General features: G+C 46.9%; 1 protein-coding gene and 2 long non-coding RNA genes across 3 annotated transcripts; all 3 read right to left on the reverse strand.

Annotated features, from left to right (window-relative positions):
• Positions 1-9011: 9011 nt before the first annotated feature.
• LOC139011615 (uncharacterized) lies at positions 9012-11458 on the reverse strand. The gene is made up of 3 exons (XR_011471607.1): positions 11070-11458; positions 10285-10792; positions 9012-9967 (listed from the first exon to the last, which is right to left on the reverse strand). It is a non-coding gene; the product is annotated as an uncharacterized lncRNA (long non-coding RNA).
• Positions 11459-33714: 22256 nt separating this feature from the next.
• Positions 33715-39618, reverse strand: LOC139010343 (uncharacterized). Its single transcript, XR_011471505.1, has 2 exons — positions 38866-39618; positions 33715-34010 (listed from the first exon to the last, which is right to left on the reverse strand). It is a non-coding gene; the product is annotated as an uncharacterized lncRNA (long non-coding RNA).
• Positions 39619-40598: 980 nt separating this feature from the next.
• On the reverse strand, positions 40599-42589 carry ADRB2 (adrenoceptor beta 2). Its single transcript, XM_070414642.1, has one exon. The coding sequence runs from the start codon at positions 42375-42377 to the stop codon at positions 41127-41129; it is 1251 nt and encodes a 416-aa protein (XP_070270743.1). The 5' UTR covers positions 42378-42589; the 3' UTR covers positions 40599-41126.
• Between the last annotated feature and the right edge of the window lie 29221 nt (positions 42590-71810).

Consider the following 71810-nt stretch of genomic DNA (forward strand, 5'->3'; position numbering starts at 1 on the left):
TTTCTCCAGGCCTGGGTTTCCTCTGCAATGTTGTTCTGTTCTTCTCTGAGGACATTTTCTGAGAAGGGAAACTCTCTGTAGGTTTCTTCCCCCCCCCCCCCCCCCTTTTAAACTAAATATTATCTTTTGCTGTGCACCAGGCTCTGTGTTACAGACTTACTCCCAGGACTTCATTAACCCTCACAGTCCTTTTGTGAGGCATTGTTAGGACCATCCTTATGAAGAGACTGGGAAGCTCAGGTTCAGAGAGGCTAACTTGCCCAAGGTCACACAGCCAGGGAATGGCGGGGCAGAGTGAGAGCACAGGGAGTGCCGCTCCAGAGCCTGTGCCCTCACCCCCTCGGCTAGTCTGCTCTTTACCTGCAGCCTCCGGCACCAGCCAAGGCCGAGTGCTCCTGGGAGAACATTTGTCCCTGCAGACCGATGGAGCCTATACCTTCGGCCATTTTTATTACTCGTCTCGCCTTCGTCATGATAGCAGGTGGGCTAGGCAGCAGCCTCTTGTCCCCCAGCTTTTCTCCATTAGACTTCTGACACATCGGTTGGCCTGCTGAGCATTCCCTGACCTTGACACCGGGGCTCCAGGTGATGCAATACAGAATGTTGGCTTGACCCAAAGACTACTACCTCTAACCTTGCCAGCAGCTATGAGGGACGAATGCCCTGTTCAATGAGAGCCCTCTGTGCCTTGGCTGGGGACTGGCTACACCAATCAGATTTCATCTCTGGGAGAGCAGGATGGACATCATCAGAGGAGGCAGTGATGCTGCCCATTGGTCATGGGCATCCCAGTCACTGAGATACTGCCCAGCGGCTGGAAATATTCTGACTTCCGTGGGGTTTGACCTGCAGTGCAGTGGTTTCCTATCTTCCTAACTTCTCAGAATAAACTCCTAGCAAATGAGGAGCAGGAGTGGGTCTCTGTCCAGGCTCCTAGAGCGGCGAATAGCCCTCCTAAGTCTGTGTCCTTTGAGGTGCAGCAGCGGGCTCAGCTGATCACCCTCCAGCACCCACGGGGGCAGGACTTTCGCAGTGATCTGTTTCACTGCCTCAGAGATCAGTTTCTGAAGGGAGGCCTAATCCGACAGATTCCTGAGGCCCACCTCAGACCTGCTCCATCCGAGTTTCTGGATGGTGGGTGGTGCCTGAAGGATGCCTCACACCCAAACTCCTTGTGTGCTTTTTATCACTCTTGCTCCCGAGTGATTTCTGTGGATCCTAAAATTTGAAAACAACAGCCAGGGAGAGCTGGCTAAGGGTCAGCTTCTCATCCTGGGTCCCACCAGATGTGGGGGGCATGTATTGTATGGAGAGTGACAAGCCGTGTTCTGTTAGAGGGGTTAGAGGTGGGGAGCCCTGGACACTTGCTGGTATGTTTTAGGAATGGATCTACCTGAAATTGCCAATGCCAACCATGAGCTGAATCTTCAGATTGTGGGAGTTCTTGTTTTGTTTTAAAATTTTGACTTATGTGCCAACCTTAATGATCAGAAGATTTCATACACACACACACACACACACACACACACACACACACACCCTGTCAATAAATCAAGCCTGCCTGATTTACTTTACTATTTTTACTTTGCTATTAGATCTCATAGCACTGAGCCTTCATTCTGTGGCAATAACCGACTATTGCCACCTTTCTGTCGGGCCTGAGTCCCTCCATTTACTCAGCACCCCCTTCAGCCTTTAGTCTCGCCAAACTTAAGGCTGTGTCAGTGGTTCCAGAAAAATGGGAGTGAGCACATTTCCTAGTGGGTCTGAAGAATATTCCTTCATGTTTAATAAGTCAACTTTGTGACTGTCTTGAAAACAACGCAACTCCAGATGATTCACTTGCCTCGTGTCTGATCCTTAGGGCATTTGAGTTGGGACCTTGGACACTGCCTCCCAGGCCCCTCTGTGGGGCTATAACTGGAAGCTGAGCATCCACCTTAAAGCCAGAGAACATCGGAACCCGGCTGTGGAGATCAGCATCCTCCTGGTACAGGTGGAGAGATGGTAGCCCAGAGAGAGGACAGTCCTTCCGAGAACACCCGGGAAGCGGGGCATGGCCAGGATGCCGGCCCAGCCTTCACTCCAGGGCATCCCGCCTTGCCCATTCTCCTTATCTACACCTGGCACTGCTTCCTCCAATTTCTCTTCACATTTGACATAGCGTTTTTCCCTCTGGATGTTTACTGTAGTCCAGGTGTAGTGTTAACTGAAGTGTTTTTACAAACATTTGATTTAATCGCCATCCCTGTTTGACGAACGAGAAAGCTAAGGTATACAGAGTCACTTTGCGTATCAGTAGAACAGCAGGGATCTAAATCCAGATCCGAGCACCGTCCAAGCCTTCCCTGCCGGGCAGGTGTGATGCTCTCCCCACTTTATAGATGGGGAAAGCAGGAGGGTCAGTGTCTTGTCCAGGATCCCATAGCCAGTAATTGATACAGTCAGGACTGGATTCTAGGGCTGACTCCCGGGCCAGGCTTCTCAACCATGGCCTCTTGGTTGCTCTCTGCCCCTTGTGGACCCATCTGTGACCTCCCAGAGCTCATGTGCCTTGTTGGGTCTGTAATTGCTCTACAGGACTTAGTCGCACATATAAATGTGGGTGTGTAGTCGGGGCTGAGTCCCTCTGTGGGGCACTGAGTGTAGCTGTGTGGTTGGTGATCCTGCCACATTCTGTGCCGAACACAGCGAGCGGCACCATTGCCCAGACCCTCAGGGGAAGTGACCCCCATGGATGGGGAATCTCATCCACAGACAAGAAGGGACTTACTTCTCCAGGGTCTCACGGGGAGTGTTAACTCTCAAAAGATTAGAGACCAAACTCCCCAGAGCCCAAACGAGGGCCTGGATTTCCTTTTGCACTAGCCTTTCTCTCTCCAGCACACAGTGCTAGTTCCTTCCTATTCTAATTTAATCAGCAAAGACTGTGAAAGGCTGTGACGTCCTTCTGTTGTTCTTATCTCACTTTGGGAAACAAGACGGCAGTGGTCATGCATCCTTATCTCATTTTGTGGAAGATGTGGCAGCGACCTCGGATCCCTCAGACTCCTGACACCCCAGAAGGGCAGGGCTTTATCAGTGGTTTCACACCATGCTCCACAGAACCCTAACATCTTCTGTAGACACTCCTGAGATTTTAAAAATAATACCATCTTTGTCATCCAAGAATACAGATTCAAACGAACTGACGTACATGCTAATCACACAATGAAAAATATTTTTTATACAGTGGGGCCTTGACTTACGAGTGTCCTGACTAACGAGTTTTTTGAGATACCAGCTGTCTCTCGGCCAATTTTTTGCATTGAGTTGATAGAGTAATTTGAGTTACGAGCTCCTTAACGAGCTCGGTCTCGGAACGAATTAAACTCGTAAGTCAAGGCCCCACTGTATATTGGCGTTTAGTGCAAGATGTCATTTAAGAAAAAGTTCTGCTGTTAAAAAAGATCTCAAATCTCTTCTCCTAAAATGTCATGAGCTGGGGAGCGGTAGGATACATCTGCTGAGGGAGAAGGTGGTCACGGATCAGTCAGATAGTCTGGCACAGCAGAGGAAACCAAATCTTCACTGTGGGCTAACCAAGCACCTGGCCTTCCTGGCATCCCCACCTCCCTCTGCTGGGACAGCAGTGTTTCCTTTGTCCCTGGGGGCATGCACCTGCCCCGTCTTGGCGATGCAGGCCCTGAGGTGACCAGCTATCCCTCGGCAGGAGGGTCAGAGCTTGCTGGAAGCTCTTGATGGTCAGGCTGGTGGTGGGACTCTCTCCATCTCCATACTGTGTTCTACAACAGAGACTGGCTATAGATTCTGGCGCCGGGGACCTGGCCCAAGCATGGCCATGGAGGTGGGGGTTGCTGGAATGGTTTCTGGAAATGGAGTGATAGCTGAGATTTCCTTCTCTATTAGTACAAGGGATTAGAAAGATCCATTCACACAGGATCAAACTCGAGAAAAGCAAACAGATGAAGAGCTACACTCAGGCCTGTTCCCTCTGTACACACACACACACACACACACACACACACACACACGGACTCATCCAGACTAGGTTCGGTTCAGCGGTAGTTCTTAGTAAAGTGGTTTGACTAGTCAGTTTAGATACCTACCTGGTTTCTCTGCTCCTCCAGCAGCCACCACTGCTCCTGCTTGGCTTTTCCCACAGCAGGTAAATAGCCGCGGGCTTCTCCCCGGCCCTCCTGGGCTGCTCGCCAGTCCTAGACCCCTTCTGATGCTCATCTCAACACCATCAAAGCCAGACTCCACACCTCCAGATCCTGGGATCTCAGAGGTGCAGTGCTGGAGGGGATCAGGTCATCCCTGCACTCCTGTCTTTTTACACGTGGGAGAGATTGAGTCCAACATCTCAGGAGGAGGAAGTGGTGCCTCTGTCTTTCAAAGGAGCACCCGGTATCTCTGTGTCCAGCTGCAAACCTGTCTCAAGTCAGATTTCACAAATAGCAGCCCTTAGGCTGCAACCTACTGTCCTCCCACCCCCCAACCGCCATGTTTTGTTTGGGATGCCACAATATTATTGTGTCATTTGATTTTTTTCCTTTTTCAATTACAGTTTGCATTCAATATTATTTTACACTAGAGGCCTGGTGCACAAAATAGTGCACGGCAGGGGTGTCCACTCAGCCCAGCCTGTATCCTCTCCAATCCGGGATCCCTTGGGGGATGTCCGACTGCTGGTTTAGGGGATCAGGCCTAAATTGGCAGTCGAACATCCCTCTCACAATCCTGGACCGCTGGCTCCTAATTGCTCACCTGCCTGCCTGCCTGGTCGCTCCTAACTGCCCCCCCTCCCCGCCCACTTTGGTCCACAGACTGATGCTCTATCCACTGAGCCAAACCAGCTAGGGCCTGGCTTATTGTTTTAAACCAACATCCAATGATCCACCCCACCCCATTCATGTTTCAAATCATTGTTTTCTGTCTCCCTCCCACCTCAAATCCACTCTGCAAGGTATTGTGGTATCCGTGTCCTTAAAGCATTGGTCATATCACCTTATTCCCTCCTTAAAACCGTCACCGGCTCTTCACTGCCTGATGGAGACAGGCTGTCCTTCAATGTAGCCTTTGAGACACTCTACGATGCTGGGGACACTTCTCTAGGCACAGCTTCCTATAACTCCTCTTCATAGTCTAGCTCTCCAGCCGAGCTGGACTGTTCCCAATGCCTTCCCCGTCCAAGGACTTGTCCCTTCTTCCTGGAACGCCCCACTGCTCGGCCTTCCCTGTGGAATCTCCTTGTAGCTCTTAAGATCTAGCTTAAAAGCCACCCCAGGGAGGCTTTCCTGAACACAATTCTCCCCTCCCATACTCTCGCCGTTTGACCACTACTTACGGAACATGCATTACCTGCAGGCACGGTGGATACTCATTCATGCATTCTTTCAACTCGGGCAAATACTCCCCGAGTGCCTACCGACACAAGAGATACCGCACTCACTGCCAGGATGGAATATCAGTGCAAAGAAGGAAAAGCAAAGCCATGGAGTCCGAGTCACAGGGGGTGATCATAGACGCAAGAGGAATGGACAGGGCCCACCCGGTCCACAGCCCCAGGGACACCTGCTCCGGAGATGCACAGGCCTAGCTGGACCCACCCAGGAGCAAATGTTCAAAAACGGCCTCTGGCCATTCCGGGCTCCTCTTGCATCCTGCCTGACCCTGGGCTGCTGGGCCTCCTTGCTGAGCTCTCTCCAAGGGGAATGCAGCCATGAGAAGGATCTGCTTCCAGGGCCTGCCGATGTAGGAGCTCCTCATGGCTGGACCAGGAGGCTCTGTGCTGGAGCCAAGTGCCCCACAGTCAGAGGAGAAAATGCAGAGCTGGCCCACCGGGCAGCTCAGAACAGAGTCTGCTGAGAAGGACAAGGGGTTGCAAGCAGCCCAGATGAGCTCAGGTGAGATGATCACGCTGTGGAAATTGTAGGCAAGCTGGCTGCCTCCTCTGTGCTTCACTCACTCAAGTCTCTCCATGCAGAATGTCCTCCCCTCTTTCTTTCTTTTTTTAAAAATAGTTTTTATTGATTGTCAAAGAGAGAGAGAGAAAGAGAGAGAGAGAGAGAGAGAGAGAGAGACATGGATATGAAGGCAAACATTAATTGTCTGCCTCCTGCATGCCCCCCACTGCGGATCAAGCCCCAAAGCTGTGCATTTGCCCCTACCGGAATTGAACCAGCAACCCTCTGGTGCACAGGATGAGGTCCAACCGACTGAGCCACACCGGCCAGGGCTGTCCTCCCCACTTTCCTCTGATGATGATGACAGTCCCGATGAGGACCACCAGGAAGGTTCGCTAAGGCTCCCTGCTAAGTGGCTGTGTGGTTTTTCTCATTTAATGCTCACACACCATCCTTATCCATATTTTATAAGTGAGGACACCCAGGCTTTGAGGGGTTAAAGAATTTGCAGGAGGGCATGCCGGCACATGGGAGTGTCAGAACTCAACCCAATCAGACACCAGACTCCAAAGCCTCAGTGTTTAACCAAATCATAGCTTAGCCTACTGTGCGGTTAAAATTGCACCTCATTCAAATATTGCCTCTAACATGCTTTCCTTGGCTGCCTTTTCCATCCCTGTGTATGGCACACATTATTGTCCTGAGCAGTAGTTTTCATTCATTCATTTATTCATTCACTCATTCAACATTTACTGCAAGCTGCTGTTTGATGAAGAACTCTGTGCCTCCTCTTGGAAAGCTCCCTGTCCAGTTACTACAGGGCAGGATCAGAGCTACCATGCAAGATGCTTGATATGTTCATATTTCCATCTGCTTGAGCAGTAGCCACCATCACTTCCAAGGCCTGAGAGAGAGTCAATGAGTCTTTCCTATACTCCGACCATCAGAGCCACTTAACCATTCAAGTCAGACATATGGAAATTCAGCAAGCTGCAAAGCAAGCAGGTGCAGAAATAGCAGGGCGTTCCGGCAGGCAAAGCAGGGCTGGAGGGAGCGAATATAATCCCTGCCCCTCTCCCTGCGGCAATCCCGCAGAGCCAGACTTCCTTCCAAGTCCTCCGAGGAGTCCTTTGAGGAGAGCGATCTGCTGACCCTGGGCTCCCAGTGAGTCTGCTGTCGGGGGCTTTTGCCAAGTGTTTACAAAGTCACTTTAAGCAAAACCCCGCTTCTTCCTGCAGGGTGGTGTCATTCCAGCACCTCCAGCACTAACCTGCCCAGGTGTAGAAGAAGCCAGGGTTAGGCTGTGCCCTGTGGAATTCCCAGGCTCAGCTCCCCATTCCCACCCCACTGGGTAGTAACTGCATGGAATTTCCTTAGGCAAATAGAAGACATTTAAAAAGGAGAACGGAGCCACGGGGATGTAAGGTACAGCATAGGGAACATAGTGAATAATATTGTAATAACTATGGATGGTGCCAGGCGGGTCCTGGAAATAGAATGGGAACATTTTGTAAAGCAGATGAGTGTCTAACCACAACCCTGTACACCTGAAACTAATACAGAATAATATTGGATGTAAACTGCAATTGAAAAATAACATTTTAAAACAAGGAGACGGGGAGGAAATTTGCTGAAAAGAGCCCCAGGCAGACTATTTAGAAACTTCATCCCTTTCACCCGTTCCCTTCCCAAGAAAGACAGGACAGGTTCTGAGGAACCAACTGATGGAGATGGTTCTCGGCGTTTTTAGGAAACAGACAGAACTTTGAGAATCACAGTGAATTTATAAAGTCTCTCCCCACAAAAATCCGCCCCCTTCCCCATGCAGCTCAGAACACAATGCAAGGGTAGTCAGGGGCTTCCATGAGCCCAGTTTGATGTCCCCGAAGTATTGGATGCAAACTAGATGATTTTAGGTGGCACGTGGACAACATTTGGTTTAAACTTTAGTTCCTGAGTGTTTATTTTAATATGAACTAAAATCATAACACATCAAATCTGTTATCTTGTACATGTTTGAGGATGAGGCTAAACTAAAAAATGATGGCTAGTCAGTTTTGAAGGGAGCGTTACAGAAATGACCAATGGCTCAGGGGGGACTTGTGGCTGGGGAAATAAATGCTGGGAAGTGCTGCTCACAGAGGACTGAAGGTTTGGGTGCCCTGTCCTACTTTGTGGCATCTCCTATTTCAGTGGTTCTCAACCTTCTGGCCCTTTAAATACAGTTCCTCATGTTGTGACCCAACCATAAAATTATTTTCGTTGCTACTTCATAACTGTAATGTTGCTACTGTTATGAATCGTAATGTAAGTATCTGATATGCAGGATGGTCTTAGGTGACCCCTGTGAAAGGGTCGTTCGACCGCGAAAGGGTCGTTCGACCGCCAAAGGGGTCACGACCCACAAGTTGAGAACTGCTGTCCTATCTGCTTCAACAATCTCATTGCACAAACGAGGAAACTGAGTTCCCAGTGGTCCCAGGCCAGGGCTTTGCTGTTGTTGTCTTTATAGCACCACTAGAGGCCCAGTGCAGGGGGGCGGGGAGTCCCCTCAGTCCAGGAGCCCCACGATCCATCACCCCACCACTGGGTAGCCTGGACCTTCCTCTTTGGGGCAATGGTGGGGCCCCTGTCCAATTGCATCCCACCCACCTTGGCTGGTCTGGTGCTAGTGGGTGTCGTAGCATGGTTGTCCGGATGGTCATTCCACTGTTCAGCCGTTCTGTCAATTTGCATATTACGCTTTTATTATTATAGATTCCTTTTCTTGCTTTCTGTGCAGGTTTTTATCTCAGAGGGCACAAAGGGGTCCACATGGGTTCATTCTGGGAGCAGAGAGAACTAGTAGGAATTGCTCATAGCCAGGTAGATAGATCATCGCCGTTTTACCAGGGCTTTTTATAAATATCTTCCTTAGACTCTTCTCCCTGATTATATTTATTTCTAAGTGAAAAAAATGTTTCAAAATGCTTGTCATTCCTCCCACATTGTTCCACGTTTGCCTGTGTGGAGTCTCAGGAAATGATCGCTGTTCTCCCCTGAGGTTATTCTATTTGGCTGGAGCCATAAGACAGAAACAACTTTGCATGTTATGGGGCTTCTTTCAGTTCTGTTGACCTTGTGCTTGCTGGTCTGGCTGGCAGAGTGAAAACTAATGATGTGTAATCTAAAGACTTTCTTTAAATTCCCGCCTGGGTTAGCTCTGCCGGGAGCAGAACTCTGGTTATGAATATACATCCCGTTAAGAGGGACATGGACCTCGGGGAGCGTGTGTGGCCAGAAAGAGGGTGATGGGTCAGAGGAAACTGCAGCTGGAATCAGAGGAGCGGTGACAGCTGAGAGAACTGGCACTGGCCGGCGGCTTGCAGACCGATGACTCCAGGGGCCATTCCAAGGTCACCATCTGCAGATCTTTGAGGACTGTTGTGGGACAGGGCAGGGCAGGGCAGGGCAGGGACGCCATGCTGCGGGTCTGCTGTGCTCCAGGCACCAGAGTAGGCAGCGCGTGGAACAGAGTGGGCGGGTGGAACAGAGTGGGCGGATGGGCACCTGGGCAAAGTGAGGAGAGGTAGGCCGCAGCTCTCAGGAATGTTGTCATGCAGGAATGCAGGCTGGGAATTGGAATTTTTAATATGAAATCTGATTTCTAAATGGTGGCAATACATTTTTAAAATATTTGAACACATGTGGCCAAATAAAACATATCTGTGAGTCAGATCCGACCTTGGGCTACATTTTGTAGCGGTCGGAGTTATTTTGGGGCTCCTGATGGCTGACTGTGTACGGAGCCCAAGCATGGACCCCCCTTTCTCTGGGTGAGTTTCTGTGGCATGGCCCAATGTTCAGGGTGAGTAAGAACAGCATTTTGACCTCGCTTTAGGGCCGAGTGAAATGCTCCAAGAGGTGCAGGGCTCTGGGAGGAAGGAGGGTCAGGCAATGCGGGAGCTGGCGCAGGTGGCACTTTCCTGTGTCAATGACGCAGAGGCAGGATCCCCAGTGGTCACATCTCCTCGTTCCACGTCCCGGAACAAGTACCTTCTCTGGGTCTGTTTCTTCCTCTATAACGTGAGAGTCAGTATTGGATGGGGTTCTGCGATTTTATGACGGTCACTTCTCCCCACCCTCAACCTCACTCTGACAGGACTTCCAGTCCCTACATCCTTTGTCCCTTTGTGCAGGGAGTTCCCGCCAACCCTAAGAAATCCTCCTGCAGGACCCGCCGGGATCAAGTGGCCCCTTTCCCGAACCTTAGGGATCCTCCTGCTTTCATGGCTTCTTTAGCCACTGACGGCTCATCCACTCCCAGGGCAAGTTTCTCCTGACCCCAGGCCAGGTGAGTTCCCCCGTCGAATCGGCTTTCCATCAGAGTACTCACCGTACTTGTCTGCTCATTTATTTGTGAGTTATCGGGCGAATATCTCACTGGGTTGGTCCTGAAGGTCTCTTCCAACCCTGATGATAGTCAGTGATTCTGGAATAACCAACCAATGAGGTCACAGCACAGAGCGGCGGTTCTCCAGCCGTGTTTCTGCCCCAAGCACCCAAGAGATTACGACACACTTCCCCTCCCCCCGCCAGCATGAACTGGGCCTCCTGGATTCAGAGACACTGGGACAGAGGTGAAGGGCACGGGCCTGATCTTTTCCCAGGCGGCTTGTTAGCTGTGTTGTTATTTAGATAAGCCGCACCAAGCCTCAGGGTTCTCACCTGCAGCCTGGAAACAATCGCTACGTCATTTAGCTAGTGTCAGGCACATAACAAGCATGCAATGCACGGAAACCATGCAAATATTTTCCAATCGCAGGCCGGAGCGTCCTTGCGCTATAGACCCGGGCTGGGGGTTAGGGTGCTCGCCTCTTCACCAATCAGCATCCCCTCTCCACCTACGGGCGAAGGGAGACAGGAGGCAAAGTCAGTGGTTCTCAAATGGAGGGGACAGTGTCCCCCGGGGGACATTTCGCAATGGCTGGAAACATTCTAGTTGTCACAGCGTGGGGCAGAGAGGCGCCACGGCATCTGGTGGGTAGGGGTCAGGGAGGCTGCTAAACAGCCTACGATGTGTAGGGCAGCCCCCACAACACAGAATTATCTGTGAAATGTCAATAGTGAGCTAAACAGGAACCCAGGGAAACAGACTACAATGAAAGAAAATAAACTTACATGACATGGGAACAGCTAGGGTGTGTACATGGACCGTACACTGTACACTGCATGTGAGTATAAAATCTTGAGTGTCCTGAAGTTCACGCACGTACAGTCGACTGACAGCCAGCGCGAAGACAAAGCCGTGGCAGGCTCCCAGCCACGAGCCTCACTGACTCACCCACCCGAGGCCGGCGGCTTACTGGAACGGGAAAGTCGGCGTTTGATCTACGCACGACTTTTCAGGAAAGTAAAGCTTCAGGGAAGCCGAGGTGTCCCTGGTGTCCTGCATAGCGTGATCGTGAAGCGTGACCTAAGTCTGGGCCCACACCCTCTTCCTGCCCAAGCTTTCCAACGCCGAGCCGTTCCTGTTCCTCGGAAACTCTTTAGGAAAGTGAGAGGCGAGGGGCTGGAGGCAGCAGGGGAAATGGCGTGAGGCCGGCTGCTGTCCCCGAGGTTGTTGACTCACTTTCCCCTCTTTGGCGTTCGTGCCCTCATCAGTGAAATCCGTGTGGGGTGAAGTGACCTTGGCAGTGTGCTTTCTGTTGGGACAGTGATGATGCTTAGTGAGGCAAGATTGGAATTCCCTCGTGGAGGGCCTGTTCTCCCAGCCACTGGGCGAGGCAGGAAACCAGAGAAATTGAAGACACCAGCCTGGGAATTAGAAAATTAGGCAAAGCTGGATTGGAAATCCTAGCTGCTTCTCTTACGTCTACGTAGCCCTTAGAAAGTTACTTAACGGGGAATAGGAACACTACTTATCGCAATGGGCTCAGCAAGATTGGATAGGCTGATAAATAGAAACTGCTATATCATTATTATTATTATTGTCATCCTTATTATTAGGTATTGGGTGAAATCACATGGCATTTGTCTGTTTCTGACTGATTTATTTCATTTATTTCACTAGGCCCATCCATTGTCGCAAAAGGGAAGATTTCATTCTCTCTTTACGGCGGAGTAGGATTCCATGGTGCAAATGTGCCACAGCTTAGTTTACCCACTCGTCGACTGATGGACACTTGGGCCACTTCCATATCTTGGCAACTGTAAATAATGCTGCAATGAACATAGGGGAGCATATATTCTTTCGGATTAGTGTGTTGTGTTTCTTCGGACATAAACCCAGAAGTGGAATTGCTGGGTCCTTCGGTAATTCCCTTTCCAGTTTTTTGAGGGCCCTTCATACTGTTTTGCATAGTGGTTGAGGCAGTTTGCATTCCCACACACAGCACAGGCGCGTTCCCTCTTCTCTGCATGCTCAACGCTTGTTGTTTGTTGATTTATTGATGGTAGCCATTCTGACAGGTGTGAGGTGGTACCTCATTGTGGTTTTAGTGATGTTTTTGTTTTCTTTGGTGGTGCCTTTTCTAGCTGGGAATTCAGAGAGGGAATGTAAAGCTTGAACATCTTCCACTTAACCCTTTGTTGCTCTGTGAGGCTCACAGGAGCTGTGTATGTCCCGCCGCCCCCAGGGCTCTCAGGGAACAAAGTGATTTCCAGGAAGAGAGGGCAGCGAGGAGTGAGGTTGAGAAGCCAGGGCGATGAGGCAGGTCTTACACAGACTTGATGTGCCAGCCAGCCTCCTCCTTTTCATGAAAGAGCCAGCTGGGGGATAAGACAAAATGTTCTGCACTTGGGGTGAGCAGCCCCGGCGGCAGCCCTGGCTGGCCTGTTGTGATATTACGTACTTCACCAGGTTGTAATGGGCAGTACACAGGAAACCACAGGTGAAAGGACTATTGTAAGATGCACAGCACGCCGTTTGAAACAAAGAGGGAAAAGTCTTTGCCAGGGCCCAGCACAGTAAATCCGTGGGCAGGCTGCAGGCATGCCAGGCCCACCTGAACAGCCGAGGCTGGCCCTCGGCTCCAGCCACAGCCACCGGCGCCTGGGCTGGGGCTGAAAAACAGCCAGAGGCATGTCCGGGACACATGTCAGCGGCCCAGCCTGCTCTGCTGCCCAGCACGCAGGTTTGTTGTGGGAAGCCCTGGGGAGCCGAGAGGAAAAGCTTGGGAGAACATGGGGGAAATCGAGCCCGCCAAGAGAAATGAAAAACACATCAGCGGGTGTGAAGGGAAGAGGATGCAGAGGCACAATCCGAAGCTTCAATGTTTCCGTCATCTGAGGCAGAAAGGGGAAAGCGACCTTGTGCAGGGCCCGCCCGCGCCCAAAGCCCGGCGGCTTAAGCAAAATGCCTACAGACTTCTCTGTCCGGACGTTTGCAGGGACAGTGACCGTGACAAAATCTCTGCCCCGTGGGCGTGACACGGAATTTCCACAGGGCGGTTTCCAGGATGGCCCGGGAACCCAACTTGTGTGTACTCTGGGGATCAGGGTGGGATGGGAGGCTGTAGTCCGGTGACAAATCTCTTGACCTGTTGAGTCAAGAGGCAAGAATGCAGGGTGGCTTCCAGGCTAACTGGCTGCAGTTTGTTGAGCGAAGCAGTCACCCTGTTTGAGTCTTTGATTCCCCAGCAAGCCGTCTGGATGGGAACAGGATAGGTTCGTTCTGGTTTAAAGATGTGGGGGCCATGAGAGAGGAGGGGCACACACAAACCTTCACTAAGTATCATAAGTTGCCCAGTCATCATTCCCATGTTTTACATGTACATGTGTATCTTTCAGCCTTTAAGGTTTCCCTGTGAGGACTGTGTTGTTTCCAGTTTTAATACAAGGGATCCCAGGCCTGGAGAGGTTTGGGACTGATGCAAGGTCTCACAGCCAATAGTCACAAAGTTGGGCTTCAAAGTCATGTCTCTTGCTCTTCAAAGACCATGTCACATTGTGGCCACTGCTATTCTTGCTCCCTGAAAATGGTGCTGTCATAGACCGTGCTGTCCTTGCTTCCCTCACGAGCCTGTCCCATGTCCCAACTCTGGATGTTTTAGGAGAAAGACCCCCAGCGTGGGAGATGGGGCTCAGAAGATGTGCGCTGGAGCTGGCTTACCCGGCCTCGAAGGCGTCGACTGTGTGCATCTTCTCAACTCCACGCTCAGTGAGGTCACGCTGGGAGCTTGACACTCGCCGTGGTGGAGTATGTGGAAATAGGCACATTACAAACCAGGCTCCCCACACCCAGAGCCACACTAGCTTACTAGCACACCCCTGGGTGTTGCCTCTGCTCCATCACCAGCTGGGGGAATCAGCATCAGCATCGAGAAACCCACAGAGTCACCTGACATTGCATTACATCAAGGACATGGAAGGCGGACTTGTCTCCTTGAGCTGGGGCAGAGTGGTTGGGTGTTGATGCGCATCAGAATTACCCAGGGTGCTAATAAAGAGCCAGGCCTCTCAAAGTAGGACAGGGTCCACTGTGTTTCTAGTAAGTCCCTCTGTGATTCTGTTACCCACCGCCGTTTGAGAACTGCTGGTCTAAATGACAAACTGGGAATAGAACCAGCCCCTCCACCGCCCCCGCACCCCCCCCCCCCCCCCGCCCCGGCCTTGACTTCCTCACGAAGACCATTAATGTAGACTTGAACCAAGAAAATCCGATCTTAAAAAAAAAAACAGTGCCTTCTAAGCGCCACTCTGAGGCCCCATCTCTGTGCCGGCAAAATGCGGATAATTCTGCCCTTGCCCCGTGGCTACGGAGATGGCGATTGTGTAGTAAGGATTTTATAAACGGTATAATAGGCAGCATTGTGATGACAGAAATAGGAGGATGAGCTCGCCTTTGGCTCTGTCTTTCTGGGAGGCCGGGGAACACCCTCCTTTCCCCTTCTGCTCCCACATCCTATTTTTGAACCTGGCATTGGCTGAGGGATTAAATGACCAATATGGCCAACAAACCTGTGTGGCAGCCCTGCCACTAGCCTGTCAGCTGCTCCGCCTCCTCCCAGTGCCTATCCCGGGCCTCCGCCCCTGGGGTTAAGACACAGCCGCCCGCCCCCATCTCCTTTTCCGGAGCCACATCTCAAAAGTTGTCACTTAGCTTTTTATGTGGCAGCTGCCACCCCTTGGGAGGCAATGGAGCTTTAGTTTTAAAGTCCCCCTTCCCCCCTGTGTTTTGGAATAGGGCCAACCTGGCCTGGCCAGTGACCTCTCCTTATGAATAACAGACGAAGTCCCACGCCTATGGGACGGGGGTCACAGTTCCAGCGTGCGCTTGCTGTGAGCGCGCCAGCTGATGTCCCTTCTCTGGGACTCGGCTTCCTCATCTGGTGTTTCCCCGTGGGGAGCTGTGGGCATTTCGTGTGGGATGAATCTTTATTGTCCCGGGCATTGCAGGAAGTTTTGCATTCCTGGCCACCGGCCACCAAATGGCAGCAGTGTTCGCTTTGTCACCGTGAGAATTCCAGACATCCCCACACATTTCCAAATGGCTCCGTGGGGCCGGTTCTGCCCCGGGACTATGTTCTGAAGGGTCTCAGTTTTCCATTCTGGTAAATGGACCAGAGAGGTTCCCTAGAGGCGAGGGGCTTCATTCAAGAGCAGCCGCGAGGACTGCCTGGGCTGGAAGGCAGGGCTGAGGGGGTCTGCCCTGTCCCACCCACATCCTGCTGGGATTTATTTAATCTATAGAAGTTCCACAAAATAACTTGTTTGGAAAAAACCTCCTGTGGCTAAAAAAAAAAAAAAAAAAAAAAAAAGTGTGAAAACCACCGAATTGGATCAGAGGTTGCTACATGACAGCCCACGGGGCTGATGCGCTCTGCATACATGTTTTCGTTGGCATGGGATTTTAAGATATTTGGAGCTAATTTTTTTAAAAATCTGGATTTTAGGCATCTTGGGGACATAGAAAAGAAAAACAGGAAAGGTTTGGCAACACTGAGCCCAGATTTCTACAAGGCAACGGTGGGTTACATAGGTGAGTGCACGCTGCCCACTGAGGGTGCAAGGGGGCGGGGAGGGGGAGGGGGAGGAGGGGTTGCCCTGTCTCTCATTTCCTTTACTTGTTTGGCCCCGGAGGCAGCTTGGTGTTCAATGTTTGGATTAGATCAGTGCTTCTAAATCCAGAATACATGGAGGAACTTTTAAAATTCCAGAGCTAGGGCCCTAAGCCAGATTAATGTAATAGCTGTCTCCGGGGTGGGGCCGAGGTATGAGTACTTTCAAAATGTCACCAGGTGATGTTACTGTGCAGGCAGGCACGGGAACCAGCAGACTCAAGAGCAGCGGTTCTCAACCTGTGGGTCGAGACCCCTTAGGCGATCGAATGACCCTTTCACAGGGGTCGCCTAAGACCACCCTGCATATCAGATATTTACATTACGATTCGTAACAGTAGCAACATTACAGTTATGAAGTAGCAACAAAAATAATTTTATGGTTGGGTCACAACATGAGGAACTGTATTTGAAGGGCCAGAAGGTTGAGAACCAGTGCTCTAGAGCATCTCCCGTTTGAGAATCAGCCCCCCAAAACCCAAATTCATGAGGAGGGGGGTGTTCCTGCTTTCTACCCTCCTTCCCCTTAGAACCCTCAGCTTCTTTCTCTTCCTCTGGAAACTCTTGATTCCCCCACACATCTCCATCTATCCACTTGCTCAGCTGAGTTCTCACTTCCCAGGGTATCCGCCTGGCCTCCCACTGGGCTCAATGCTTTCTGGTTGGATCCAGTCACTGTTCTGTTCTTCCCAAGGCCCCAGAGGGCTCTGAGCCAGCTTCTGTCACCCGCTTCTGTCAGCCTCTGCCACAGAAGCAAGTCCAGGCTCCTTCCTAACAGTCCTCTGGAACAACACCTTCAGGACACTCCTTTCTGGGCCTTTATTTGCATAAATACTCCAAAGCAACCAGTAAAACATTGTTCTCAGCCTCAGCATGGTTGATATTTGGGGCCAGATAAGTCTTGGCTATGGGGGCTGGCCTGTGCATTGAAGGATGTTTAGCAGCATCCCTGGCCTCTACCCACCAGATGTCAGAAGGACCTCAATCCAGGAGACCCAAGATGGCAGTGGAGGAGGTGGAAGTTACACTCACCTCCTCCCTGGAATTACAACTAAAATGTAGGACAATCTACCTGAATAACCAACTGAAGACATCTGAAGAGAAGTCTTTTAACAAAGGATTTACAGACGAAGCCACATGGAGACTGGTAGGAAGGGTGGAGATGCAAAAAGGGCTGGCCCCCTCCCACGGGCAGTGGGTGAGATTCCAGACGGATTTCTCAGCTGCAGAGGTTCCCCCAGAGACGTGTGGGGTCTCAACTGCAAGCCGGACTCCCCAGCCCAGAGCACCAGAGCCAGGAAAAGACACCCGCATAACATTTGGTTGGAAAAATCAGCCAGGATTCTGTCTGTCAGGGAGATGGGAGTCTGCTAGAGACATAGGCACCCTCTTAAAGGATCAATGCACAAAATCTTATTTTCAGTCACTCACCCTGGGCTTCAGTCAAGGGAGGGAGGGTGAACTGGACTAGAGTTGTGTGAGGGGAGGCTGGGGTTTGTGGCTCTGGGGAGAGAGATGAAGGGACAGCTGCCAGGACCCCGGTGCTTAGTTCGTCTCCCACACCACAGAGGCCATCTCTTTTGGGTGGAGCACTCCCCTCCATTCAGCATCAATGCCACTAATCATCAGAGAAATGCAATTTAAAACCACAGTGAGCAGAGGAGCTGTCCAGTTTTCATCACTTTCTTAAGGGCATAATGCTTGGAGCACTGGAATTGTTCTCCTCTGAGAACAAGGTAAGCATTCTACTTTTTATCACACTGTAAATTGCTCTGCATGTTTTCAGAACCAGACTTGAGAGAACATTTCATTCTCCTAGAAAATGTTTGTCATCTCAAGGTGATAGGGGATTTCCTTGTGTAGTTAAAGTGAGTTTATGCAGAGCATTTCTGGTTAAAATCCAAGTGCCATAAGGTAGAAAACAAAACAAAAACAAACACACAAAAAACACACAAAACAAACAAAAAAACACAATGAGCTATCACCTCACACCTGTCAGAATGGCTATCATCAAGAAATCAACAAACAACAAATGTTGGGGAGGATGTGGAGAAAATGGAACCCATGTGCACTGTTGGTGGGAATTCAGACTGGTGCAGCCTCTGTGGAAAAAAATATAGAGTTTCCTCAAAAAATTGAAAATGGAACTGTCTTATAACCCGGTGATTCCACTTCTGAGAATTGATCTGAAGAAAACTGAAACACTAATTTGAAAGAATATATGTACCCTATGTTCATTGCAGCATTATTTATAATAGCCAAGATTTGGAAGTAGCCCAAGTACCCATAAGTACACGAGTGGATAAAAAAGCTGTGGTACATTTACACAATGGATTACTACTTGGCCGTAAAAAACAATAACAAGGAAATCTTACATTTTGTGACAGCAGGAATGGACCTAGAGGGTATTATGGTAAGTGAAGTAAGTCAGAGAAAAACAAGTACCATATGATTTCACTTATATGTGGAATCTAATTAACAAAGTAAACAAACAAAACAGAAACAGACTATTAGATACAGAGACAGATTGACAGCTGTCAGAGGGGATGGGGGGCGGTGCAGGGCTGGGTAGAAAATTGAAGGGACTAGCAAAAAAACCAAATAAAAACAATAACAAACCAAAACCCATAGACACAGACAACAGTGTGGTGATCACCAGAGGGAAAGGGAGATGGGGGGTAAATGATGATGGAAGGAGACTTGAGTTGGGGTGGTGAGCACACAATACAATATGCAGATGATGTATTGCAGAATTGTACACCTGAAACCTACGTGATTTTATTAACCAATGTCATCCCAATTAATTCAATAAATTTTTTTAAAAAAGGACCTCAATCCCCTTCTCCCCACCCCCCCACCCCCACCTGAAGCCATGGCCACCAAAAGAGTCTCCAGACATTGCCCACTGTCCCTTAGGGCCAAAAATCACACCTGTGGGATGCCATTGCTGAATTCAAGCTCTCAATCTCTCTTAAAGCATAGCTAATACTGGCCAATACACCAATTCTTATGCCACCCACATACCTGTACACTCTTAAGCTGTGCTCCCTGCAACGTTCGTTTCCGTTCACAAATTGGTGTCTCTAATCCCACCCACCTCTAATGTTCATTATCACATCATAGCAGAACGTCCACTAGCCCAGTTGTTCAAAAGCCTAGATGACTTCTTTGTGTCCTCCGAGTCTCAGTTTCTATATCCAAAGGATCAGCAAGTCTTATAGGCTCCATGTTTAAACATATCCCAAACCCCTCATCTTTCCATCTCCATTGTTACTAATTTTGTCTATCATTTTTTGTCTGGACTATTTCAAGTGGCAAATCAGATTATGTCACTTTCTTGCTTAAGACTCTTCAATGGCTTCCCATTAGAATAAAGCCCAAACTCCTTACTAGGGCCCATGAGGTTAACGTCTTCAGTCACTCCTCATACGACTCTTCCCTTATTACATTCCAGCCAGGCTGGCTGTCCCTCCACTTTTTAAATGTAATAAATGCTTTCCTGCCTCAGGGCCTTTGCACATGCTATTCCCTCAGCCTATAACTTTTTTACACCTTGGTTTCCACAGCTGGTTTCTTCTCCAGCTTTAGATCTTAAGTACAACTTTTGCACCCCTTCACCCCAAATTATTCAATATCTATTGAATAAAGTGAATGAATCCATTATATTTTTATTACCTTCCAAGCAATTATGATACATTCATTATCTTGCTTATTTGTTAGTTTCCCTGTTATCATGCATTTCTCCCCACTAGCATATGTTAGGGCTGATACCTCCTCTGTACTATTCATTACTGTACCCCAGGACCTAGGGCAATGCTTGGCACATGGCAGGGGCACAGTGAATTTCTACTGAAGGAATCAATAGGTGAGTACCCATAAGCTTCAGGTCCCAAACTCCTCAGTGCACTCATGGAAGATGATGATTAGCGCTCTTCTGGCTCTGACATTTGAAGATGCCCCAGACTCTGCGCCAGCAAAATGTCAATGCACAGCAGGCCACCAGAAATTCCTCGAGTCACTCAGGGGGCCATTACTGTCCTAGTGCCTCTCTGACCATAACAGGCCTTCTTTGGTGGAAGGATACTGATTTCTTCAATGTCAGCCCTAGAAGGGAACTTAGAGATGGTCAAAGCACAATCTCTTCACTTGACAAGTGAGGGATGCACCCTTTAACTTTGTCATTCACTGACCAATGTCACTTGCCACTGAGATACATTAAAAGTTACAGGGTGGTGAACTGAACATACAGTACAACATACAGCCAATGAATTATAGAATTGTACTGCTGAAATCTATAATTTCATTAACCAATGTCACCTCCATAAATTCAACAAAATTTAAAAATAAAATAAAATTTTTAAAAAATGGATTCATTCACTTTATTCAATAGATATTGAATAATTTGGGGTGAAGGGGTGCAAAAGTTGTACTTAAGATTTAAAAATAAAATAAAATTTTTAAAAAGTTGCAGAGGATAGGATCCATCTTGCTGAGAGTGTCAAGCCACCTTGTACCACTGAGGTGAGGATACTCCTGGGCCTGGCTCGAGTGGCCTGGCACTCAGTCAGAAGCTATGGTCGTGGCCTGTACTTTCTGCTGGTAGAAAGGAAGCGATTGTACCATGTGGTTTTCACAGTAAACCCTGAGGTTGGCAGCAAAACAAGTTTGTGGTGATACTTTCTTACACCTAATATCAAAGGGGGAATTAAGTTATCTGGAAAAGTTCACACCTTCTTAATTTAAAATAGACAGGGCTCAGTGCTAAGCTTTTGTTCTCCATCAGTGTAGAGAAGAAAAAGTGTGAAATCGAGTTGTCAAACATTATGAGAAAGAAGAAAGAAGAGACTAAAAGGAAAGAAAAGAGGCATAAGGATGAATGGAAAAGGAGGAAGGAGAAGTTGAAAGTAAAAACTGTCAGATGAGACTAATTTGAAATCCCAAGGTCAAGGAAGGAGGGAGGTTCCTCTGGGGCTGTGTGTCTGTGAGTTTGATAGCGTGCAAATTCCGTCCTCCCTCTGGTCCTTTGTCAAATGAACAGAGTGGAATAAACGTTCTAGAAGTAATTCCTAGAGTCCTCTTTGTCACTTTTTGATTCGAAACCACAGATAGATCCCCAATACACTTGAGGGCCTGCTCTGACATCCTTTCAGATATGTGACAATGGATTCAAAACCAGTCCTGGTGGTTTTTGATGGCTGATGGGCCAGAGTGACAGAATGAGAGCCACTTCCCTTAGGCAATCAGCAAGGCATGGCAAAGTTCCTGATGACCCTGAGCGCCACCACACTTCTTTTTAGAGCCTACAGTTCACAACACGTGGGATTAAAAGCTGTAATGAAACCCCTTACATTTGTATACATGCCTTTTGAAGCTTGTAAAGTGCTTTCACCTATTTTATTTCATGTAAGTCTCACAATAAACATGGAAGGCATTGTTCTTCTCAGATTACCAACGAGGAAGCTAAGACACTGAGAGACAAAGGACTTGCCCCAGGTCACAAGGGTGCCAGTCTGCCCCTGTTTGTTTTCCCCTGCTCTGCTTTGCATCAGAGAGACCGACATGTTCCAGGCGCCCTAACCTGTTGCTTTAAGGCCAGTTGGGCTGATGGGAGTCTCTGACAGGAAGTTGAGGGAGAGGAGGAGAGAAGCAGGCTTTGTCTTCTCTGTCTGTCTCCAGCGGCCTCTCCATCAGTGGCTTCATGTGCTCTGTGCCTTCGACTCTTGCCAAATCCATGCCCTGATCTTGTAACACCACCTTCTCTTGTGTCCCTCCGGTGGTTTCTTCCTGCCGTTGCTAATCTCTGGTTCCTCACCATCCCATTTATAGCTTCTCAGTTCTTCTATCACCTGTGCATCCAGTTCCTTATATTACATTTCTGATGTTGAAAGACCTAGAGCGGTTTCTGTCTTCTTGGTTGGGCCCAGAGTGCATCCCCGGGCTGGGAAATCGTCTCTATGAGGAGCTATAATCAGGGCAGAAACGATGTGAGACAGACTCGTGTAAGCGTGTGTATGTATGTGTGTCCATATGTAAGAACCTTTCTCCCAGGAACCCAGCTGATATATCTTTGGATCTCGAGATGCCAGCATGGTGCCCGGCATGCAGGAGGCACCAGTAGATGTTTGCTGACCTAATATATCTATTTGGTAAAACAAACCAGGCCAGGGTGGCTGTGTAGTTTATCTCTAAGTTTATCGCCAAATGTCTATGAGATATAAGAACGACAGGTCCTTCTGGTCTTTAAAATGTAGCAATGAGCCATTTGGCCACATTCTACAAAGCCACACAGGGAACTACATTGATTGCGATTTCTTTAGGATCTTTCTGATTTTGAACCATAGTAGTTGTTTCAGATGGAAAGATATCAATGAGTTGAAACTTGGGAAAATGAACAATTTCCAGACTCAGAGAGTAGGTGAAAACGGGATGGACAGCATGGGCAAACATGGGGAAAAAACATTCTTTAAATTGTGTTTTCTTATACTTATGCAGGCAGAGTTTAACAGAGTGTACCGTGGGCTGGGAAATCTAGGTGGTGAGGTCAGCTTTGCCACCAGCCGTGTAGCCTTGGGCAGTTCATTTCTTGCTGGAGCATGACTCTTCTTAGGAGAATAGATTAGGACACACAGAGAGGTACCAGGGATGTGTGTGCACAGAGGAGAACTCATGTAAAGTGGTGGAAGGAGGGTGGCCTTGGAGGAAACCCGCCCTGCAGGCACCTTGACCTTGGATTTCCAGCCTCCACAACTGTGAGAAAATAAATATCCGTTATTGAAGGCACCTAGTCTGTGGCATTTTGTTATGGCAGCCCCAACAAACTAACATGGAGACTTATGTTGGATTCATTCATTCAACAAATATTTATGGCCAAAACCGGTTTGGCTCAGTGGATAGAGCGTCGGCCTGCGGACTGAAGGGTCCCAGGTTCGATTCCGGTCAAGGGCATGTACCTGAGTTGCGGGCACATCCCCAGTGGGAGATGTGCAGGAGGCAGCTGATCGATGTTTCTCTCTCATCGATGTTTCTAACTCTCTATCTCTCTCCCTTCCTCTCTGTAAAAAATCAATAAAATATATTTAAAAAAAAACAAAAACAAAAACAAAAAAACAAAAACAAACAAACAAAAAAAACCACAAATATTTATGGAGCATCTATTATGTCCCAGGCACTGATTCTTGAAATAAGGCATAGAGTGCTGAGAAAAAAGGGCTTCTGCTCTCAGAAGCTTAGTCTAGTGGAAGAGATTGACAATCAAAAGATCACATGAGCAGTGTGGAAAGAGAGGGAAATGGGGTCCACGTGCTCTGCAGGAGCACAGTGCTGCCGGGGGGCGGAGCGGGGAGGGGGGGGGCGAGGATGCTGGCAGAGGGATGTTTCATGGTAGGTACTGTTTTATTCTCAGCACGACTGCAGTGCCGAGCCCACAGTCAATACTCTGTAAATGTGGTCTGGCTTTAATGGAAGGCTCTGATCTCTCAATTCTCTATGTGGAATAACATGATTTCTTAGCATTCAAGGAAAGACAGGCCAAGGACAGATGCTACTAAGTGCTGCCTTTATAGGGCCCACAAAGCTGGGGCAGTGGGAAGGCCAATAGATGAGAAGGGAGAGGAAGTGGGTACTCATCTCAGCCCCACCACAAGCCTGTGGGGTGGTGACCCGATACAACGCCCTTCCCTTGTCTGGACCTCCACTTCCTCATCTTAAAAATGAAGAGGTTGGAGGGGTTCATCTCTAAGATCTCATCTAGCTCTGTGAAATCTCTTCCGAAGTCTAGTTCACGAAAGATTAATCTCAAAAGGAGGAAGAAAGGGACAGAGGGAGGCAGGGGAAGGGGAGAGAGGCAAGAGGCTCCCCCATTTTTTGTATGAGACTTTGGCCAAGAGGTTGCCTCTGAGTCTCAGTATCCTTTTTCTTGAAAGGTGAGGGGGTTAGTTATCTTTCATATTCATTCTGTTCCCAAAGATTCTATGCCTATAAGTATTAGGGAACTCTTGGATCTTCTGTACCCAAGTGTTCATTAATTTCAACAGGCAGGCATCCCTGGGCCAAGAGTCTGCAGTAGATGTCATGAGGATCGGCTTCCGATCCCCACGCACAGCATTCAGTTATGAGCACATAAACTGGTTTCTGCAAACAGGAAGTCTTAGAAACGCAACCCTTTACTCACCACTTATTTTTCACTTAATAACTAGATCATCAACTAAGTCAATCCCCCACTGAGAGAGACCATAGAAAACATACAAAACTAAGGATTGGTCTGCTGACATTTCCTGGAAAGAAAGATGTTACTTTCTTTTACCCAACTACTCACAGTGAGGAAAAGTTACCAGAAGTATCTTAAAAACCAAATTTTATTAGAATGGGTTGGGCAGGGAGTAGATCAATTAAAAGATAAAATTAAATTATCAATGTCCTACAATAGGGAAATGCTTAAGTTAATTTTATTACATCCATATGAAATTTTATGCAGCACTTAAAAAAGTATTTTAAAAGATAATTTTACAACATATGAAGATACAATATAATAAGTGAAAAAAAGCAGGATACAAACGATAATTTAACATAATCTTAATTTTGTTAAATACACACTATACATCATACATATACATTAAAAAAGACCTGAAAAAATACTCCAAAATACTAACAGAAGTAATATCCAGAAGGAGGAAGTATGAGTGATTTTATTTGCTTCTTTATGCTATTTTACGTTTTCAAATTTCCAGTGATATGTATTCATTTCTTGGTTTAGTCATTCAGCAAAGATTTCTTGTGTCAACTATGAGCCAAGTATGTTGTAGGTGCTAGTGATAGAGGCGAATCTCAGCCTCCTGCAGCTTAGCCTCTAGTAAGTCGACCCAGATACGAAAGAAGAAAGATCAGTAAACAAACAAGAGGATGTGGACGGTATTATGTGCTCTGAACACATCCAATCAGGGTGATGGGAAGGGAATGAGTGGGGCCGTGCACCTGCCTTGCATGGATGGTCAGGGAGACAGCCCTGAGGAGGGGCCATTAGTCCTGAAACGGAAGGACATTCTCATCACAGGGAATGACCGGGCTGCGTGGACCTGACACCCTGGGCACCACGGGTCTGGGAGGATGTTTGGCTTCTATTGTAGGCCAGTGGGGGCCACAGAAAGCTTTCTCATGGGAGTGGCCAGGTGACATGCTGCTCAGACAGATGGCTCTGGCTGCAGGGTGCAGAGGGGCTCCTGGTGGTGGAGGCAGAGTAGAAGCAGGGAGACCTCTTAGGAGACAAGTTTTCTTTATAATTTGCCAATTCTGGGACATCAGTTTCCACTACTGTAAAATGAGAGGTAGTTGGGCAAGGTCCATGATTTCTAAGAGCACTTCCAGTACTTAAACATTAAAATACACATTATTGTTGGGTACCTGTTGACCTGTCTTGTGAAAAATGTATAAGCTTCTAAACCAGCCGTGGGCAAACTATGGCCCGTCGGCCGGATCCGCGGCCAGTTTGAAATGAATAAAACTAAAAAAAAAAAAGACCGTACCCTTTTATGTAATGATGTTTACTTTGAATTTATATTAGTTCACACAAACACTCCATCCATGCTTTTGTTCCGGCCCTCCGGTCCAGTTTAAGAACCCATTGTGGCCCTCGAGTCAAAAAGTTTGCCCACCCCTGTTCTAAACACAGGGCCCAAGCCTGTCTCTGCTTATCCCCAGCACACGGCCTCGAACCTGGAAGGCCCCCGTGATGTACACAGTGCCTGCAGGGGTCTGTGGGGAGTGGGGAGTGTCGTTCTTGCAGTGGGTTTCCTCTGCGCTTCCTGCGAACTCACCTGCTGAGACCGTTGTCCCGAAGGCAATGGGGAGCCACGGAAGGCTCTTTGGCAAAGCTGACTTCTGCGTGTTAGCAAGTGCACACGGGCAGTGCTGCAGGAGGTCTGGAGGGGGCCAGGTGTGGAAGCGGAGAGACAGAGAGACACCGAGTTTTACTAGAGAATCCCCCTGGGCTGTGGCTTTCCAAGTGAGCCCCTGTGAAAGCAGGGACCTGCCCGTGGGGAAGGGCCACCTGGCAGGAGCCCACCTCTGCAGGGCGCACACAGGGAGACAGAGTGTGAGCTCCGCCTACTCAGAGTTGGGGAAATAAGGCACAAAGAGACCAAATGACTCATGTGCCAAGGATTTCTGACTTCAGGGTCTCCTCTCAGCTAATGTGAAAACCAGACTCTACTTAGCGTGTCATCCACTGAGCAGGAGGGCTGTGCCTGTGCCAGATGGAAGGGAGCGTCAGGGTGGGGTGGGGAGGGGAGGGGGAGGCAAGTGTCTTGGGCAGAAACCGTGACCAATGCTTCAGTACCTTCATTTGGACACTCCCTTAATCCAAGAAGGGCTAAAACTGGCCTCGGAGCTTGCCTTATGACAGCAGAGCGATCAGACAAAAGGAATAAGCCCAGTTGAGTCAGCCGGATGGTAATCCTCCTGGAGAGCATGCACATCCAACGAAAATAGATCAGAGGCTCTTTCCCAAGACACGGCGCCTGGAGATGCTGGGACCAAGCCCCTCACGTGAAGATGGGGAGGGACGGTGCCACCCCCCAGAGATGGGGAGGGAGCTGTCCCACAGAGTCAAGGCTGGGACTCGGACCCTGCTCTTCCCATTCGGAGGTCAGGGCTCATCTCACTCCTTCATAATTCAGTCTGGGTCCAACTCTTTATTTGCCAAACCTGTATTCAGGCACAACCGCAGGGGGCAAGTAAAGTGATTTCAAAGCCCCTTGTGTATATTGTGTGTTGCCATGTATACACACACACACACACTGCTTTAGTTTGGCGAGAACTTTTTTTTTCCATTAAGTACTATGGACCATTAATATTACTTAAGTATCTGCATTCACCACCCCAATTCAAAGGCACAGTTCACAGAACCTAGGAGCAACTCTACTCCAACCCCTTTGTCTTGCAGATGAGGACTGGGCCACGCAGGACCAGTGCTCTTTCTAGACTGCGAAAGGAAAGCAGCATGCTGTTGTATACATGCCTTACTTTATTTAAAAAAATTTTTTTATTGATGTCAGTGAGGAAGGGAGAAGGAGAGAGAGATAGAAACATAAATGATGTGAGACAATCATTGGTCGGCTGCCTCCTGCATGACCCGCACTGGGGATCAAGCCCACAACCTGGGCATGTGCCCTTGGCCAGAATTGAACCTGGGACCCTTCAGTCTGCAGGCCAACGCTCTATCCACTGAGCCAAACTGGCCAGGGCAGCCCAGGCCTTACTTTCTGTTCTCAAGCACAGACTCTTGAAAGGAAGAGGGTAGAGAGCTAGACGATCTCCAGCTTATGGCCTGGGCAGGGGCCTGACATCTTGGCACGCTAATCAGTGAATTTCTAAAGAAGAGCTTTACCTTCTTGGACAGTTTTTGCTATCATGGTCACAATCATCCATTAAATAAACATTTATTGAATGTCCACTCTGCTGGGTCTATTATGTACTTTTAATCTCTTAATTTTCATAAGACTGTGAAGCAGTGTATCACTTCTTTTCTTTTCTTTCTTTCCAGAGAGAAATACAGAAATGTGTCCAGATCCTAGACTCAGGAAGGTGGCAGAGTTGGGATCTGACCTTCTGCTCACTTCTATTATGCCAAGTGCCTCTGCTATGTGGTGATCTCGACTCCACTGTGGATACTGTGTGGCTGGGGAGGGCAGGTCTCACAAGCCCAGAGGAGTGTGGGGCCAGGTTTCTCGGACCCCACCCTTCCCTAGGCTGTTAAGTTCAGCAGTGAGCTCCCTGTTGCATCTGAGGTTTATAAGCCCCACCTAGAGGCTCAGGGTGGGATTCCTGGCAGCCAAGACCCACGGTGCTGGGCCTGGCTACGAAGAGGCCCAGAGCAGAGTAAAGATCATTCGCTGGCAAGGACTGACCTTGAGGAGTTTGGTTGGTCCATAGCTCTGAAGGGAACACAGTAAGAGCGAATCCAAAGGATTGGACTCAGACCACAGAAGATAAATAGAGCCTGGGACATAGTTTTAAAGAAAGTTTGCTGGAGGAAACCCCCTTGTGTTTTATGTGTACACACCTTTCAGAGCAGGCCCTGAGAATGTCCCACACAGGACAGGAATTTCCTCTAGTGTCCCCGATGGCATTGCATTTCTCTTTAACGTGTCCAGGAACAGGAAACTGACGACCTTGCAGACTATTTTAATTTTTAGAAAGTTCCAGTATTCGTCTGCTACCTGTGCATTAGGTCCAGATCTGCCCTTTGGTTTGCAAAAGCTCAACGGGTTTCCTCCCAGCAGCACTCGGGATCATTTGAAGACAACTTTCACTTTTTATACCGGGGTCCCGCCAAGTGTGCTGAGCAGAGTCAGAAGTTTGCCCGCCGTGAATAGGTGTCCTCTCTAAAACAAACACATCAAAACAAACAGACAAAAGCCCGTAAACAGCATTCTGTGGGCATGTAGGTGAAAGCGGGTCAACCAGGTACGTTTCCTGCAAGACTGTTTGTTCACAACTGTTACTATGCTGTGCAGAGCGTGAGCTCCGGTAGAAAGCTCTGGGCGAGCAACGTTTCCCAAGTGTTTGACCTCCCACGCTTTTTATTTTTTCTCCCAATGCTCCTTACTGTTTTCCATATAGACCATCAGAAATGCTGTTTGGAAAATGCTTCCCTACACAAATCCAGGTTCTTCCTAACATTGTCTCCAAGCTAAAAAACCAGGCTCCTTCAACTATTTATTTCAGGATCTTACTTCCTGTTCTCTAGTAGGGCCATCAGATTAAAATACAGGATGCCCCTTTAAATTGAATTTCAGATAAATGATCTTTTTTTTGGGGGGGGGGGTATAAGTATCTTCCATGTAATATTCGGAACATACCTACATGATAAGAGAACTCCTTGCTTATCTGAAATACAAATTGAACTGGAGGCCCTGTATTTTTATTTGCTAAATCTGGCAAGCCTAGAAGGGCCCAAATGCCCTTCGTCCCTGCAAAGACGTTTCCCTAAGAACTGGACACAGTAGCCCAGGGGTGGACTACGACTGAGACAATTGATGACCTTGGGAGCCACCTTCAATTCCATTTTTTTACGTCATGTCTTTAAAAGGAAAATGGTAATATTGTTATGAATGGTTAGTGGCCAGCCTGTGGCTGACAGGTACCAGATAGCTTTCCGAACCCACTGGCTAACTCCAGAAACCAATTTTCCCTCCCTCACCCCTGTTCATCAGTATATTTAAGTTTCTCTGGTGTTAGTATTAGGAAGCTTGATCCAAACATCATTTATAATCCCCTTTATTGTCTGTCTTCTCCACTCGACTGTAAGAAGCTTCAAAAAATAGGGACTAACCATGTTTACCTTGGTCATGGTTGTACCTCTGGTAGTCGGCACAGGTGCCAGCATAGGTAAGTGTTCAAAGATCTTTGAATAAATGACTTAATGACTTAATCACACTCTGGAAAGCGAAGCAAACCAGATAAGCTGATGCTCTGAAAAGAAGAGCTTGCCAATGGGAGTTTTCCTCACGGTTGGGATTTGTCATCTACCCCACGTTTTCCCAGACCCATTAAATCCTGCTCACCTGTGTTGAAGCCAATTTCGTTGGTAGATGCCTGTGCAAAACAAGAACATCTAATTGCTATGACTAAAATAAAACATTTCAACCAAACACGAGCCATTCTCCAGAAGCTGAAATACTTCTGGGAGCCTGCAATTTTTATCGAGGTGTGGAACTTGGCCCTTCGCAGCAGGCTGGCCTGTGCCCAGTGGGTGTGGGAGTGGGGCAGATCACGCCGGGTCTTCCCACAGAAACTTCCTGATCCAGAGGAATTAGGCAACGTGAACAAGGGCAGCCTCAGTGGTGGGGCAGGTATAGGAAGCAGGACACAGCATCCCATCACTCTGACCTGGTGAACGTGTATCTGGTGTCTGGCACGCAGGACCAGAAAGACTTGGAGACATAGTGACGCTGCCGCCACCTAACATGAACTCACCCATACTTGGGGCTTGTCAATATTGAAAGCATCCTGGGGACTGTCCCTGGAGCAGGAGATTATCTGCAGCTTGGCAGCTGTGACTTCAGTGCTGTGTGTGTGTGTGTGTGGGGGGGGGGGGGTGTTAACCCTGAATCTATATATATAAAAGGCTAATATGCAAAGTGTCCCCTTGGGAGTTTGACCACAGACTGCTCGCTATGATGTGCGTTGACCACCAGGGGGTGGCACAGAACGAAGGAAGGCCCCAGTGAGCAGCCAGCAGCTGGGGAAGGGAGGCCCCGGCAGGCAGCTGGAAGGCCCCTATCAGCCCTGATCGCCGACCAGGCCTAGGGACCCTACCCATGCACGAATTTTGTGCACCAGGCCTCTAGTTGATTTATAAGATAAAATAAAGAGAAGTGCAGCAAGGAGAGCCCTGGGTTCCAGGAGGGTAGCAGAGTGCAGTCTAACTTGTGTTGCTTCCTGAGGATAAGTATAAAGATCTATGTTCAAGGCCCAATCCATGCCCTTAGATAAGTCTTTTAACCTCAGTCTTTTGTCTGTGAAATGGGAACAATCATGCTGACCTCAGATTTGTGAGGATTGGATAAGACAGCAGATGTGAAAGCCCTCTGTGAACGGCCAAGAGCTGGATCAATATGAGAGAGAGTTATGACACAGTGTCCCCTTGAGCACAGTGCTCTGGCCCTCAGCACTAGATGGATCTGGCAGGTTGCTGCCAAGAGAGCACAAAATAGCACCCAACTGGGAGCAAAGAAAGATGTTCCTTGCACAGCCTGAAGCAAAATAAAAAGAGCTTCACATTACATTATATAATTCCTTTTAATCATGGAAGAAAACATTTGCCAAGCGCACACTTGAAGACATACAGTCTCCGTGGGTAGGAGTTTTTGGACTGTGCAGATTCACCTGGGAACATCTTGATGGCCCCGAGATGTAAGGCCATAAGTGAGCCTTCAATGTTCCTATTGATCTCCCTGAGTCTGTTTCTGGCCTGGCCCAGGCCCTTGCTGGCTTTGCTGGTACACAGGAGCCAAATGCACACACGTGTAGTTCTAATTCATTGGAGGGAAAGTAAGGCAGGGTGTGTGGCTGCTAAGTGACTTGCTACTTCCTCTGCTGTGAGATGCTACACCCACTGGAGGGAAATTCGTTAATGCGTAAATATGTGTGTACGAGAGTCTGCCGAGCCAAGGCAGCAGGGCACCGAGTCAGACCTCGTGCCTGAAGAGGGCTTTCCTGCCGGGCTTTGTCTGTTCCTTCCTCCAGTGTCGCATTCCCCACAGTGGTCCCTTAGGGAACATACTACTTCCAGCCCCACACGGTCCCCACCAGGACCCACAGACCTCTGATTCCCATCCTTCTGTTTACTTCTCTCTATTGCCAACTCTCTGCAAAGAGCACTCGGGGCTTGGAGCTGGCCAGAGGTTCTGCTTACGACTCTGGGAAGGCACAAGGCAATCTTTATGCAACCCGACCTGCCCATCCTCCCCTCCTTGCCTGGGCCAAGAATAGTCAATGATCGTGTTCTGGAAGAAACCCCACCTTGTCACTGGGTGCTCTGAGCCGAGAGGAGGGGGAGCCGAGCTGGAGGCACATGCGTGAGGCCAAGCCGCAAGGCCCAAGGCTCCAAAGTCAGAGGGCTCGGCTCTGATGCGCCACTTCCCCATCCCTCGCCAAGGACAAGCCTAGTCCTGATGGTACCCTGCGAGGAGGGTGTCTGCCCACCTCCCAACGCCCACTGGGTTTATATACACCATGTGTGTTAAACATACGGATGTGTTCACAGAGGCAGCATCTTCCAGTGAACGCTCATATGGAAGCATGCATTTCTAAGAAACACACAGTGTGCCTCTGAGCCCATATGTGTGCACTGATCTACGCAAGAATGCTTTCGTATGAGTGGGCATACTGCCAGAGATCGTCTCAAAGTTCAAACCGGATCTCTGCTGTGCACATAGCGATGGCTCCTAAATGCTCTTAGGATAAAGACCTTCAGGTGTGGCCCCTGTCCCCTTTGGCAGCTTCATTCTGCACCTGCTGTGCTCTCCCTCTGCACACTGGCTGCACTGACCTTCTCTTAGAACTTCTTATGCACGAGAGGCTTCCTTCCAGCACAGGGCCTTTGCATGTGCCTTTCTCCCCGAGTGGCATATTCTTCTCTCCTCTCTTTCTCTAGAAATGATCTGGCCTTCCTTAGCTCTCGGCCAAAACCTGACCTCCCCGGGAGAACCTTTACTGAGCTCTCCGCCTTACTAGAAGATGCTCCCAAAACACCTGTATCTCCTTCTTAGCAGCTATCCCAGTTGCAACTTTGCATAATTTTTCAAAACATCTCTCTCCCATTACGCAGACTCAGGAAGAACACAGTGGCCATTCATTGAATTAAGGGTTCATATACTTACCCAGGAAGAGGGGTCAGTGTAGGAGCCTGCCCTTACGTAGCACTGAGGTAGCAGTGGGACCATGACTACTAGACATGGCATGTTCGCTGATTTGGAGCGCACGGAAGTGTGCTGGGGAAACCGAGAGTATATTTATCTAAGGAAGAATGATTAGACCCCAGTGCATCTGTGTCCTCTAGGGATGTGCATATTCGTATGGAAGTAAACACAGAAGAACCTCCAAGTGAACATATTATGTATGTGAAAATGCACATGGGTATCTGTGTCGTTATGGGTGTTGGCATTAATGACCAAGTCTGTGTGTGTGTGTCAGTGTGTTTATCTGGGAGGCGTATGTATATGTATGAGTCATACCCTTCTCTGCAGCTGGGCGGGTCCCCCTTCTGATTTTGAAGTAGGAGGGGGGTGTACATTAGGCAAATTGATTCACACAGACCTCAGTGTGATTTGCCTTGACCAAGGCAGAGTGTCCAGGAGCAAGGGGCACTGGACAAGGAGCCCATCATGGAGCAACATCCCCCTCTCTTCCTGGGCTGCTCCTTCCTGGTCTTCAGGCAGAGGCTCTGGGACCACGTGACAACGATGCTACTGGGAGGCATAACTGTTGTCACAAAACACATTTGTAATCAAGTGCCTGATTGCCCAAGGCTCTTGATTATCACCTTCCTTCTCTCTAGTCATGTTGTATTTTTAAATTGTTTACACCTACATTGTTTTATTTGATAACAGGAAAGTTAGAATTGAGTTGATTGGCAGCAGCATTATTTTGGTGAATGCGCGCAGCTGTACGGGATCATGTTTTCCATGCCTACATCCTACATCCTCTTGAGCAGGGAAGGGTGGGAAGGGGAAGGCAGTGTGATTTCTAGGTCCCCGAATGCGATCCTCAGAGCACCTGACTCACAGTCCTCTACAGGAAGCTGTGGCAAAACCCAATCGCTGGTCCTCAACCACAGCCTGTTAGATCAGAATCTCAGGGGTGGAGGTGGGGGAGAAAGGGTGCAGGGAGAGGGGGAGGGGCATCAGGAATGTGCAATTTCTCAGAATTTCCCCCCAATCACTGTTGGGGCTCTCTGCCAGGTTTGGGACCTACTGCAGTAAAATAAAATACTGTCAGGAGATTCACACCCAAACTGACCCCACTAGCCCTTCCACAGTCCTTTAGAAAGAGATTTCTAAGGCTGGCCACTTGGGCCCTGGAGCCTGGGCCGCCGTTCTCTAGGGCTGAGGGAGCCAGGTGAGCAGCTGGATTTCTAGAGAAACACGGCGGGAACTTAAACCGGCAAGGGAGCCTGACTGTTTGTGGGCAGCACAGGCTTATGGGCTCAATACATCTCACGAGAACAGTGAGTACCTCTCCAACAAAACAAAACAAACCAAACAAAGCAGGCTTGTCTGCAATATTTAGAAACATCTAATAGGCGTTTTATAGAGAGAAAAGTGGGCAGGAGAACGGAGACAGAATGGGGGTGGTGAGGGCAACTCCCCGGGAAGGGCAGTTGTGCTCTGGGACACCAGGCCCGGGCTGCGAGATCAGTAATGGCGAGGCTGGAAAGAAAACAGGGGCTCCCGGGGACTCCACTTTTGCTTCGTCATGGTGTTGCTGCTGTGATTTCCAAAAATTGTTTTCGCTTCCTGGATAAATGAACACATTCAGAAACTCCAGTCTTCCCCTCACAGCGCTGGGAAAATAAGAACGGAACAAGCAGGAGAGATGATCCTCGCCTGGCCCCGGTCCTCCATCATGGCTGACCCGCCTCTGGTCACCTGGGCTCCAACGTGAAGGGCCCGCTCAGTGCCCAGCCCACCCTGGTAATCGCTAATGTGAAACCTGAGATGTTGACACAGACCTGGGTAGAGAACTGGGAACAGCACTCCATTTCCAGATGTCAAGGGTTTCCGGACTCAAAAGCAGTGATTTGACTCAGCATAAAGCCATGGGCCGGTCCAGGTGCCTTCCTCTGCCCCCGACCTGCCAGGGGCAGCTCAGTCCTGCTGAGCTGACTCAGGTGAAGGACACCGAGCTGCCAACTCTCAGGGCAACCTGGCTTCCTGGCTTCTACTTAGCCACAACCCACTTACACAGCATGGGCTTCCCCCTTAGCTCCAAGCTCAGACATTAATCCGGCCTCTCTGGAAAAATCCCTGGAGGATCACCAAAATGCGCCCATAAGCAACGTCCTCTCAGCAGGGCCTCTCTCCTCTCAGACCTGACCCCGAGCACAGCGGCTCTGGGTCGGCACACCTGGCTTTCCTCCAGTGAGTCCTGTGATCTTCGACAACTTAACTCCTTTAAGTTTCAGTTTCCTTTCTGATAAGATGGAGACAAATATAATCATGGGCCACTCTGATCACAAGAGGTGCTCTATGGAATAGAGACCCACTGTTGCACTTTTCAAACAGTGGGTATTGGTCACCACATCACTTGAATAGACTGATGTTAACCCAAGTCCACAGGCCGGCACAGTGGCACCTAACAAGGCAGAGGGAACCCTGCCCTGGGAGTTCCCCGGGGCCGAGACCGTGCTTTCAAAGTCAGAGCCCAGGTGCAGCGAGTGAGCTTTCAAAGAGACAAGTATAGAAACATCTTTTCATCCACCAGCAAGGGGTGGGGAGGGAGCATTCTGTTTCATTTACAAAATGCATCTCTGTAAGCCTGTTCCTCAAAATGTGGCCCATGGACCACCCATGTAGGAAAAACCTGGCAAACTTGCTAAAATGCAGATTTTTAAAAATACATATTTATTTATTAAATTGATTGGGGGTGACATTGGTCAACATGAACATACAGGTTTTAGGTGTGGGTTTCTATGACACAAGATTTGTATATTGCACTGCGTGCTCACCACCCAAATTCAAATCTTCTCCTGTCACCTTATATTAGGACCCCCTTCTCCCCCCACCCCCTTTCATCTGGCAACCACCACACTCCTGTTTGTGTTCATGCATTTCAGATTTACCACAACATGGATGGACCTTGACAACATTATGCTAAGTGGGATAAATCAGTCAGAAAAAGCTAAGAACAATATGATTTCACTCATGCGTGGGGTTTAAATGCAGATTCTTGAGCCCCAGCTCAGATCTCCCAATCTAGATCCCTGGGGGTGATAATTCAAAAATGCTGACCACTGTTCCTGCTAGGCCGGTAGACCTGTAGGAATGATCATACCTGGAACATATGATACATAAAACACACACAAAGAGACATGTAAAAGTATTTGTGGTGGGTTTAAAATCTATGAATAATCTAATTCCATTTTTATTTAAAATATATTTATACACATTGTATAGCCATGCTTAGGGCAAGGACTGGGAGCCTATGCATCCCAGGCAACAATGGCTGTGTCTAGCCGGTAATGTTATCTGTAATTGTGCTCATTTTGTGCTTTCATAATTCTTTTAAATGTTCTACGATTTTTAATATTATCTTTTCAGCAAGGAAAAACAAAGTACTTTTAAAATAAAAGCAATGAAGCCAGATGTGCAGCACTGAAGACTTCCTGAAATCTTACAGATGTCAACCCAGGTATTTCTCACTAGAGATGATGAGACAGGCCCAGAGCAGGGAAGTGACCAGCCCGGGGTTGCCCAGCCAATTAGTGGCTGGCTATGCCAGACTCCAAGTCTCAGGCTCTTAGACCGGAGGGCTCTGAAGTGCTTGGTGCAGGCCAGGGACCTGCCTCCCTTCCTTCCAGGCCCACGAGAGTGACGGAAAGACCACAGGAAGTGCAATGATTCCACGGGTGGGGAAGGATGTAATAGCCTTTGCAGACAGAACTGTGCAGCCCTCGTTACTCTCTCTCTGGGAGTTAGTAGGTCATTCGCAAAAGGCATGGGAAGAACAGCTGATGAAAAGGTCTAATAGTTTGGAAAACTGCTTAACCTTCCTGCTCTATTTCTGGATTTTCAGGGCCAAAGACTGTTGAGATTCTGATTTCCCTCAGAGGTTTTCCTGTTTAGGAATGCAGTGAAACCTCTGAAATCCAATTGAATTGGAAGCAGTGTAGCTGGGATTAGGGAACGGTCAGAATACTTTTTAAAAACATTCAGGTCTATTGTTTTCAAGGACATAGAATTCACAGACTTGAAAGGAGCTTAGTCCCACTCCCGCTCAGCGCAGGAACTCCGTGTGCTTTGTCCTGCACTGAACTTCATTTGGGCTTCCTTGAATGCTTCCAACGACAGGAGGCTCACTATGCTGGTAGGTAACCTATTTCATTCTTGGAAAAGTCTTTCCTTCACCTGAGCTGGAACCTACCTTCCTCTGAGGTTCTGCTTGCCTTCTGGTTTTCATATAGAACTGAAAAGCTCTTCTTCCTACAAAGGTTTGAAAATATCTGAAGGCAGTTATGCACCAAGTCTTTTTCTGCAGGCTGATCACCACCAGGATATTCAACCATTATTTATATGATAAATGTGATCAACTCTAATTAAAAATATAAACTGCTGTCTCTACTTAGCCTCTATATCTATATCTAAATATTTATATCTATATATTTATATCTATCCATATCCATATCCATTTCTATATCTATATCCATATCTATATCTATCTATCTCGATATCACTATAGATACGGATATTCAGAGAGCTTAGAGACCACCTGCGCAGGCCATTTTTTAGATCCAGGCTTCTTTTCACCTCACCTTGGCTCCTATTATTCATAAGACCCCCATACTTCTCAAGTTCTTGAAAGTGCTTGGGAAGTTTGTTCTCTTAGGTATGTCAAAAATGCCTCTTTCACATTATATTTGCACAGTCAGTGAGGCAGGGATTAGAACAGAGCTGAATTTAGTGTACGTTACATTGTCAATGAAAAGTCTCATTCAAAGTGCATTGACCCTCCTTGCTGTCAGGTCACCTGTCTCCCTTGCCCAGGATGATACTTCAGAATGGATAACACACTACAGGGTCACGTAGGCCTGCACGTTTCCCACAAGGTTCAGCTAAGTGCTCAGTTTAGGAGACCTTCCCTGCCTGGGAACGAAAAATGAAGTTGCCAGGACCCGAGGCAAGCTGTGCTTCCACTTTACCCTGTGCTTGTTTAAAAGTTTCACATCCTCTTTTCAGTTTGGACTAATTCTCTGATGAAAAGACAAAGCGAAGATTCAGAGAAGCGAACTGGGCATGCCAGTGATTGGTTTCCTGTCCCAGTCCCCAGCAGCCATGCAGTCACATGCTTCGGAGGGAACATTCCTCCGTGCCCCAGCCCACAGCACTCTCCCTCTTCTCTCAACAAGGTATTGCATTTCCAGTTCTTACACTTGTCCTGGCGCAGCAGACAAGCTGCCTCATGCTGCTTCCTGGTTTGCATGTGTGCAGGGCTCCATGGGTGCTGGACTCACATGGTCCTGGGTTCCAGTCCTGACTCTGCAACTGGCCAGCTGTGTGGCTTTGGAAAGTTCCTGAACCTTTCCGAGCCTCCGTTTCCTCATTTGTTAGATGCAGACAATTATGCTACCTATATCAGAAGGCTGTCAAGATGACATAATGCCTAAAAAGGTGCCTAGCACAGTCCCTAACATTCAGCAAGATTCCATACAAAGGATCTGTTTAATATTATTAATATGATGCTACAGGAGGCAGAGACTGAACCCTATATTTTTCTTGTACTGCACACAGTAGATGCTCTATACTAGCCCCCAACTGATTCCGATCTAGGCTTCCTTGGGCAGTAGGTTCACCGGAAACATTCTAAGCATCTTGTAATGACAGTTCCTATTTCCAAGCTCCTTTTCCTCAGATTCCCTCCCCCAATAACGATCTGAGAGTGGGGAGGGGGGGAGAGTGGGGGAGAGGGGGGAGAGGCGGGGACCCACCCTGTCCTGCCACTTTGCACACCTGTCAACTTGCATCTCAGGATAAGGTTCTCATTTGACAGACTCCAAGGACTTGCTGTCCAGGCAAAGAAAACTTTATGACCATGAAGCCAACACAGACCTTATGTAACCAACCTGTCAGCAAACAGAGGCACAGAGGGACACTGGCAAATTCCTGCCCCAAAAGAAACAAATCAAAACAAAAGGAGGTAGAAAGCAAGGGACTGAGACATGCCTAAAATGCTCCTGCTTGTCAAGACCCTTAAAACTGATCAACGCTCTTAAAAGTATTCTTCAAAGGACAGGAATATGGCTAAACTCCCTTTTACCGGGGGATCTAAATTAACATTCATAGCTGAACTTCTAACTGACATTACATCAGATGCTCCTCTAACCAAACAAGCATGTACAGTATAATTTCCTAATTGCTGACCGATATCTGCTGAGGACTCTTGCTGAGTCAAAGAACATTCTTTCTCTTGTTCCCTACAGCAGATGGTTTGTTTATTGCCTGAATTTTGTGTTAATAATTTTGTGTAAAAGCAATAAACACCCCCACTGAAATGAATTTGTTATGTGACAGCCACCGGTCAAAGCCTCCACAGTGGAGGGTAAGGGCAGATTTCAATGGGCATGTGGTGGACAGGATACACCAGTTCCCGGACCTCCTGACACCCTGGCTGTAGCCCTGTCTCTCATGTCCTTGGCTTCTTACCTTGAGCAGGTCATTCCCCCTTGTAGGCTTTTGGTCTCTGCCGATGTCGAATGCTTTCTATGGGCTCTTCCAAGTCCGAGATCCCGTGAGGCTACGAGGAGTGTGGGGATTAACTGGAGAAGCTGCCTGCATCTCTAGGTGTGGGGCCCAGAGCAGGAGAAGGGGAATGTGATAACAGGTATAAAAGCCTTTGGAGAAAGAGGAAAGGTGCTGAATGGCAGACACTCTCCAATTCTCCACGGTCCGTTCCAAAATCATAGGCACCCAACTTTCTCCCGAGAGCTCAGTGCTCACCCAGACACCCATCACTGAACTGACAGGAAGCAGAAGGGGCCAGTGCTTTTCTGGTTGGGGACCGTGGCTGGGACAGAGGGAAGAGAAACGTGGAATCAGCTTTATAAGCGAGTGAAATGGCAATGAACCCTGCAGGCTGATCTCCAGGCTAGCGTTGCCAAGGAGGACGCTCCACCCGGTCAGACCTGGGCCAAGCCCTGGCTCAGACACACAGGCAAAAATAGAAAGCGGGTGAGAGAAGAAATGTGTTTACTTTTGTGATTTTTCCCTCATGCGCCTTCTAACAGCATTATCTCTCCACAAACAGGCAGTAACAGCTCCCAGGCCTGGCTTCCATTGATAAACCCTCCCCAGCAGCTCAGCCCATAGTCAGTATCTGGGCAGCTGGAAGGTACGCTTGGAAGGCAGCAGAATGGAGTGAACAGAGCACTGGCCCAGGGTCTGTCCCTCGCCGGTGAACCATGAAAAATCCTTCCCTGTGGCTGCACAAAATAAAGTGCTTACATCAGACAGAATCTAGAAATCCGTTTAGATTTTTGAGTTACATCTGTGGCTCTCTCCCAGGGGCAATCTCACCCCTTGAGGGGTTTTTGGCAATGTCTAGATACATTTTTGGTTGTCACAACTCAGAGGGTGTTACTGGCATCTCATGGGCAGGGGCCAGGGATGTCAGACAATGAATAGGACATTCCCCCACCGCAGACAACTACCTGGTCCAAAAACTAGTGCTGAGGTTGAGAAATCTTGGTTTATATTAAAGTGAGAAGAGTGTTAGAGAGAAGGGAAAGGGGACAGAAGTAAAGAAAGAGGAGGGGTTAGAATCCTGTTTCTAGGTCATGGGGTGTTTATCAGCTAAGTGGCTTCCAGCTTTTCTCCCTCTGACCTATGTCCTTTCAGTTTCCCTTGAAATTACGAGGTGAAGTTTAATAGTTGTTGTTTTTTGCTGTTTGTTTGCTTTTTGGTTTTTTTTTGTTTTTACATTAACTTCTGACTTATCCCTCAAATGCCAAGCCCTGGTGCAGCACAAAGATCCCCACTCTGAGACACAGCCAAACAATAAATATAAGCAGCTATTCAGCAAGTAGAACTAGAAGGTGGGTGGTGGGGGTGCACGAAGGGACACAACAGATGCTCCTAACTCCATTTCCATGAGTCAGTGTTTCTGATGTAACAACAAAGAGTAATCACCATAGGACCAGCGAGACGAGCTCAGCTGGGAGCAGGCAGAACTGATCTGGCGCCCCAGCATCAGGAGAGACCAAGGTTGCAGGCGACAGAATCAAAGGCCAGGGAAAGGGTTAAGCAATCAGGGCATGCCATTCCTGTGCCATTCCACATTAAGTCACCGGGCAGTTATTACAAATAGTTACCTGTGGTTTCCAGCGGGGGAGGCAAGTACACTCCAGTCGAGGGGTTTTGGAGAAACAGGTGCAATGAAGTCATGGTCAAACAATTTATTTACTGTAAACTTTAGACTTTGCTCAGGAAAACAACTGAAGCTACCCCTGAAATGCCTGCCCACAACACCCTGTTTCAGCAAATAAGAGGAACGTGTTCACAGCTGTCAGATCCAGGCTGCTCCAGATCCTCCATCCGAGGGGGCGGGAAGGAAGGTCTCCTTCAGATACACATTACCAGCAGCAATAGATTACCCCTAATACTGGACTGATGAGGTAGATACGCAGAAAAGTCATCAAAACATAGCAGCCCCAGGTCGTCTGGGACCGAAGCCCTTCAGACACACACGGACAAGTTCCATGCAAAGAGGAACTGAACTGTACAAGAAACAATCACTCCAATAAGTGTTCTCTTTTTTTACAGCTTACAAAAATAAAAAAAAAGGCAGAAAGATGTTCTTCCTCCTGCACATCTCTATACAATTTCATTCTAAATTTATTACACTTAAGTTAAATAGTCTGCTTAGTGTCTTGTCAGGGAAGGGGGTCTGAAAAAGTAGAAAAGCTGCATTAGAGCAGTGAGTCATTTGTACTACAATTCTTCCCGTGTGCATCAATGCTATCATTAGGCACAGTACCTTGACGGTTCACAAAGTCTTCCCTGCCCTGGGCATCTTCGCACAGCAGTTTGCTGTCTTTCTCCTGTCCCAGGTTATATCCACTGAGCTCCACTGTGTATTCAGTCTTGTCATTGCTGTTGGAGTAGCCATTCCCATAGGCCTTCAGAGAAGACCTGCGCAGGCACAGAAGCTCCTGGAAGGCAATCCTGAAATCGGGGCTCCGGCAGTAGATGAGGGGGTTGAAAGCAGAGTTGACGTAGCCCACCCAGTTTAGGAAGATGTAAACGTTCTTGGGGATGAGGTTATCCTGGATCACGTGCACAATGTTGACGATGAAAAAGGGCAGCCAGCACAGGGTGAACGTGCCCATGATGATGCCCAAAGTCTTGAGGGCTTTGTGTTCCTTCAAGCAGAACTTGGAGGACCTGCGATGTCCGTGCCCGCTCCTCCCGTCCTCCACTTGGCTGAGGTTTTGGGCGTGGAAGCGGCCCTCGAATTTGTCGATCCTTTGGAGTTGCCTTTTGGCCACCTGGAAGACCCTGGAGTAGACGAAGACCATGACCACCAGGGGCAGGTAAAAGGAGACGATGGAGGAGGCAATGGCGTAAGCCTGGTTCGTGAAGAAGTCGCAGCAGGTCTCTCTGGCGTAGCACTTGATGGCGTCTTCGTGGGTGGCCCGGTACCAGTGCATCTTGATGGGCAAGAAGGAGGTGAGGCCTGACACGATCCACACCAGCAGAATGACCACCCGGGCCTTATTCTTGGTCAGCAGGCTCTGGTACTTGAAGGGCGACGTGATGGCAAAGTAGCGATCCAGCGCGATCACGCACAGGGTCTCAATGCTGGCCGTGACGCACAGCACGTCAATGGAAGTCCAAAACTCGCACCAGAAATTGCCAAAAGTCCACATTTTCATAAGGATGTGGCTGGCCCCAAAGGGCACCACCGCCAGGCCCATGACCAGGTCAGCACAGGCCAAGGAGGTGATGAAGTAGTTGGTGACCGTCTGCAGACGCTCGAACTTGGCAATGGCTGTGATGACCAGCACGTTTCCAAACACGATGGCCAGGACGATGAGCGACATGAGGATGGCCATGCCCACCACCCACGTCTCGTTCCGTTCCTGCGCGACGTCTTGGCCCAGTGCATGGCTTCCGTTGGGCTCCAGCAAGAAGACGGTGCGGTTCCCCGGTTGCCCCATGGCGCGCAGGCTGGCAGGTGAGCGCACGGGCTGCGGGCGCACTGGCCGCGCCTCAGAGGGCGGACCTTCGGCTGGGCGCTGGGGCCAGCGACGGGACGCCTAGAAGCCTCATTCAGCCGCCGTGGGGTGGGTGTGGTGGGAGCCCGTCCTGCACTCAGCTTGTGGGGTGCCCAGGGCTCGCGGTGCCCGTCAGTCCCAGCCTGAGATCTAGAGCAGCCGCCTCCAAGTGCGCGCTGCCCGTTATGTGCACAGCACTTTAGAGGAACGGCCTCCCAGGTGACGTGCGGGAACTTTCCGCCAATGGCTCACCCGCCTCTCCAAAGGGGCGAGGCCCCCACCTCTTCCTGCCCCTCCCCTCCCCTCCCCTCCCCTCTCCCGCCCCCTCCTGGGGCGGGCCCGGGCGGAGCCCAGCTACTCCGGTCAGGCGGGCGGGCCACCACCCCTCCTGGCTCCCCCGGCTGGCTCCGGAGGGCTGGCGCTGGGGCTGGCAGGCTTACCAGCCAACCTGGGAGCTTTGGGCCCTTCTGTGGCTGCTACCTGTCCGCCCTGGGCGCTTGTGGGGACTGAGATCTCAGGTCAGAGGGCGGCACGCGGACACTCCCCCCACATTCGGAAACAGAGGCGAGTGCCCATGGAGACACGCACCGACAGGCACACTTGCACCCCGACAGACATGCTCGGGCTTATACGGAACCACAACCATAGACTGAGACACACCCGTGCAGCGCACCGACAAACACCCTGGCGAGCTCCGAAGCCGACAGGCGCAAAGTCACCCTGCCCAACACAGAGACAAACACAGAAGCACGGAGAAGCAGAAAGGCATGGGCACACACAGAAGTAAACAACACACGAGCGCTCACTTGGAGGCGAGCAGAGCGCCCCATCCAGGTACTCCAAACCCCTCACCATGCACCCGGACTCCCACGCGGTCCCCCTCTCCTTCCCGCGCGCGCGCACACACATAGGGACACAGGCATATTCCCTTTCAAACATTTGGCAAGACCTCAGGAGGTGACTTCAACAGCTGCTGATTTCCTCAGCGCGCTCCCTGTCAAGTACTTTGGTGCCCTCCTTGGAAATTTGCAGGCATTGAGACATACCGTTTCAGCCTTTGGGTTTCATTTGGAGCTGGAGTGTACTATATGCATGTGTGTGTTTGGGGACGGAGAGAGAAAGTGGTATGCTTTAATGTTTCATTCTTGGGAGTGTGGCATCACTCCTTCATTTTTCTATTGGAATGAAAACGCCTTGAACATGGACTAGTTTTCACTTCAACCTCAACTTCTTCAGTGATCTCATTGCAACTAGAAACATCCTTTCATCTGCTGGGACGTTTGTTGATCTGTTGGGGTGAGCCATTTGAAATTGCCGCTATTCTGTGGCTTCCGACTTTGAAAAATAGCAATTTCAAAGGACTCGGGTTATTACTCTGGCTAGCATTAAGGACGTTTTGCAGGCACAGAAAGCAAAAGATCATTTCTCCTTAAATAAAAATATCAGGCCAAGCTTTCCAAACTAGGGTCTTTGTCTATGAAATACAGTACTATCCTTTGCATCTGGTATATGACTTTACTATTAAAAAGAAATTCATTTTTCAGGTTTGATTTCATATGTATTAGTAGTGTGTGTGTGTATGTGTTTTTTAAGTATTTCCTACAGTGTAACCAGCATACTTTGTTGATTACATAATAACAACAATGGCTAACATTTATGGAACATTCTGCTATGTGCTTTTCATACATTATTCCATTTAATTCTTCCCACAGTCCCATGGTGTGAGTAGGGGGTAGTTGGGTACTATTTTTAGCTTAATTCACAAATGGGGCTCAAAGAGGAACACAGCCAGGCAGAGCCAGAGGCAGAAGCTGAGCCAGGCCTGCCTCAATCTAAAACCCATCTTTCAATTCTTTCAATGCAGAAAGGGATGGAGTATAGGGAAGAAGGACTCCAACTGGAATTGGGATACCCAGGTTCCAGAACCCCCTGCCTTAGAACTTTCTAGCTCACTTTCCTTAGGCAGGTAAAAGAGATGGGGCTTAATTTCCTCCATCTCTAAACCAGGAATAAAGTCAGTTCCATTGGTTGGGCTGAGTGAGAATCGAATGATATCATAAAGGTAAAAATGGCTTTTGCACATATAAATGTCACACAAACATGGGTTATAAATACTGCACAAATATGGGTAATAAATAAAATGTATATAATTTACTTAGCAGTTCAGAATATGTTATTTGTCTTCTAATACTTCAGAAGCAAAGCCCAGAAACAGAATTTCACCTACACACCCCCTTTAACTTCCTTCACAAGCAGAGATGGGTTTTGCAAGACAGATGCCTTAAAAAAACAAATAGTTCCCATAAAAGCCACCAATATTCATTAGGGCCCTATTATGTTCACATAGTTTTCAAAATATACCCACCTCATATTTGCGTTTTCCAAAATTGGTTCTGGCATGATGCATTTTCGGAAGAGGCAGTGCCTGTTATGCAACAACGTTTCTTTAAATATAAGTCTGCCCCGAATTGTGGAACTAAGTCTTTTAAAGGCTCCTTCCTGTTTGTGAAGCTATGGAATAAATACACTTGTTGTTTAACCTCCCCATAACAAAACGAACAAAGAAAGTCCTTTTAGGACAAGCACAAATTGATTATTTAGATATAAACATAAGTCACAACTTTGAATATTTTGGGAAACACCTTTTAAAAAAACCCACAAACACTAAATCAAGAGGGAACACTGCTCATGTCATTGAGGAAGTTCCAGGCCTTTGCCCACCAGCCTTACTGAATAGACAATCTCTCTCTCTCTCTCTCTCTCTCTCTCTCTCTCTCTCTCTTTTCCCTCCCCCCCCTCCCCATCACCAAGTTGGTAGGAATTTCAAGGTTTTGTCTTCATGCCCAGAGTCTAATCCTGACTTCCTTTTAGAATTATAGGATTAGAGAGTTAAAATGGGAAAGAGTTTTAATAGATCATTTAGCTTTCTCCCCCCCACCCCCCGCCCCACTCCAGTTTGCAAACGAGGAATAAAGTGCAGTAATAAATGTCCAGTCCAAGGCAGCAGGGAAGTTTGAGGGTCCCGGCGGGTCTGCTTCTAGCCTCACCTACTTTGAGTGCCTAACGCTGTCCTGTCATTTCTCAGCAGAGGAGTGGCACTGCTTACAGGACTTGTGGCCTCACAGAGTTAATGCTACGGCTGAACTGGGAAGTTCTTAGTAGACTAAATACACCTTTATCTGATGTAAGCAAAAGCAGGCTCTTTTATGGTGATTGATAGTGTAGAATTACTTATTTTGTCAATCCCTTAAGACACCGATTTATCGTTTCCTGCCTGCCAAACAGGGGAAAAACACACACATATCTTGATTGACCAAAAGAATGTTTGAATAGGAGCAAGTTTTTGTGGAGCCAGGGAATGCCCGCACACCAGTAGCTGGACAGCTTAGGAAAATCTTATCCTGGTTTTGGTTGAGACAAGATTCCTTCCATTTTTACAGTCCCCGGAGCAGAGAAACATCTGCGGGTTTCTTTCTAAATGACGGTCTTAAATGTTTGTCTTTAATATTATCTCTGTACAGTATCATCTCATGAAATTCACATTAAATAAGATTAAATGCATGTAAAACGCTTAGCATACTGCCTTGGGAAAGAGATAGCTCTGACTGTTATCTTCTTTTTGAATCAAAATGTGTACATAGAATGCATATGTGTCTTTTTATATCATATTGTGAAAGGGCCCTTTGAACATGGGTAATGAGTAATTTATTTTAAATCTAAGTTGCTGTGAAAAAGAATGAAAAGGGGGACAAAATTCGGTTTCTGAGAAAGAAGGATAATGAAACTCACCATTATCATGCAGTTACAGAGCTGAGTGGGATGCTAGTGGTTTTGAATGAAACATCTCCCAGTCTAGTCAGCCCCTTACACAATGCGTCCACCAAACTCTTAGACAGCCCTCTCCAGTTTAGGCAAGCTCACCAGCCCTTGTCAGTGTATATTTCTCCAACTATTCAGATGGAACCGAAATCCATCTTCATGGGGCATCTACCCGTAGGTCTTAAGTCTGCCCCCTTGAGGCCACTCAAAACAAGTCTCTACTCTTCCCCAAGACTGTCCTTAAACTTTTGGGAGAATTCCTTAGAGTTCTCCTAAGCTTTCTTCTCTTCAGATTAAATACCCCTTGTTCCCTTGAGTCTCTAGAGTTTGCTTTACATCACAGCAGGTCTCTAACATTCATTCTTGGGCTGTTTGACGTCTAACCTTAACATCAATACCTGGAATGATTCTAGAACAAGCCATCAAACAATCAATTTGCAATCACCTTGGCAACCATAAAGTCGACAGAGCAACCAGGAAAGCTTTCAGAACAGCTGGTTATACCAGATGGATTTAATTTCCTGCTATGCTAGCGTTTAATGAGAGACATGCTAATAAATTCTCCGAGTTTCAGGGGGGCTGAACAAAGGGAGATGGTATTAAATTAAAGCAGGAGAAACTTCAGTTGGTCATAGGAAGGACTCCTGGGCCTGAAGAAATTCAGTCATTCAAAGGGGCTAAACTCTTGTAGCTTTTCTCAGTTGGTTTTTAAAAAATATATATATTTATTGATTTCAGAGAGGAAGGTATAGGGAGATAGATATAGAAACATCAATGATGAGAGAGAATCATTGATCAGCTGCCTCCTGCATGCCTCCTGCTGGGGATTGAGCCTGAAACCCAGGTATGTGCCTGATCAGGAATCAAACCGTGACCTCCTGGTTCATAGGTCAACGCTCATCCACTGGGTCACACTGGTCGGGCTCTCAATTGGGTTTTTGTAAGAGAATTAACCGTACAGAAAATTGTTTCAGTGACTATTCCTCCCAAGGCTGGAACATAGCTATTACCTTCCTAGGGACATAGAGAGAGATGAAGTCATTCCCTATTCTGTACAGGGTGCCTTAGGGCATAGGGCTTGATTCCCTTGTTGAATCTGAGTGGGACTGATTGAGTGGGTTCTCCTTCAGATATGGGAATGAAGAGTGTGTCTTGATGAATGTTTCTTTGCAACGGAAGCAGTTTGGTGTAGAGGAGAGAGCATAGATGGGGATCGGTAGAACTAGGTTCTGGTCCCAGAACAACTTGGTATCTATAACCTTAAAAAGCCACCTTCTTTTTTCGAGCCTCCATCTTCATCCATGGAACGGGAGTAGGAGTTTGGGCTAGGGGGCACCCAAGGGCTTTCTCGTTCTAAACTGAACAAGCCTGTAGTGGGAAGGAAGCACCTTGAGGGCCATTGAGGAGATGAGTTCCTGACTCTGAAGAGCTGCTGAGGACTTGGCAAGTGACAACTACCAATGTCCTACAAAACAGCTCGGTTACAGTTTTCTTTCCCCCATACTTCACCATCGGGAACCCTGCTATTCTGAGTAGCAGGTGTACTGTTATTTACAAAATATTTTTCTTGACATCAACTTGCTTCTCAAACTCAAATACATTTGTTTTTAAAGAAAATTTTGTTTTACTTCCATTACTGCACGTGGAGAAAAACTGGTGTCATCTGCCATAAATAGAAGGTAACCATGAGTACAAAACATTGTTAATTATTTCTAGCTAAATTTTGTTCCCTGCCAAAGTTCTGAACCTGAGGCCTGTTCTCTTTTTATTAAAAAGGAAGATTAGTGAGCCTTGAGGAGATACTAATGGTATTGTAACACTAATTGGGGCTTCCTCCATCTATTTTACAAGATTGAAAAAAATTTGAAAGGGGAACAACTCCTACTTAGTACACTGTTATTTAATGTAGTGTTGCTGAAGGATTTAAAATAATTTTATTATATTTAAAGGTATCTCAGCCCTAGACTTGTGCTAATGAGATGCACTGCTGTGATAGAAAGAGCATGGGCTTTGGAGCCAGGTGGATCTGGGTTCCAGTCCTGGTTCTGCCCTGAACCAGCTGAAGGCTTCAGACAATATGTTTAAACCCTCCAGGCCTCCAAGTATTCCTATTTAAAATGAGGCTCAAAGCCCTTGGATGTTTGTTGAGGGAATAGAAAGAACATGTGAGAAGCTGGGTTTGGAAAGAAGAGAGAGAACCAACAGACAGGGCAGGAGAGCAAATCAGCAGAACTTGGAGTGGCTGGCGGTTGGGAGGTGAGTCCGAGGGGTGGGGGCCATTGCCAAACAGGGTGAGCTGAGCAGTGGACCGAGTGTCCGTAGAACAGGAAGGGAAATGGATTCAGGTATGGCCATGTCAAATCTGAGGCTTTGATTGGTCATCAAAATGGAAGTTAAAATATTCTAATGATTTAAAGATAGGTTTGAGGTGAGGTGTCTGGTGGTGGCTGTCATTATAGTGGAGGTGTTCCCTGAATAGCTGTCTTCTCAGAGGGAGCTTCTGATGGTTACATGAAATCATGTGTTTAAGGAACTTAGCACAGTGTTTCCAGAAAAAAAGTGTTTACTCTTGTCATTATCATCATCATCACCACCACCATCGTCATTGTCATCATTCTGAATTGCTAGCACACCTTCAATTTCATGACATCACATTTGTTTCTTGAAGGGTGGTACTTAGATGAGTAAATAAACTGATCCAACAGGGGAAAAATCCTTTGTGTGAACTGATAGTGGTAGCTTTTGGCGTGGATTTTTGGGAGATGTCTTAGGTTGGATTTCCTGGCAGCTGCTGCTGAGATGAGGTTTGTGTGCAAGTGATGGATGAAGGGAGGGCTCCCAAGAGAAACCAGTCAGGGAGTGGGAGAAGCAAAGCCGTGGTTTCAGATGAAGACCAGGCCAGGCCTGGTCCTGTGAGCAGCTCTGGAGCAAGCAGCTCGAGCCAATTGCTTGGTTTGACGTCCTGCTTCTCTGATTCTTAGCTCTAAAACCTGAACAAGTTACTTATTCTCCCTGTAAATTGATGCCCTCAGCTGTAAATTGAGGTGTTGATGATAGTATAGCACAACCTCATGGGGTTGGTGTGAGGATCACATGAGTTAATGTCTGCAAAGTGGCTAGAACTGGCCTGGCACATAGTAAGTGCTCAATTAACTATTGATATTAAATGTGGAGAGGGCATGGAAAGGGGAGAGGATGTGCAGCAGAAAACAGCAAAGAAGTAGAAATTATAATTTTTAGTAACTTCTTTGGAGGTGGAAGAGGAAGGATGTGAGAAGAAATCAGGAAATGAAAATAAAAACTTGAACAAATGAGGAAGCTGTGAGAGAAAAGATTGAGCTTGCTAAAGCAGCTTCTGGGGCCTGTTTTCTGTTTGGAGTGTACACAAGTGCGTGCCCCTGCCCCTCTGTACTGATGTGGGCCTTTCGTGACAGTCCAGTGCATTAACACGGCTATGAATCATTCTGCTCCAGAACTGGAGTGCCCTTAAGGATTGCCTAGCTCAGTCAAGTCCCTGCTTCAGCGTAGGTGGGGTTGTGGGGGCAGGTGGGGGAGGCACAGAGACCAGTTCCTCCTATCAGAGCTGCTCCACGTGTACCTGCTTTTTATATCCTGCTTCTGCATAAAATTACTTTTGTGCAAGCCTTCCATTGCTAAAAGGATACCCACTGATACTGCAGCCCTTTCAGAGCCTAGATGGGGAAGCTGGGACCCACAGTGAGGGAGGGATTTGAGAAAGGCCACAGAGATTGCAGGAGAAATGGGTCTAGAAGCTGCGGCTTCTGACTCTCAACCTCTGCTCCAGTTTTTTATTCTGACATTTTAGTTGAGACTGAAAAGACAAGCAAAAAGCCTGGAGGCACGTTTACATTTCACTGGCTTAAGCTGAAAGGGAATGTTGCGGGGGAGGAGGAGTGGGGGAGGGGGTTGGAATATCCAACTCACAAAAACCAATAAGGAGAAAGAAATAGAAAAAATGAGAATAGACAAGAAGAGGCAAATTAAACTCCAATATTTTTGAGGACAAATCGAGCCATAAAATGGACGTTGAAAGAATTAAATGCCAAGGATTTTTAAAAATGTTAGCTGATGCCACCAACAAATACTCGTTGATTGCCGACTATGGGCCAGGCACTGTGGATGCAGTGTGAGGAAGTCAGATGCAATTCCTGGCCTCAGTGGGTTTGCCCTCTAGTGTACAGCTGAGCGGTTTGCACAGAATGAGAGCGTGGATTCACCTACACAAGCTCTCATTCGACACACTCTTGACGGACCAATTATTGCCGAGTGCGGCAAAGCCTGGTGTGCCCTGTCTGGCAGGAAAAAGATGTTGGCCTCAGCCCCTGTCAATTTCCGAGTCAAGAATTTAATCAGCTGCTCAAGGGAGACTGTGGAGCTGTGGAGGGAGAGACTGAGAGCCCTGCTCCCCGCTTGTGGTTGCAGTTAAGGGCAGAGTGGAGGAGAGGCTGGGTAAACACAGCAGCCAGGGGAGCAGAGTGAGCGTTGCTAAGAGGAAAGGGAAGGAGGAAGAGCAGAGGCTGCCGGCCTGCTCTGGAGCTGACATGTTGATGCCCTAACAGGGAAAGGAGCCATTTGGTGACCTCCTACCAGCTCAGCGGGTGCAGCACACACCCTCAGGATCCCAGAACCCTAGGGCCGCCCAGCCCTCCCAGTGTGGATGGGAGCCTGAGGCCCACAGGGGAGGAGGACAATGTCACACAGTGAGCCAGCGGCAGCGCTGGGAGCAGAACCTGACTTTCCCACTGCTCCGTCCTGCCCCGTTACAGGAATATCACAGTGGTTCCATCCAGGATGTCTGGGAGTCGGGTCAACCTGGGTCTGCATTCTGGTTGTGCCTCTTGCTGCTGGTCTTGTGATCTTGGGAAAGTTTCTCTCTCAACCTTGATCCCTTCGCTTGTAAACTGGGGCTGGTCATTGTAATTGCTGTGATGGCTTATCTCCAAGGTGACAGTCACTGATTCCTCCTATAAGCCCATGCCATGGTCCAGCAAAAAGGTGGCGTTTATTATTTCACCCCCTGGACCAGTGGTTCTCAACCTTCCTAATGCCGAGACCCTTTAATACAGTTCCTCATGTTGTAGTGACCCCCAACCATAAAATTATTTTCGTTGCTACTTCATAACTGTAATTTTGCTACTGTTATGAATCGTAAATATCTGATATGCAGGATGTATTTTCATTGTTACAAATTGAACATAATTAAAGCATAGTGATTAATCACAAAAACAATATGTAATTATATATGTGTTTTCTGATGGTCTTAGGCGACCCCTGTGAAAGGGTCATTCGACCCCCAAAGGGGTCGCGACCCACAGGTTGAGAACCGCTGCTCTGGACTCTGGTCTGACTCGTGACTGCTGTGCCCAGTGCATCCAGCAGCAGTGACACTGTGGCAGTTCGGGGCCTGTCCTAATGAGGACTGTCACTTCTGCCTAGCTCTCCTGAATTACCTGCTCTGGGGGAAGACCTCCACCATGTACACGACCCAGAGACAGCCAGGCAATGAGGAAGCCCAAACTTGGAGGAGCCCCAAGGGAAGCGATGCCCCCAGTCACTCCCGCGTAGCCCTGGCCTTAAGGTGACTCCAGCCCCAGCCACCATCTGGCTGTGAACGCATAACAGCTCCAAGAAAAACCCACCCAGTTGAACCCCTTCCACAATCCAGAGACAAAAATAAAATGGTTCTTGCTGAAACCGCTAAGTGTTGGGGGTGTTTGTTACCCAGCAATGGGAAGGGAACACAGATCTCCGGAGGCTGTTGTGTGGATTGGTGAGACAATGATTTGGGACGGGGCCGGGGATGTGTAGAATAAATGGTGGATTTTTACTTTAATGAACTAAAAGCAAACAACAACTTCCAAACACCGCCATCAGGCTCTAATAAAAAGTGTGTCCGTGGCCTCTCTCTGGAGGCATTTGCAGACCGCACAGAACCAGCCTCATCCCTCCTCCACCCCACAGCCCCTCCTGTTGCGCTCGCCTTCTCAGTCCTTCCTGTGAGTCAGACATTTGCACATGCTGTTCCCCATACCTACAAGCCTTTCCTTCCCCTGTTGACCTCATGAGTGTTTACTCATCCCTTAGCTCTCAGCTGAATCCTCGTTTCCTCTGGAAGTCTAGGTCCCCACCCTCTGGGACACACCCTCACTACCCATGTTCCTCTCCTTCTCAACACTTATCTCAGTTTTGCACTTTTGCATGTATTTGTGAGATTATTCACTCAATATCTATCCAGAAGACTCCCTCCGGACAGGAACAACATGGATTTTATTTGTTTTTGCTGATTACTATACTAGTAGTCCCCACTATACTAGTAGCCCCAGCAGGAACCCCTGCCACATGGACATGTTCAGTGAATGATGTTTGCAAGCAAACCAGCCAGCTCCCAGCTTTCCCTTGTGCCTTTATAAATTCAAACTAAGCATCCCAGTCCCTTCAAGGTAGAGGACTTGGTTTTTACTTTGTTCCTCTTCCTTTCCCCCAACTTCTGGTCCAGACAGCTCAGCCCACATGCAGCCCCAGAGTCAATGGCTTTTTTAGTCTTTTTGCTATTTAGGGAGAAGGCCTCTCTAATGCTAAGCAGTTCCTCCTCGGTAGTTGTCTGTTACGGAAAAAGGCACTTCCTTCCTCAAATTTGAACACTGCTACGTTGATACCCCTCTTGGGCTCCAGGCCCCTCCCTGCATCGATTCTCCCAACACCACACCCGCTCTTCTCCTCCCCAGCTTCCCTTTCCATTGCTCCAGTCATCACTCATCTGGAATTTTCTCTTTTCACCACCTAGTCTTTCCCCACTCTAGTATCTCCTTCTCGTGTGCTGCCTCAAGAATTCGGCTCCTGCTACTTTCCTGCCTAAGACCTTGAATGAACCCTTCCCTTCCCTTTTTTGCTTTTAGCAGAGGTGGCAAATTGGCAGCCATAGGCCACATCTGCCTTACAGATGTCTTTGGGTTGGCCCACAGAGTTAAAAAATTAATTAGGTACTAACACTAAAAAAAAATTGGGGATTTTCACATAAAATTCCAGATGACCAACTTCTCTTTAAAGCATCAGTGACCCAGACACACCAGGACTACAGAATCATGGGTTGGAGCTAAGTAGTCCTTTGGGAAACATGGTCTTGAGTTTGCCATAGTCTCCACCATTCCCTAATGCCTCTGTCTTTCAGGCCAGTGGTCAGCTGCCATTTATCATGGCACTTGCACAGGCTCATCCCAGCTGTTACACTGGTTATAAACCTTCCTGGTTTCTGTAGGTCCCTGCATTGTACCCCTGCCTGCCTTATAAGAATTCTCAATTTCTGAGTCTGTCAAGAAGTAGAAAAGAAGGAAGAGAATATAGAACATTCTCACCAGTGAGTCCCTCATAATCCAATAGCATTTGCAATTCACGGAGAAGTTTTCATTTTGTATGTGTGTGAGAGAGTGAACTTACGGTTAATTTCTATTTTTTTCCTCCATGCTTTCCTATAGTTTCCAGACTCTCTACACGAAATGTGCTCCTTTTTCAAAGCTGGAATTAAGTAAGGGATATGCCTACAGAATTTTAGCTATGTCTGTGAAATCTAGAGTGCTTAGCTCTCCTTTATATATTTACTCACACTATTGGCTCTGTTATCTAAGTAGGTCACTTCTTATCACCCGATACTGCCATTAGTTCATAAATTAAACTATATTTAAACAACCTTTTACTTCGAATAGTGTTGTGTTGTTGGGGTTTTTTTTTTTTTAGTAATTCTCTTACTGAGGTCGAAAACATACATGTATGTGCAAAAATCTTAAACATACTCAATAGATTTTTATAAATACATTTTCATGCTTTATGCATTTTCATAAAATGACCACACTTGTGTCAATAATACCCGGATTGAGATAACACTTGCACACATATAAGCTCATTTGATCCTTATGATCTTGAAGGGTAGGCAGAAGTGCAGGGCACGAAAGTCAGGCTCAAAAGAGCAAAAATAAATGCCTTGCTGGCATGTGGCTCTGTTGAGATTTGAACTGAGACTCCCTACACCACGACTGAACTCCCAACAAGGCAGAGCAAGGCCAGGATGAGAGGACCTGAAAAACATGGTTGAGTTAGAGCAGGGGTCCTCAAACTTTTTAAACAGGGGGCCAGTTCACTGTCCCTCAGACAGTTGGAGGGCCGGACTATAGTTTAAAAAAAAACTATGAACAAATTCCTATGCACATTGCACATATCTTATTTTGAAGTAAAAAAACAAAACGGGAACAAATACAATATTTGTATTTGCATGTGGCCCGAGGGCCGTAGTTTGAGGACCCCTGAGTTAGAGTCTGTGTGTCTCCACAAAATGTGCTTTTTTTCACTGGCCTCCTCCTCACGTGCTCCTTCCCTCACCCCTGCATTTCAGTTATGTGTTCATTTAACTGAATGTGGGACATTCCCCTTAATGGGTATTTTGGAATCAGTTGTCTAAGGGAGTCACCATATTGGAGCAGTGCGGCCCTGACTTCCTTCCTCTGCCTTCTTTGGGACATGTAAACAGTAGCTGCAGAAAGGGGAAAAGGAAATGTCAGATTTGTTTGATGGCTAAAGCCTGTGCTAGATCCTCATGACAACATCACTCAGAAATCCTCAGCAACTCCTGGTGCTTCTCCTGTCACATCTCTGCTCATACCTGGAAAGGCCCTTAGAGATCAGCTAGCTCCCTGCCCCGCCCCCACCATGGATGGGGAGCGTGAAGGCCAGAGGAGGGAAGCTGCTTGTCCAAGGACATGGTCAGCCTGTGGCAGGGCCAGGCTTAGAACCCCCTGGGCAGAATCTTTCTTAATTACAGTTCTAACCCCAGCTTTGTATCAGGTTCGTTGCTTGTGCTGTGTATATACCAACTGACTCTCAGCTCCTACCCCACCTTCTTATCTCTGCCCTGTGATGCTGGGGCTAGACGTCTGCAAACTACTTGGAGTTCCTTGCTAGGTAGCCTATGTTTCCCTCTGATAGCAACTCTACCTTCAGCAACTTGCAGAGCACACTCTATCAGAGGTCCAAGCTACAGCTGTGTGGTTTCTGCCTCTCTGCGATCTCAGCCTCAGCCATGCATGGCACCGCCCTCTCACTCTTAGTTTCTGGCAACCTTTCCATTTCCCTTCTGTTCCCCCAGTCCTAGGAGTGATGGCAGTTTCCTGCAGTTACTCATATCTAGATTTTCTTAGCATTCCCTTTGTTGCTTTTATATCCATCCAACAACAGTGCAATCAATTCCCTGTATTAGGTACCTTTTATTTGAAATACCTAGCAGATTTCTGATCTTCAAACTAAACACCAACTGATATGTTGCTTAAAAACGTTTGCTTCCTGATTTTTGCAGTTTTCTTCTTCTAAACATTCATAGAAACATAAAATAGGTGATGCCCAGAATATGAAAAGGCACATTAGCATTCATTAACTCAACAAATATTTACTAAGAATCCATCTGGGCTCTGGGGCTCAATATTAAGCAGTTCTTGTCTGTGAGTTATTTGAAGTCTTATGGGGAGACAGGCTGGTAAACAAGCAAGTACAGTGCAAAGTGACAAGGGTTGTGGGAGGTATTGATACAGGGACTCTGGAAGAACACGAGAAAGGCCCTAATGGAATTGGTGGGCTGGCAACATGTTAGGGAGGACTTTTCCAAGAAAGCAGTTTCTAACTGAAGTAGCAATACCTACCTCACTAGGAGTTTGCCAAACAAATTTGTGGGTGTGGGAAGTCGTTGGAAGAGATATTATTGGCAGAGGTGATAACAAGATATGCCAGGGCCTGTCACAGGTTGAGTATGTCTCTCCAAAATTTACATGACGTTCTAACCCCAATATCACACGATGTGACCTTATTTGGAAATAGGATTGTTGCAGATGTAATTAGTTAAGATGAAGTCATACCGGAGGAGGGTATGACTGGTGTTCTTATGAACAGGGAGAAATTTGGAGACAGATGCACACACAGGGAAAATGCTATGTGAACATGAAGACAGAGATAGAGGTGATGCCTCTAGGTATAAGCCAAGGGATGCCCGATTGCTAGGGGAGAGGTCTGGAACACAGTCTTCCTCACAGCCCCCAGAAGTAGCCAACCTTGCCAACCTTGATCTTGGACTCCTAGCCTCCAGGACTGGGAGACAATACACTTCTGTTGGTTAAGCCACCCATTTTGTGGTCCTTTGTTATGGCAAGCCTAGAAAATGAACACAGCTTCTAATTGTGGGTATTACAAAGCTTGTTAGCAATATTGTACACTGAGTGAGCACTTCCACAACAGGCTCTGTTCTAAATGCTTTATACTTACAGGAACTACCTCACTTAATCATCATGACAGCTCTAAGAGCTAGGCACTATCATTATCATTTTGACTAATAAGGATAATGAGTACAGAGAGTTCAGGTGGTTTGCTCAAGGTCACCCAGTTAACAAGTGATGTTTTGGGACTGGGCTTTGAATCCAGGCCCACGATGAATATCTAACTGTATGATATCACTACCCTGAGAAAGGTTAGTTTTACCTCGAGAGCAATGACTGTCACTAGAGATTTTAAAGTCGGTTTTATTTAGGTATAGTTTACATACAGAAAAAGTTACTGTCATTATGAATGCAGTTCTATGGATTTTGATGGATGCTCATAGTTGTGTGATCACCACCATCATGAGTTGTGTAGCCACCGCCATTAGCAAGTTTTAGAAGGAGAGTGACATGATACTGCCATGTCCCATGTTTCGTTTTAGAAATATCATCCTGGCCACTACAGTGTGGAGAACGAATTGAGAGGGGGTAAGAGTGGAGACAGAGATGAAAGATAGTGGTGGCCTGGACCTGAGCAACAGTGGTGGACATGGACAGACATGAACCGATGTCAGAGCTATGAAAAGGTAGAATCCATGGACCTTACAAACCATTTCTTCTTAAAAGCTTTTAACATGTAAACTTGGGTCAAACACAATCTGAATGGCCCCAGATCATCTGAGATCTTTCAATCAAGACATTTTTAACCTTGATTAGTGGACACACCAGCAATAACATATACTCATCTATTGCTGGCCATTCCCCGTAACCTACTCTGGCCAGGAGTCACTCAGTTTAGTTTAGAACAATTAGTAATTGCAATTGAATCTGAGCATATTATATAATTTTGAGGCTACTAAATTATACTAAGATTACATCATGAAATTGGATTCATGATGAAAGATTTACTGACAAAGGGGGCAGGGGAGGCTTAAACAAAGTTTCCATGTGCATCTGATTTAAATTTGAGGAATTTTCAATAGTCATTTACTAGCTGTGGACCCTCTTGAGGCAATAATGCCTTTACTTCCAATTTCATGTAGCCTGTGTTTGCTCATTTCTTATGCCTTCATTTGCATTATTCCATTCTTTATTCAAAGCTCCCCCCCCCCCCCCCAACCCCATATAAAATAGCCACCGTCCTGCACCTGCCTCTCTCAGTCTCTTACCCTACTTTATTTTCTTCTTGGGGCTTATCTTCTTCTGGAACTTTTAACCTGTTTATTTTGTATCCCTCCCCCCACCCCCACTTCTAAAATACAAGTTCCATGGATGCAGGGACTTTGTTTATATTGGTTATTGTTATATTCTCAGCGTCTGGAATGGTGCCTGGCACATAATGGACACTTACTAAATATTTGTGGAATGAATAAATAAAGCTATAGTCCACTATGGAAAGACTTCAGCCTCCATGATCTAAGCCAGCCACTGCAATTCGCAGATGGGGAAATTAAGGCCCAGGGAGGTGAAGCCATTTGCTGAAGGTGCCAACCAGTTGGTGGCTGGGCACAGGTGGTACCCAAGTTCTCTGGTTCCAGACAGACCTCTTTCTGCTGCTTTTTGTGGTCTCTTGAGCCTGTCCAGTCCCAGCACAGCGGAGCAGATTAAGAACATGGACTTCAGAAGCCATCTGACCTGGTTTCAATCTGAATCCTACCCCTTGGGCAGCTGTTGCTTTACCTCTCTGCACCTGCTTTACTCACACAGAAGTCAAGGGTAAAATAAGACCTACCTAGTAGCATTGCTGTGAGCCTTAAATGATAAAATGCAATCTAAGTGCTTTGTGCAGGGCTCCATGAATACTAGACATTGCTATTCCTTCATGAGAACAACCAGCAGGCATCATATCCCTTCTGGCTTCTGGTGAGCTTGAATAATTTCTCACTTAAATTTTAAGCTGTAGATGCAGCCAAGTACTAGGGGATATGTTAATGCATGCTGGGAAAAAAGGGGAAAGGGTTCCCCTGTATGGAAGGGAGAAATGCATATGGAAAGAACTAGTCCCCTTCTTCATTAAATCCTCCTTTCCTCCTCCATAGGCTGAACTCCATAATCTCTATGATGCCACTGACTATGTCTGACAACCTATGATTCATCCCCTGAAATTGCAATGAGGCTAAAATGGTTCATGCTTAGTATGAGTGAGAAGTTAAAGGAAGGTAACCTGGGGCGTCCATCGCTTTTTCCCTCTAATAATAGCAGGCTATTTTGAAATTCGTTTCTTTCTTAATGAGTAGTCACTGCAGGTCTCCTATGTGCCAGGCCCTGTGATAGGCAGGGGAATGGCTTTGTCTATGAGAACCCAAATGGAGGGGGTTTCCCTGCTTCTTTCAGGCAAAAAAGTGCTCCTAGGCCAGATGCTTTCTGGAGCACTAGTATGAGTTTCTTTGGACGGCCACATATTGGGTGGCTTAAAATAACAAAAATCCATCGTCTCATAGATCTGGAGGCTGGAAGTCCAAAATCAAAGTGTTGGCAGGGTTGATTCTGAGGACTTTGAGGGAGAATTGGTTCCATGCCTCTTTCCTAGTTCCTGCTGGTTTTCTGGAAAAATCTGGTATTCCTTGGCTTATGCATACCTCACCCTGATCTCTGTCTATCATCACATGGCCTTCTCCCTGTGTCCAAAGTTCCCCTTTCATAAGGATGTCAATCATATTGGATTAGGGCCCACTCTAATAACCTCACCTTAGCCTGATCATCAGCAAAGACCCTATTTTCAAATAAGGTCACATTCACAGGTACTGGGAGTTGGGACTTTCAACTTTTTAACGGGGGTGGGAGGGGTGGTAGTGCAATTTAATCCATAACAAGCACCTTCCAGCCTCAAATAGCCTTTTCCTGAGGATTCTGTCCTCTTGGCTCTGAAATTAGGCTCCCAGCTTCTAAATACCATGTGCCCATGAGGACAGCCCAAGACTCCATTTGGGTTTCTGGCCGTCACCTCCCATCACAGGCTCATGTTAAGCTTGTGGTCAATAAAAAGGCCCAGATTTTTTTCGTATTAGTTGGCAAACCAGTTGATCACACCCAGTGCTTGAACAGCTGATTTTGTGAAACCAAGTACCAAACGTTAGAGCTTCCTAAATGATTCATCTTTGAACGGCTCAAGTTGCTATCATGAGAACTTGAGTTATTAACAACTTCAGATCCATCACAATTCCTTTAGTTGCCATTTCTCCATGGCCCCAGGACCTGGTTGGAGGGCTCTTCTGTCTGATTGGTCTCCTTAGTCACAGCCCTACAGCTCCTCGTGAGCAATCTTTCTCATCACTAGAGACTGACTTACACGGTCTCCTTTGGCCCAGGCTCTGCAGGTCCCTAACAGGGTTGGGTCTAGGGCGAGGTGAGTGAGGCACTTGCCTCAGGCACAAAAATTAATGCAAACATATCCATGATGAGCAAAATGTCAAATTTTAAAATAGAGACAGGATCCAACAGGGCCAGGATTAAGGTGAGGTGAATCATGCAGATGCAGGGATGGATCCCGTCTTGATTTAAAATTTGGATATTTTGTTCACTATAGATGTTATGTATTCATTTGGACTTTAGAATATATTGCATGAGAATATTATTTATCTCAGTGCTCCCTTAAAATTTACACTTGAGGTGAATGCCTCACTCAACCTGGCCTGGTTTCTGGTTTTCTGGTGTGGATTCTGGGGCGGGTGTGGCGGGGTAGGGGGAGGAGAAGGGCAGAGTGGAGTCTGAGAACAGCCTCGTCACCGGGAGTCAGGGCATCTGGGCCATCACCCAAGCTCTACTGTTAATTACCTGTGCCTCGTGGAATAAGTTACTTCCCCTTTCTAAACCTCAGTTTCTCCAAATGCAAAATTATGTGAACAGACTCCATGGTTTGAAGTTACAAACTAATTTTAAGATTCACTGATGCTCTCCAGAGCTCTCGCCAGAGGTCAGGCGAGTCTCCCCTCCAATCCTATCTCTGCTGTTCACTGACTGTATGACCTTGAACAAGTCACTTCCCAACTAGACATAGACAGGCTTTTTTATCCCCACTAGCTGGGGTAAAATTAAAATGATCTGCGGGGGTGTTTTGAGCTCTGTATTTCTCTGATCTTTTTTCTGTTTAAAGGCGAACAAGACTATCCTAACACCATCAACAGTACTGGCAGCGAAGCGCCAGCCAGTTATAAGGAACCATGTCTTAACAAAGGGACTTTCTCAAGAGCAAAGCTAGTTATTTGGCAAGATGTCAGAAATCCTTCTCTGCAAGGAAAGAGAATCCAATGTCAAACAGGCGCTATCTATTGTTTAATTTTGAAACACCCTCATTAGAAACTTGAGCTCGTGTATTTTGCTGTGGACGAGGAAAGCCCAGATCGGGACCCAGGCATTTTTCATGAACATGCTGCCATGTCATCCAGAGCCATGTGAAGAGCCCTCGTGGCGGTTTGGTGTGATGTTGTGTAACCTTGAGAGAGGCTTATGTGACTTTGAAATTCTTTGTCACCTGTGAAATGGGGACAACAAGGCCTGCCCATAGGGCAGGTGCAGAAATCAAGTGAGGTATGAAAATATGTGAAATGGCAGTTTCAACTGAAGAGTTCTCATACTGGTAAGTTATGAAATTTTATTCAAAATTACCAGAGGGCAGTTGGAAAATGCCATCAAAGATATTTTAAATGCCTAAGTAATCCAGCCTCCGGGTAGCAAGCCTGGGAAACTAAGAATATGGACAAAGATAGAGTTGTTGTATCTGTATTGCAGCATCTTTATTATGAAAACACATAAGCTAAAAGCCAGCTTAATGGTGCAATAATAGGGAATTGGTTGAATATACTGTAATACTTCAACTTAATGGGATATTATGCAGATGTTGAAAATGACTTCTTGGAAACATTCATTGACATTCATAGATGCGTAGAACATATCATTGAAAATTACAAGGCTGTGTATATTATAAGCCCATATTTGTAAAACTGTGCCTGAGTTATCTCTGGGTGGTAATATGATAAGCTTTATCTCTCCCCTCCTCCCTTTTCTTGTTTACCTGCATTTTCTGATTTTCTGCAATGAAAGTATATGACATAACATTTTAAAAGGCTATCATAAAACACGTATAGATATATCCAAGAAATTGCTCTTTTAAAAGTAGTATTTATCTCATGTTTAAAAAATTAACAAGTATCAGAGGTGTTTTATTTTTTAGCAATGGCACTGTGTGGGATCTTGATCTAGATTATTTTCATTTTGCCCAAATTTTTCTACTCTACATTCTTTCGCTGAGCTCTTTGCTTAAACTCACTCATTGACTCATTCACTGATCTTGCCAATATTTACCGAACACTTATTATGTCCTGGGCAGTGCTGCAATATGGGAGCATCATGGCTGCCTTGCTCTATTCCTTCTCAATTTCCCCAGCACAAACTTGAACCATCTCCTGGGCTCCTAGCCTTGGAGTCATCATTCAGTCCATTCCTCACCCATCTGGTCATAGTTGCTGCTGATAACCACCTCCAGCTTCCCAACACTCTGTGCACCCAAGTCCCACTCCCATCACGTTCTGATTTTATTCCTTTCTCTGCATCTCAACAACCAAATGCAAGCTCCAGACACTTCCTTCTCCAGGTCATCTAGTGCAAAGCTTTTCGTGGTCATGTATCCCTATTCATAACATTTTTGAACATCCAAGCCCAATGTACCTATTTATTAGTCATCTGCATGTACCACTTTCAAATCATGTAGTCAATAGTAGAATAGTCACTTCTTTAAGATTTTTTGGAGCAATATAAATATAAACAGACATCATAATATTTTCTTCACACACTCCAGTGCATCATCTTGCAAACTTTCTGGAATGTTTGGGGCCCTCTGCTCCATCGTATAGTTCTAAACAGGATAGCAAAAGTGACCTTTTCATGTTTTTATTTACTATGAACTTTATCGAGCTCCGGTAAGTTTACCTTGGCCTCATATTAACCCAAAGTGCCCGATCCCTAGCTTCAAGGTCTATTCCTTATTACATCCCTGCTTGTATCTCCAAATAGGTCTTAGCTGGTTTTAAGCTGAAGCCGTTAAACTGGGGTTTCACGTGAAGGGTTCTGTGGTCAAATAAGTTTGGGGAGCCCTGCCAATGTGAGCCCCATCTGGAGGAGTCCAGATGCCAATGAGTACCCCACAGGCTCTGAGAAGGCTTCCGGTGAACAGAGCGCCTCCCTGGCTTCCTCACCCTTTCTTGTGTTAACTCACACAACTCCTTGACTTCTGCCAGCATCACGTATTACCCCGCCCCCCGCCCCCCCCCCCCCCCCCCCCCGCAACGACTTCCCCCTTCCTGTGAGCCAAGCTGTCTTCTCTACAATGCAATCCACAGTCACGCCTTAATGAAGTCATCCCAGATGAGCCATGGGAAGCCCTGGACCCCCAGTGGGTTTATTTATTTATTTTTGTTTTAATGTTTCCATTTCGGTTGACAGTCACTATTACATTAGTTTCAGGTGTGCAGCATAGTGATTAGGCATTTATATAACTTATGAAGAGCTCGCCCGCCCCCTTAAGTCTAGTACCCATCTGGCACCATATATAGTTATTACACCATTATTGACTATATCCCCTATGCTGTACATTACATCCCCATGACTGTTTTGTAACTACCAATTTGTCCTTAATCCCTTCACCCTTTTCACACACACCCCCAACCTCCCTCCCATCTGGCAACCGTCAGTTAAAACCCCAGATAGTTTAGACACCTGGTCTCTCACGGACGGCTTGGGTAACGACCAGTGACATGGTCGTTTTTTAAAAACACAGATCACGTATGTCATTCCTCCACTCAGAACCCTTCTACTGCTTCCCAAAACATGCAGAAGAAAATACAGACTCCTTGGAGCCCAGCATTCTGTCCTTTCTGCTTCCCCAACCTGATTTCTAGATCTTTCTTCTATCTTTCCAGTCACACCGGCCTTTCCTCAAAGATGACAAGCTCTTTCCCATTTCGGGGCCTTTGTACTTACTCTCCCCTTCGCCTGGTCACTTCTCAGTGAGGTCGTCCTGGGCCTCTTGGCTTCAGGTCCCTACCTCCCCCACTGGCTACTTTCTAACCCAGGCTCTGCTACTTCTCTTCAGTTTTATCACTGCCCACCCTACATCATATAAACTTGGGTCAGATAAGACTCAAGAGAGAAAGGAATTTGCCTGCCTTCTTCACCACGCTTTACCCAGAGCCTGGAAGAATGGCTGGCACATAGTAGGAATTCAAGAGATATTTGTTGAGTGAGTGAATAACTAAAAATGTTTAACCGAGGTTCAAGTTTTGGTTGTTTGCATGATTTAGTGGGATAACTGGGCCTCTGTTTATGTTTCTCTCCCACAGGGCTAATGGTTTTAATAAATGGGACTGCCTGATTATTTCTGTTATTACACTCATCTCAGCAGCCCAACCTCTAGGCTGTAAATTTGGGAAGAAAGGGATCGTATTTTATTTATCATTCTGAAGCGCATAGATGTGAGCACAGGACCTTCTAAATAAAAGTCACTGTAGACGTGATTCCTTCCAGGCCTGATTAGCACAATTTATTAATACTTTGAGGTATAAAGTATTCAATATGTTGCTTGATAGTCATGAACTTTATTATATATTTTTTCCCAAGGTGAAATGCAGTTTTAACCTGAAGGAGTGAGTCTGGGTCACCCTGTTCAGTTAACTCAGGGACACGTCAGCGGCCGGAAGGAAAACTGGGAAGTGGGGTCGGGGAGAGAGGAGAGGCAGGGTCCTGGGGTGAGCTGAGGATTCAAGGAAAGAAGAAGTTCAGGGAAAGCACTGTGGGAAAATATGTGAAGGAGAAAAATGAGAAAGAGCCCGAGGGCTGACTCAGAGCAGCGTGGGGAGCCGCGCAGGGCGGGCAGAGAAAGTCCTTTGAGGTGAACCCCGGAGACACGGGGTGGGCCCGTCCTCTTCCTCAGGGCAGCCTTAGAGTTCACGAAGGACTTTTCAGGTTCCCTCCTCGGGGCTAAACATTGCTCTTTCCTGAGGGGGTAACTGTCTCTGCTCTCCACTTGTGGTGCAGTGAAATTTGTCTGGGAAAGTCAGGTACGTAGTGGGTCTGAGAGGTTGACCAGACCTACGTTCAAATCAGCTCCTTCACATATTGGCCGTGGAGTCAGGCTTCACGGATCTTGTGCCTCAGTTTCCATAACCACACAGCACCTCCTTCAGTAGGGTGTTGTTAGAATTAGGTAAGAGTTTTTTTTCAATTAAATCTATTGGGGTGGCATTGGTTAATACAATTACATGTGTTACAAGTGCACAATTCGGTGATGCATCATCTGTATATTACATTATGTGCCCATCACCCACAGTCCAATCTCCTTCCATCACCATATATTTGATCCCTTAAACCCTTTACTACCCACCCCACCCCTGTTCCCTCTAGTAACCACAATACTGTTGTCTGTGTCTATGAGTTTTTGTTCGTTTGTTTTTCTTGTTTGTTCATTTGTTACTTTCGGTTTTCTATTCCACATAAAAAAAGAGATAGATATAGTGTCTAAATAAGCTGCTGCAACTTTCTAACATACATGAGAGCCTGAGAACTACAAATGGCGATGCTGAATAAAGGGGGAGAAAAGATTCAAACCATGGCTTTTGGTTATTGATGTGAAGAGAACTGTTTCTAGAAAACTCTACCTACGCTACATAAAGCTTTTGGTATTTGGTAGCTCTCATATTTTACCATGATTACTTGCTATGAGCCCAGTTATGGTTTCACACCAGACCACGCTCATTGGGGAAGCTTTTGTCTTGTCTTTTTACCATGTCTGTCGTCCTCTGTGACCTTACTCACTTTTCACTGAATGACACTTAGCAGTTTATACAAAGCACTTTTCACTTACATGATCTCACTTCATCTTTATGGCAAACCTATCAGGTAGATGCTCTTCCTATCCCCATAGCACAGATGAGGAAGACTGAGGCTCACATCCAGGCTGTGATTTCCCCAAGGCCGCATGGATTTTCTATCTCTAAAATCTGTCTTTGTTTGTTTGTTTGTCTGCTTAATGTGACAGATACCCCTCCAACCGTCCACTGAACTGTTGTGTTGATAAAGGAACCGAGGTAATTGTGCCTTGGCCACGTGGAAGATGCTACATGTGGGCTGTGGGGTTTGGGAAGCAAGGGTGGAGGACAGAGGAAACTAGGATGACTTAACTTTAAATCCTGGCTCTGCCCACTGGGCTAGTGACCTAACCATCTCCAAAACTCCGTTTCCAGTTACTTACCATCTCTTGAAAATGTAGAATAATTGTTTTTACTCATGGGGTTGTTAGGAAGATTAAAAGGGATAGAGCATTTGAGCATTAATCTTAGCTGAAAATGTGCTTAATTATGAATTACTTCATCTTTTATTGCTTGCAATTGATCCTTAATCCACAAAACACCTATTTATCTTTAATGCAAGGAGATCGCCTCTCTTGCCAGCTTGTGGTAGATGTAGTCGAGTCCCCTGAAGACTCAAGGAGCTTGGGCTAGTGGTTAGAGAGAGAGGCTGAGTCACAAAGACTGTTTCCAAAGTGAGTCACTTTGAAACTAGCATTATGTCTCAGTAAGAGTCAGAGCTTAAAAGCAGGGAGACCCATTGCAGGGGGCGGGGTCAGGCTTGGGGTTGGGGATGGGATATCTGCTTTCTGTGGTGAGCAGCTCTGTAAGAACCACGTGGTTCTCACTGGGTGAGTTGTTTCAGTTTACTGTGGCTTCTGACGATTACATATTTCCAGATTCTTTCTTTTACTCCTCAAAGAACCTGCTCTTGGAAACATCAGCCATTCTCGCTGTGTGTTCTTAGATGTCTTCCCCTCTCTGGGCCTCATTCACACATGTTAAGTGTTGGAATTGTGTCTGCTGTCCCAAAGGTCTATTGTACTTTGGCGTTCAGTCCCTCTGGAGTGGAGGCTGGAGACTCAGGTGAGTTCTCTCTGTGCCAAGGAGAAAGAATGACGCGATCATCCCACCCATATTTTCCTGGATTCTGACGCATCACCCTGTGGTCTCTGACTGGTTCCCAGGGCACCTCATGCCAGCCAGTGTTTTCCAGCCTCCCTCCATCTCTGCCATCCTCCTGGTAGGAGGAAAATGATGCTGGTGCTGGAGAGATTAAGCATTTTCAAGGGTCCAAATTTCCTAAGGGCCACTTGCTTTTCAAGGCCCCAGGTGATAGCTCAGAGCCAGATGGATGGCCTGGACATCAAATAACACCACTTGTCCAGAGTCACTTCCCATTTATGGCTTGTTGTTATGGTTACCAAATAGATGCACATATATGGAATTATATTTCTCTCTCTCTATCTCATGTTTTTAAATAGTGAGGTGGGGCCATTGTAGGATTAGCTTAGAGCTATGAGTCACTGTGTACATGCTCCTATTTGTCTTAGCATTCTATTATTATTATTATTGAAGTGTGTGAGGCCCTGTGGTATGGAGCCAGGCTTGGCCACCTCACCTCCAGATGGCCTCCATGATCCCATATATGTCACAAGCATCATGAGGAATGGCTATGTAGCCTTCAGTAATGTTAAATTTGGGCCCAGATTTCTGTATACCTGACCAGTTTGCAGGCTTATAATGGTTGAAAAGTTTTCAGAAAGGGGCAGATAGAGAGAGCACTGAGTTGGGAATCAGGCATTTAAGCTCACATACTAATCATAATATAAATTTGAGTCAATGATTTTACCCCTTTAAGAGAGGAGGGTGACTGGGAAAAGTAAAAAAAAAAAAATTAAGTTTATCTAGCTTGCCAGACCGATTAGGTGGTAGCTGTCTGCTGTGGTGCGCTGAGAATTACAGACATCACTTGGGCCCTGGGGAAGAAGATCTGGCAAAGTGTCAGCACAGGGGCTCTGTGTGCAGACACACAGGGTTTGATTAGCAATGTCTGCCCTGGGCTCTTAGGGCAGGAATGTCGGGGGAGTGGATTGTATGCCATTCAAGCACCAGATGATCTCTCAAGTCCCATCTAGCTCCAGACTTTGCACAGTTAGAAACTAAAGGAAATTAACTTACTCTAGATCTGTCACCACTTCAATTCTCTCAGTGAGACTTGATCCCCAGAGCATCTAATGGTCCCACACAGCCACATTACCAGCAAAGCAAATGTCTCTGGGACTTCTGCACAGTACACATTAGATCAGATTAAAAGCTCCAAACAGGAGCCATTGAAACTCCGAGCCATTATAAAAGAGACGTCCTCTGCAATTCTCAAGGGGCCTGAACATAGGATGGGTGGACAACGGGTGCCCTTTGGGGAAAAAGTCTGTTCCAAATACTTACTATTTTTACACTATAAATTGCAAAAACCTCTCCACTTCCCTTTGCCCAACCCCTTCCCACTCTTGGCTCACGGTAGGGCCATGTGTCTACCGGGGTAAGAAATATTGCCAGTCATAAAGTTGAGGCAGCCTTTTGAGAAGTCTAAACAATGTTTGGATGGAAAGAGGGGGAGCTGGCTTGACAGAAAGTGATGTAGGAATCTCTGCTGCATACAAGCTCCGATAGAGCATCTGGATGTTTGGGCTGCTAAAAGGCTGAGCTAATTTCCCCTAAATTAATGAAAGTATGATGGGGATAAAATCCTCTCCTATTCTGGCCTAGCAGGCCCACATTTGGGCAGTTATCTGCAGGTCTGAGCATCACTGGTCAGACAGTGAGATTGTTTGGAACCATATGTGACCCGGCACAACAGGAAGATTGAGGAGAAGAGGAGGACTGGGGAGCCACGGGGCATATCAGGGTTCTTTCTGGTGTCTCATTTCAGCTGTCGCTGCTTAGCTCCATTTCTCCCTTTTACTTATTTATTTTTTAAAATATATTTTATTGATTTTTACAGAGAGGAAGAGAGAGGGACAGAGAGTCAGAAACATCGATGAGAGAGAAACATTGATCAGCCGCCTCCTGACACCTCCTACTGGGGATGTGCCTGCAACCAAGGTACATGTCCTTGACTGTAATCAAACCTGGGACCCTTCAGTCCGCAGGCCGACTTTCTATCCACTGAGCCAAACCGGTTAGGGCCATTTCCCCCTTTTAGATGGGACTCCTCCAAAGTGACATAGCTTGGGTTCTCTGGGAAAAGAGAGCCTGCGGTGGGCCGCAGTGTCTCACGGTGTCTCACAGAGAAGACCTCAGCCCACCCCTCGGGAGCTCTGGAGCTGGGAGAAAGGCCTTCATGCCTCTATGTTAACTACCCCCTGGATGTGGGCTGGCTCTACCCGGGAAGGGCATAAGCATGGGCAAGGCAGCTCCCTTTGCCCAGAGGAAAGACTCAGCTGCCAGCCTCCAATGGATAGCACTGGTGGCACTGGGGTAGCAAATGTCAGTGTCTCAGACCTGAATTTGATGGCATGTCTGGGTGGCCCATCACAGTGCCCACAACAACAAGGCCAAGGACATGGCCACCAGTGACCCTAGATTTATATAAATATTTGGGGTTTTTAAAATATATTTTTTTCCAGTAAAACTGAGGAGCTCCTGGTCACTACTGCTATGGAAGCTTTTCAGCTGTAGCATGTAAGCATTGCCCAAGAAATGTCTGCTCTTACGAAAATGATTTCGATGGTGATTATGACTACTGAATTCGGGCTCATCCTTATGCACTCCCCTAACCAGAGTGTCTGGCTCACAGACATCATTCCAAAGTTATTTGCTCATAGAATGGATGGTTTTAACATTCATTATTTTTTTTATCAAATATTCTCTTGCATGTTAAATAATAGTCCTTTACACCTTTTTAATATAAAAATCACACTGAATTCCTGGAGGACAGAAAACAACTTATTTTTCCTTTTATTACGAGTCTGCTTTCTGTCAAAGCCAGATAGAATTTTATCACGTCGTTTTTTTATGGTTTCTGCTTTTGTTTATCGCCTGAGTAGTTTTCTTTGAATTTTTCCAGTTCTGCAATGGCAGGATGAACTGTATTTAATCACAGAGAATAATCCTCTTACCACATGGATGAATTCTATTTGCTTAGACTCAGTTGAGAATAATCCCAAATAAAATAACGACTTAAAGTCATTTTCTTATTATTTAAAAACATGGGGATTTGGGGTAAAAATTTGAAGGAAAAATTACCTGTAATAATAATTCCCTTTTTTGTGGTAACAATAACAGTTCTTTAAAACTTTCCCCAAGTATTCCCTTGAGTCATTAGTTGGTTTATATCTCTCTTTATTTTTGGGGTTAATTTTAGTCATTTCTAGTTTTATAAAGGCCCCCCATGCCACTTGAAAATTTGTCACAGATTATTGTCTTTTATTATCTATTAATTCATTAAAAACAACAACACACAAAAAACACGAGCCAGTACTGAGCCAGGTGCAGACAGTGAGGAATGAGACAGGCGCCCTCCCTGTCTCCCAGAGCTAATAAAATTACAGAAGGCATTATTTTATTTCATCTGCAGTAAGTGTTGCAAAGGTGCACTGGGAACAGATGAAAGTTCTGGGAGAACTGAATACGGCAGCTTATCATAAAGGCATGCAGCATGTCTACGTTCAATATGAATCAGCCAGTACTAAAGGAGGTCTAAACATTTTTTATTTAAAACACTAAATCGGGTCCCCAAGAAAACTGAGGCCCAGAAAAGTTCGGTGACTTGTAGTGTGCTGTTAGAAAAGCCAATATTGGCATTTAAATCTGAATTATATTCAGCGTTCTTTTCTAAACTATGCTAACTCCCATAAAACACACACATACACATACATGCACACATGTATCTATACTTATATATACAGGCATATGATATGTAACTTAAATGATTCAAAGGTACATTTTATGGACTGTGAGTGCATTTAAATTTTGGATTGCACCCATACATGAAGAACACATTGTCTATCATTCCAGCTCTTTACCTGTCATCATAGGCCACCCCAATTCTGAAACAGTGACTCGCAGCCTTTCCTCTGAGGTGGGCCATGCAGAAAATCCATATTTATGGGTACAGACAGCGCCCCCTCTTCACTGTAATGCTCTCCTGGAAACTATTGAACAGCAGCTCGCCAAATAGCAGGTTTAATTTCCCCAATAATGCCATCATTGGTCCTTTTTGGTAAACAAAGATGCTGCATCAACCCAGGACTGAGGTTCCAAACAATCTCGCCGTCTGACCAGTGACGCTCAGACCTGCAGATAACAAACCAGTCAAGGCCAGGACCAACAGGAAGTCTGAAAAGCACAGGTACAGCCATCGATGTACTAACATTTTGGGTTAGTACATCATGCTTACTTCCCTAGCAAAACAGTCATAAATACCTTGTGGCCGTTGATCATTGCAAGGCTCTCCATATGCTATAAATAACACATACAGAACGTTCAATGGTTGACAATTTGCTTACGGAGACAATGAGAAAGTAAATGGGGTTTGGGACCAGCTGCATGGAGTGTGAATCTTGACGTCATCACTTCTAGCCAGATCACCTGGGGAAGTTATATAATCTCTTCTGAGATTTGTTTCCATCCTCAGTAAAGTGGGAATGCTACTTACAGAAAGGGTATATTATGAGGATTAAAGAAAGTGAAGAATACAAAACACCTAGCACAGTGCCTAGGTATTGTTGATACTCAATAAATATTAAGTGGCCGACCTCTGCCTTTTCTCTTCATTTATCAAATATAGCAAACTGGACGATGGTTCGAATGACTCAGATCTCTGAGAATAACTGCTTTGATCATTTTGAATGTTTTCTGGGAATATTTTTTAAAAATACTAAGCCAGTTGTTTTTATTTCAAATAACCCCTAATAGTACCTCAAGTTTTTATAGCGCATAGTTAAGCAAAACATAATCTGATAGGAATATACTATTTATTTGAAAAACAAAACAAAAATCTATCTTATTGAGAAGGGAAAAATACATGTCTCAAATCTAGGCCCAGATTGGAACCAAGCCAGGAAAATCGCAGCATAGATTATATATTGACCATGGATTTAGGATGATTAGAATATGAAAGAAGGGAAACTCCTGCCAGGCCAGGACAGGGAGTGGTACATATAAACCAGAGGTAAGGGTAGGAGGCAGGTGGAAACACTTCAAAAGGCTTGAGAGATACCAGAGCAGGGGGTGGATCCCGGGAAGGGGCAGGGAAGGCCTGAGCATCACAGTTGGCAAGGCACATGGCTCTTCTGCCCACAGGGCAGATCAGTAGGAGAGCAGTGCCCCAGGGAGGTGCCTGGGGGTGAGGGTGGAGGTGGGAGTTGGGGCAACCCTGGTCACCTCAGTTTAGTGAGAGTTTCCAGGGC

The sequence above is a fragment of the Myotis yumanensis genome, unplaced genomic scaffold (genome assembly GCF_028538775.1).
Source record: "Myotis yumanensis isolate MYYU_CA2020_CCGP unplaced genomic scaffold, mMyoYum1.0.hap1 SCAF_5, whole genome shotgun sequence".
Lineage (NCBI taxonomy): Eukaryota > Metazoa > Chordata > Mammalia > Chiroptera > Vespertilionidae > Myotis > Myotis yumanensis.

Bases quoted from the DNA above. Each gene is read 5' to 3' on its own strand.
- ADRB2 (XM_070414642.1), bottom strand. From the start codon at position 42,377: ATGGGGCAACCGGGGAACCGCACCGTCTTCTTGCTGGAGCCCAACGGA.